General features: G+C 34.9%; 2 protein-coding genes across 2 annotated transcripts; both read right to left on the bottom strand.

Moving 5' to 3' along the window:
- Positions 1–2,900: 2,900 nt before the first annotated feature.
- Positions 2,901–21,738, bottom strand: LOC127855246 (carboxypeptidase B-like). Its single transcript, XM_052390670.1, has 11 exons — positions 21,686–21,738; positions 14,148–14,234; positions 13,477–13,552; positions 12,960–13,181; positions 12,605–12,706; positions 6,887–6,991; positions 5,985–6,101; positions 5,039–5,123; positions 4,503–4,705; positions 4,084–4,168; positions 2,901–3,768 (listed from the first exon to the last, which is right to left on the bottom strand). The coding sequence occupies exons 2-11, from the start codon at positions 14,219–14,221 to the stop codon at positions 3,584–3,586; spliced, it is 1,254 nt and encodes a 417-aa protein (XP_052246630.1). The 5' UTR covers positions 14,222–14,234; positions 21,686–21,738; the 3' UTR covers positions 2,901–3,583.
- A 5,583-nt stretch (positions 21,739–27,321) lies between these two features.
- On the bottom strand, positions 27,322–28,628 carry LOC127856064 (uncharacterized). The gene is made up of 2 exons (XM_052392052.1): positions 28,066–28,628; positions 27,322–27,829 (listed from the first exon to the last, which is right to left on the bottom strand). Exons 1-2 carry the CDS (start codon positions 28,517–28,519, stop codon positions 27,396–27,398), a joined length of 888 nt encoding a protein of 295 aa, XP_052248012.1. The 5' UTR covers positions 28,520–28,628; the 3' UTR covers positions 27,322–27,395.
- Positions 28,629–63,357: the final 34,729 nt, after the last annotated feature.

The following is a 63,357-nucleotide window of genomic DNA, read 5'->3' as shown; positions in this document are numbered from 1 at the left end:
AAGATCCTATATATACTAAAACACTTATATTCTCAATTTAGAAGCATTTGTTAGCGGAACAACGTCAGTCATTCACCATTTTTTTCTCACCATTTCCCAAGATGATGAAAAGACTGCATTACCGACGGAGGTGATTTAAGGGATGATACACGCAACTCTCAGCCTCCTCAAGGTTACAAGTTATGTTTACATTGCATGATTAAATGACAGCCAAAATCAGCTGTTTTATAGCCAAAGAAATTTGCCCTCAAAGTGTGACAACTCACTCTGGATCAGCAGACGATTTATTCTATATTTATTCTATATTACGGAGGAGTCCGGAGATACCGATGTATCACGATTGTGTGAGAACTCTGAGGTATTAAAACGTTGTTAAGGCACAAAATGCCACCTCCTCGTAGTGGTAATTACTAGTGAGTTATTTTTAAAAGCATGATGAATGACACAAATTCAGACCGAAAAAGCTGTGTATGGCCATATATTGCATTTGAAATGTGATCTCGACCTTTAACGGGTGTCACACGTTACATTTCGTCCTATTAGTTTCAATGTGAGGCGAGCTATTTCAAAACCCATCAATATATGGAAAAGTTGTGTAAGAAACAGGACTTTTTAAAACTGTTATAACGACAAATTTAATTTGTAATTTTTGAACTCTAAGCGAAACCTTGACCTTTGAGGTAAGGAAACGGGTGTTACAAGCGACACGTCGGCTTATGATGGTAGACATTGGTTGAAAGAAGGCGATGAATCATTGACAAAGTCTGAGACACGAACAATCTCATAGACGGTCCAAAAACACGCAGCAGCCGGACAGTGCGATACCTAGCTGCCGCTTTGTAGATTAGCGTGCTTAAAATATCAAAATTGTACAAGTAGATCCATATACGTGTGTATTTCGGTGTATATAAATCAGGGTTGGCACCAATCGACCGCCCCTGGTTTTAACCGGCGGGTTTTAACGGTTAAAACCGCCCCGGTCAATACTCCCGCAGTGGTCATTATTGGTCAATACTGGTCATTTTAACTTGACTCCCAATTTTGATTAATATTCCATGCTTAATTAAACAATATTAATATCATAAATTAAACAGACATGTTGCCAATAATGTCTTAAGCTATTAATACCCACTATTTTATACCTGTTCATGCAATTTGTAGGCCAATCTCTCAAAATTTCGCAAATTGGTCAATGCTGGTCAATTGGATTTTTCTGGTCGATTGAACTTTTTTTCAATTCTAATTAATGTTCAGATAATTCTGTGCTTGATTCAACAAGATTAACAATAAGTTGTTTCTCGACATGCCCCACTGTCCCCACAGTCTTCTCCCCTATACAGGTTGGGGCACACAAACCTGATAATAGGGCCTTAAATGGCACCTTTTTGACACGCCCTTACGTGTCAGGTATTCTTGCCTAGATTTCTTTAAATTCTTTAAAAAAAAAATAGTGAAAAAATATTTTATTTTCCATTGATATAAAAATAAAAAACATAATAAGAAAAACTTATTTAAAGAGAAAAATAATTGTAAAGAAGAGTCTAGAGTAGACCAACAATTGGAAAATATTATTTGGTGGCAAAAACAAGAACTTTCATTATTTATTCTTTTGAAAACCAATTGAACTTTTAAATATGAAAGGAACAAGTTAGAAGTAAATAGTAAATTAATAGCAAGTTATCTCCTTTTGTATGAGTGATATGAAATAGCCTAAGGGCAGATTTATCTTCATTGTCAATATCAGAGACATAACACTGGATGCATTTTATTACCAATTAAGACTTAGGGGCCAGATTTAGAACCATAGAAAACAAAAGAGTTCTGTTTGTCCATCTGCTTATCAAATAGATATATCAATAGATCAGTGAAATACTATGGTAACTACAATAGTAATAATATTTTAGTAACATATCTGATACACTGAGATAAAGATATTGCCTTAGTCCTTATGTATTTGAGAACATTTCCATAAATAATAAAGAAGTAATTTTTTACAGCTTTAAAGATTTTTTTTTACAATAAAATAGCTCAAACAAGAGCTGTCTCCATAGGATGACATATGCCCCCAATAAACGCTTTGATAGAAGTTATTGAAATGCACTAAGTGACCCCGTGACCTAGTTTTTGACCCGGCATGACCCATATTCAAACTTGAGCTAGATATTGTCTAGATACAACTTCTGACTAAGTTTGGTAAAGATCGGATGAAAACTATTTGAATACGAGAGCGGACACGAAAAGTGTGACAAACTGACAGACTGACAGACTGACGGACAGTGCGAAAACTATTTACCCCCTTTTCTTCGAAAGGGGGCATAAAAAATTACAGAATAATGATTGATTTAATATAGAATAGCTTAAATTCTTCCTTTGTGATGTTTACATGCTCTAATATTCAATCGACCAGTATTTGCCAGTAAAGACTAGTATTGACAGTATTGACCGGTTTTAGCCGGGTATTGACCGCTGGCCCGGTCAATACTCAGTTGGCCGTTCAATATGCCAACCCTGATATAAATGCCACTTACAACCTTACAACGTATAGGTTGAGGATTTTAATTGTGAAAAATGCACAATAACCTTAGGGAATATATGCCGCCTATGGTAAAATGTGCTTACGAAGTCATTCCATGTGACAGTATAGAGATAAACTGTTATTGAAAATGGCAAGGCTGAAACATTCTGAGCTGTAGAAAATCAAAGCGCTGAAGGCACTGAAGTTGTTCGCTATTGCATAATTTAAGATGCAACTAATTTTTCAAAATTAATCGCAAGTTTGACATCAACACAAGCCATTCAAATTTACAAAGAATGTGCTTTAACGCACGGGTCGAGATGTGTTTGTGTGCAATTTTTATCATCCTCATCCTATTAATTTTATAGAGATAACTTAGACAAAATAACAACGACATGGTACTTTTTTGACGTTCAGAGAGCATAGTAAGTATGATGAAAATGGTAATGAGAACTGAATATAAATACATTGGTGAGAAACGTAAATTGTAAACTTAATTTCAATGTCTAGCGATTATATAGCATTTTTGTTGTTGTCATTAGTATACCTGTAGTAATTGGTGAACTCATTTGTAACGTTTAATTAATTTAGAACAAGCGAACAACTAAAAATCAGACAAAGGTATGGGAAACGAACTTCAGTATCCACATAATAATTTCCTATTACAGCGTTCACCATTGCGATTGCTTAAATGCCATTACAGACAATGGAAAATGGATTCAATTAAACTATAACAGGTATATAACAATGCAACAATGCAGAGCCGATTGTTTTTAAACGTAGCCTTAACAGTTTTTAATGTCAAAGCACGTCAAAATGGAATGCACTTAAACAGGTCACTTGTTAAAAGAGGCCATAATGCAAAGGCCCGATATTAGAACATTCTCAAACATTATGCATTTCAAGCGGTTTCGTTTTGGCATTAACACACACAATTAAAACTAAAACTAACCCTCGCAACACCGGTAGTGGTTGTCTCGATGTTTTCTTTTTTAAAAATAATTGCGAACGTTTTGAGCATCATAAAGCCCGATTCGTCTTCAGCCTTTTCAACTCCCGCCACGGTTCTCAGTTATCCTTCACGTAACTAGCCAGAGCCATTAACCCCTGCAGGGTCTCAATGCCCGATGGTATGATCTGGTCTTCCGGTAGCAAACACCCGTACTTTTCCGTATCCCGAAGCTCCACTCCAAACGCGTACTTGACGTCAATCTTGCCGTAGGCCCAGTCAGTACTGGTCCCACTCGCGATATCTGCGAGTATATGACATAGACGGTATTTGAATTGACATTGTAAATTTGTACTTTTTCGCGAACAAAAACAATTACAAATTATCAGCTGTTTGTCTGAATAGTGAATACACTTGATGTATAGCGTAATGTGATTATGAATAAAACCAGACGATGAATTCACAATAAAGACTAGAAGTAGTATACTAATGTATGATATTGACTTCGAACTTTATATATCTATGATTATTGTCCGACACTTTCAATTATAGTTAAATTATCATGATTGATTATAGAATTCCATTACATATACCATTTAGTTAGTATATGGGTACTTACATATGGTGTTTGCGATACTTCCATGCGCGTATTTGGTGCCATACACTTTATGTAGAGCGTCCGTGGCGGCCGCAGAGGCTGCGTCCTGGAATGTCCACATAAAACCGAGATTGAAATGATGCTACTACTTTATCTAGGTCATCGGAACCGAAAAACCTTTAAACAATCTGGTTTTGTTTATTGAACAAGCTTACACTGGATTTTTTTCTACAGTTGCAAGCACCTTCAATGAGTTGTTACTTGTTATTATTATATTGGTATGTTATTTTCAGGAGCGTGTGTTTACAACTGCAAAAAAGTTGGGCACTGTGAAAGTTTTAGTTACTTTTTATACGGGCAATTTTCGCATATAAACGTATATACAACTAAGCACAAAATTCGCGGTTTGGACGTGTTATTTTTTGGATCAGTGTTTACACCTGCTGTTGAAAATCCTTGGACAGATTTCGCGTGTACCCCCAGGGCGACATCCAGAGCTGCGAGTAGCTGTGGACGTCGATGAACCCCTTCAAGCCCTTGATCCCTTGCAGGAATGCAGCGACCCCTTTTACTTCCACTTCTGAGAATGCCGATGGGCCGCAGTAAGTCTCCGAGCATGGGTCCTTGCTCGCCCCCTCGGTTTCTGATGTGCAAACGTGCGTTTAATGTATCACACGCATATTTTCAACTTGCTGTTTAGTTTAAATTATGCTAAATCTATATAGAAAAAACACAGTACATTAAAAAGTTAATATTTGAAATTATATGCATCACTGGTTTACTGAATACCCCACCCATTCCCCACCATCACAACGACGAAACTAAGTATTAAAAACTCTACTAACATTTCTAAATAGAAAAAAACTAACAACAATTGTTTTTTTAAACGAATGTCACCTTAAGTTTGGTCAAGGTCATTGTACTTGTTCTGCATTCGGAGAGTGTATTTTAAGAGCTTATATAACGGTGTCCGTACCACACCACTGTATGTCCCAGTTCCTGTTGGGGTCGACGCCGTAGCACAGGCCGTGCTTAGAGCGGGTCTTCCTCCAAAGCCGGTTCTGAAAGGCCCCAAACATGAGCTTGTATAAAGCCTAAACACGACATTAGACAGCAATCGTTCATTCGCGAACTTCAGTTTATAGTACGGAGAATGGCGAGTATGCACTAAACATCACATAACGGTCTATTCCTATAGTACATATACAATAAAAAAGCACAAGCAGTTGAATGGTATAGTTAAACTTGACCCAGACACGTGAGATGTATGTGGTTTGTAATATTCCTGTAATATTAATGTAATTTAATCTAACTAATTACCGCTTGAAATTAGCATTTTTGGATAGATAATAGGTTATGTCATCCTCCATTGCATTGTAATTTATCTTCTATATGTGTTTATATCATCAATTGATCATAACGACTCCAGCCTAGTTCCTGTTTATGTGTGTTCAATACATTGTTCTTGGTTTTATTTAGTTTCACTTATTTATAAATTTTTCGAGTTCTCAGGAAATCAATCCAAAACAACGTTCCATCGGACGACGCTAGCTAGCACGTTTGAGAATTTATCCAGTACTCAAGTTGACCATTGTGTGTAATGCCGTGATTATTGTTCTTGTCAGACATGTCATTTTTATTGACGAATACAATCCGTACATAGCCATATATACGTTATACATATTTCAAACCAATAATATACTTAAGAAATGTGATGTTGACAAATTTGAGATTACGGTTGAAAAAGCAAATCGACAAGCGTTAACTTAAGCGTTTTCAAAACAAACACAAATAAAGGCATTTTCACATTTTTTTTTCAGGATACTCTCGATAGAAGACAAATTTTGCATTATTATTTTTCAAAATTAAACTTCTCTTTGATACTATTACAGTATTGTATTATCATAACAGCCATATGTTACCTGGTCGCCTGTCCACGTGAAAGCGTACCCATCAGGGTTAGTTATCGGAAGTAGATACCAGTCGAACATGTCCACCATCTTGGTGATGTCCGAATCGATCTTGTACCGGTCCAACATCTGGAGAAGACGGAAAATACACATTTTCCAAACTAACTTTCATCAAAATACTGCGTTCTTAGACACATAATATTCACAGTTCATTTATATGCATCCTCATTGCTCCTCGGATCGTTATTTTGGCAGCATACCGATTATAAAAGTGTGACCCATCTCTACGTTTCTGTCTAAATAAAACACAATAACATGAACATTTGTTTTTCTTAAATCAAATTTGTATGTAATTGTATGCTGGTCCTTTACATTTTTTTTCAAAACATGCCTCTTGGGTAAAAACTTGCCACATCCAATGTCGCATGATTTATAAAGACTTATATTTTTAAGTTAATATATAAACACCATTTGTTATATGGAACCACAGTTTCCAAATGTGCAAATATCATTGTAATATTGTCCTATACACTGTTTTTTTTAAAATTAAACCACTGCAGTCACAAGCGGCCTCGGGGTAACATTTTTCTATCAACATGTAGGGATTTAAATCAGTAAACATGCATTTCATTCTTTTATTCATTCATTATTTACAAAAATGATTTTCTTATTTAGCAATTATGGCAAAGAGCAATCATCTTACACACTTTCATGGATGCAGTTGTTTATTTATGGGCCCTTTGGACGGCGACATGCAAACAAATATTCAATCATTCAATTGCCACTGTCAACGTACTATGCAAGTGAAAAGAATCTCGGCCAAACTGTTCTGTATATTATTTAGCTTGGTTTACTTACTGACATGTACATCGATAAAAAACTTAGACTCACTTCACCGAAAAACATGAGCTCACCTGGCCGAACATGTATATGGCTGTGGCCGGAGAGATCCATTCACGGGCGTGAATCCCTCCCATGATGAAGAACGCGGGCTTGGTGAACTGAGACGGGGTGCTGATCTGTTGTATAAAACCATTTGTAGTAAAAATATATCAATGTTATCCAAGCTTTGTACTAATAAGGTGTAGTATATATTTACATGAATTATATATATGTTTATATGTTAGATGTGACATTTTTTTGCATAATTTTCCAGTCAGAATGATGTAGGTATTTATGTATATTAGGCAATTGAATCATACGTGTTAAATAACTATTTATTATAACTATTGTAAACATTTTCTATATAACATTGGAATCAGAGATTTTTTGGGCAAAAAGATGTTCTTTTTCAGTTCACTCAAAGGAACTTCTCATGCAATATTTATACTTCTTATGTCTCAATCAAAACCCTGATAGCCATGAAAGGCTTATAGCAAGAAATAAGACTGAGGAATAAAACTTAATGACGGTTACAATTAACTTCCATTTCACACCGTGCTCATAACTGTTGTTTGGTTTGATCCACCGTAACGATACAAGTTTTTCTTGACATGATTTTAGGTGATGTGAAAGATAGTGTCTTTCCTGCCAAAGCTCTAGTCATGGTGCTGCTCAGCATATTTGTTTGAGGTACTGACTCATATCCTTTATTTTTCAAATATATTGCCTAGCATATTTTGTTGTCAACATATATGATTATGCAAATTATTGGTGCAAACAGCATACCAGTTAAAACCGGACATATTTTTTATTATTATTCAAGTAATTCAAATTCGAAATGAGCAGTTTTTCTTACTATACAATCAAATAATTGTATAAATATAACAATATTGGTTAATTCTTTTTGTAGAAACATTGATTTGAATGGTTGTCAGTTTAAATGTGGTGTTTCATGCATACAATGTTTTTTGCACTTTCACATTCAGAATTTGTGTTCATTGTTGTTGGCGTCCGTTAGTCTCGAGAGACAATAGCCTTGCGTTCATCGTACTTGTCACGATTGTTCATTCAGCGTCCGTTTTCTTGTTTCTGTAGATTTCATTTGCATCGTTTACAGTAGCTATTCAGACCTACCCGGGAGTGGCAGTTTTGTTCATTATAGAGAGGTGATTTAAGTATCTTTAAAAGCACCTTTTAGAGACATCAAGTGATATATTTATAAACGAATATAAAGAGTAAACGTTCAGTAGTACCATGCTCTTATAACTCTTTTCATTGACCTGTTATAACAAAGAACACGTTTGAATATATCTGATGGTGCACGCGTCCAAAGGGAAGAAACAAAACGAAGAAAAAATAATAAAAAGTAAAAACACTTCAACAAAACAAACAGCATTTCATGTTTATTAGTTGGTGCAGTGGACATAAGATTTTGCAGCATCATTTCAAGACTGTATATATTGAGATTTGTGTCTTGCGCATCGTAACTATTTTTTAGTTATTGACATGCAATATCTGCAGATTGAGACAGATTTGAGACAGCTTAATATGTTTCGTGTTATAGTATGACCAATAGTCAAGACATTATGATAATGTTAGAGTGTCAAATTGTGCTTTTATATTTGTGCATAGACAGCTTTTTCAATTCATAAATTAACAAATTAAAACTGACTATATGACTAATATCGTGCTTATTTGTGAAATTGATTCTGAATTTACTGTTATACTGAACATGTAAGATTTGCATGCAAATTAAAATGTAATGCTAGTATTAATAGTGTTTATTTTAATATAAAAACATCATTTGTGCATGCTATTCGAAACTAAAGAAACTTAATAGGCCACACACAAACATTATGGTGATTATCGTCTCATTTGTTATGAAACCAATGTTTTATTAGCATGCATCATCAGATTTAATATATAGTATATCGATATCAGTAAGTGCATACAGCGAAACAAAACATTCACTATACAGTTATATTGAAACATGCACAGTGCTTGGATTATGCAAACATAAATATACAATGGTTTGTTTATATAGTTCGAGAAAAAGCTTTCCATAAACTAAATTAGTAGAAAACGACTATCCACAACTGCTTCCTGAAGTATTTGTTTCTAAATCCTCTACACTAAACGGCGTGCGACTAATTGGCTAACTTGTATTTACTGCACGATTTTTGCCGAAAACATTTCATGAACGAACAGCATTTATTTATATATTTCTGTCACATAAACTTGTATTCCATATACGCATTTACGCATGGCGTTTTACTTCCTCCTGTTTCCTTTACGATTTCGTTAATTTAGGCGTTGTCACAAGCAGTCGTCTCTAGCGATCCGTTTTTAAATAAGCCCATGTGTTTACCATTATATCATACGATACTTTTAAAGCCTCTATATCGCTCAAAATCAAAGAAAATTTCGTAAAGTATTTCGTAAACTAAAGTAAACACCTGAACAATCAGTGTTCCTTATAGCAACAGCCACAATTTCAACGCTAGATGTGGTATGCTTACATAGATTTTTGTAGATACGAAATGCTCGTTTTTATTTATTTGTGAAACAATTAATTTCATTTTAATTTCCCGCGAATATATCAATTCATACGATTATTTTACGAAAAATTAAACGAAAATTTCATTGAATTTGAGTGGTAATGTTACTTTTACATCAAACAGTATTAATCTTCGAAATCAAGAAACTTTAAACAGTTTCTATCTTGCTAAATCAGAGGGAGTTATCACGTGATAGTCAAGGATTTTCTTAGAAGCTGCAATTTTGTGATCCCGCTAAGACATTTCGATGCGAGTGAAGTCTAGATAAAGAGAGAATATTAATACAAAATAAAGGCTCATAACTTTCTTGCCGATATGAATGGAAAGTTAGCGGCATCTCAAACAGTTCAAAAGGGTATAAAAAGGCGAAAAATACATGTCTCGACATGAACTTCGCCATCATGACCATCACGTAATTACCTCATCTGTAAATGTTTTTTTTTATCATACCACCGCATTGATATATGCCTGATATAACGTTGCCTGATATATTTTTTATATCATGGTCAACAGGAAGTCCTTATATCAGTCATGTGTGAAGGATGGTCATAATACTCGGAATCAACTATAAAGTAATCATTTTTAGTAAAATCGAATCAGATTCAACAAAACAAACAACTTGAAACCAAGATATAATATATTTAAACACAAAATGCAACACAATCAGCAACAAACCATTTTTTTTTACAAATATTAAGCGCGCGTGCTCATGACGTCATTATTAACACGTCAAACGACAAACGGCATATTCTTTTTCGCTAAAAATGCAGCATTTTAGCGATTGTTTCATTATTTCTTTAAAATTGGGTACGTAGAGGTATAATAAACAAAAACACAGGTTACTGCCTTATCTTTTTGTAATATATCAGGCTCGGCACGATTAAAATAAAGGCTCGGCAAGCCTCGTCGTTGTATAATTCTAAGCCTTGTCTGATATATTACAAAAAGATCAGACAGTAACCTGTTTTTCATTCATGCGTTTGTATTGACACTGGTTAACATAGAGGTCTTTTTGAATGAGAAAATAGATGAATGCATGAAATAATGAATACATTAGTGACTGAATGAAGGAGAGAAAGACGGAAGAATGGAAAGGACGGACAGACGCTCGAACGAACAAACGAATGAATGAAATAAGAATGATCGCCCTTTCAATGTTTGGATTTCAGTTCACTATAACGCATAATGCCTGCGACTGACTTGTGCCCCACACTCTCCCACTTTCCCACAGGAAGGTTAATCTCGAAAATACGCATTTACATTTTTAGATTTAGTAGCATATACTGATTACTCAAAGAGAACATTTCTGGCTGACACCAATTCCTCTTGTTGTAACAATGTTTCTATATATCTGTCATGCAGAAGCTTCAAAATTCATGTTATTGACAATAATGCATTAATTTCAACTTGCTTTCCCTATAATCTCATGCCCATTATGAGATTTCGTTCTAAGACGACTAACGAAAATCACATTGGTTTTGTGACGGATGTGGCACCTTCTCACTTGACCAAACTCGTATTCCATCTAATTTTCTTAATTAATTGAAAGTAAAGTCTATTCTGTCTCTGCACTTTATTTGTACTTATGTTCCAGCAATCAATTAATGGACACTGATCAGTAATAACACATGTATAGCAGTTACGAATCAGTTCCAGAAACCCCTGGTTTACTTCATGTGCGTTCCAGAAATGCTATATGTTTAGCATGACTTTTTCGCGTTAAAAACTAAAGTTTGTCTAAAAAGTTACGAGTCTTATTGTTTTTTATTCTCTGATAAATATCGTTCAAATATATGATGAATGAGATATCTGATGCAAAAAATAATACCAAATATTTTGCTGGACAATTTGTTACCATATAAGATTGCTTTGAAAAAAAAACAAAACTTTGGAAGGTTTTGGACGGTCGACCTAACCGTTGTTTATTGTCACGTTGTCTTGGTCTTTAGAATTAAATACGGTTAAGTCGGAGAAGTAGAATAGTTCAAATTTCCACCTCCCTTTTCATTAGTAAATTTCGAGACAAGTTTATAATATTGTTACCGTGGTTCCAATTTAAACAAGTTAGTGCTAACCCTTTATGTAATAACTGCTAACGAAATTAAAAAGTTGTAAAAATCCCGAAGCATAAGAAGCAACATCATTCGTTTGCACGGTGGCATGGTGGGGAGGATGATCTCTGACGTCACATAATCTGTTTTATGGTTCGGCATAGACAAAATCAAATATGTAATATTGATAATTACCTCTGACTAGTAATTATGTGGTAATGATTTTATGCAAAATCATACGTTTTAAATAAAAAAAAACAATTGCAGAAATAAACAAGTGTGCCAATTGCCCTGGTGTGCTTACCTAAAGAAAATCTATCTCATCCATGTTTGTGATTATCGTGTAATTAATACGCCAACTGATGAAGCTTTCGTCTCCCGTTCTGACACAGATATTACGTGGGCAGTGATATTATTGCAACACATAAACTGTTCAAGTTTGATAATTAGGAAAAGAAGACAGCACCTGGTTGGTCAACCGTTTTAAAATCATGAAAATTAAGTCTGATACACATACTCTCATGTCATACCAGGAAAACTGCATCAACAAATGGCAGCCAAGTATTTTATCGGAAAATGTGTAAAATTTCCTGATAAATTAATGATAATGTAAAAATAAAAAAAACTGAGCTTGTTACATGATACTCGGGCAAAAATGTGATTTCTTGATTGTTAACGATGTGTCAATTAAAAAAGACAAGAATCCTGACCAACTCTCCAACAGTAGTGTTTTTAAAGGAACATACCAAATTCCAAGAAGAGAAGACAAAACTGTAGCTTCTTGAGTTTTCACAATGTAAAATATTCACTGCGGACATGCCACGATACACACACAAGTCATCTGAAAAGCTTTCTATGATGAGATACAACTATTTATATTTCTACTAATGGAGTAATTACATGACGTTTATATATGACGGACGAAATGCAGACAGATTGTCATACGGGTCAACCAGCCTGTAGAATAAAACTTTGAATAAAAGTACTTTATGACACATACATATTTAATTTCGGTGCATATTATTACAACATTTAGATAAATACTGAGCAATTTAAGGGTTGCGTTAAAAGTGCATTAAAGTGAAGTATTTTTTTTACTAGTTACAAACATTTCACATGATATGAGTAAATGAGCACAAACCTTGAGTCCAGTCATCATCCTGCCTTCGTAGGACTTGGTGATGTTGAAGAGCAACGTTAAAGACTTGTACACGTTCGTCTTGTTCAGAATCCAGTCGTTGATCTGTTATCGCGAATGAGTAAATGAGTGGGTGAATAAGTGAGTGAGATAGTTAGTCAAATGAGTTTGTGTTTGTCAGAGTGAAAAGCGTGAGCGATTTTTTGAGTGAGTGACTAAAGCGTTAGTGAGCGAGTGAGTGAGTGAGTGAGTGATAATCAGCATGATGACGAACGTAATTGCCCCAGATAAAATGTCACTTATTAATTAACCATAGCAAGGAATATCCATTGTTTTATATAGACAAAAACATGTTTACCTCGTCTAGAGTGTGATATTGGCCATAGTCGAATTCCGCTGACCGTCGCTTGAAAAGTTGATTTCGCTGATAATCGAGCAACAGCTGGACGTCATCGATAAGGATTGTAGGCTTAAAACCGTGCTCTTTCAAAGCCGAAGTGACATCATCGGACTCCAGCGGTGTAAGACGAATGTCGACCGCGCATGAAACGCACGCTGGTTCTTTCCATATGTCGAGACTCTGAGATTAATTTAAATGCATTCGTTATTTTCATGGTAAATTTTTCTAGATGTTATTGTTGTCTTTCATACGCTTAGCGTAGCTTGTTTGATTCCAAACATAAACTCAATCAGGCTTTATATATTATTATGTTTTAAGTACAATAATCGGTTAAGTGAATACTTTCGAAAAAACATTTTGGTTTTTAAAATAACCAAACTCATGTATGTCATGTCCTCTAACATCTAGTTTTAAATCATTTGAGGAGCGAAACTGACTCCCAATACCAGATCAGTCTCTGAACAGATGTACTGACCTGGCGTTGTGCTAACAATCTCTGTAGAAGGGTTAGCTTTAGCTTGGTCTCTGGAACCACACGTACCACGGAAAGCCTGCAATGGGGAATAAACATTATGACAAGATCTATGGCTAATAACACTCTTAAAGGCTTCCCCATTCCAGATACTAATATGTGTATAGTAGTGCCCCGATGGCAATCGTCCAAGGAGCAGTTGCGTTACTGGACATAGATACAAATATGCCCAATACCAGAGACTACACTAAGTCTGTAAGTTCCAAGTTGGTCATCGTCCCACGTGGATTTAGGTTATGGGGGATAATACAAGATATTCCCGTTTATCATAGACTACCCATTGTCTTTTAGCGCCCGATGGCCTACTCTGGAGGAGGATTTGCGTAACGGGGGATAGATACAGAAGTATGCCAGTTCCAGAGACATCACTTGTTCTTTTAGTGCCTTTTTGTGCGGCACAACACCACACTCTTAAGCTTCGGTATAAATATGAGTAATTTCACACAGAGAAATCGCTAAAATACTACAAAAGTAACCATTGGTTAGTTGGATGTAGTTAAGATGATGCGTTTTACGAGTGTTATTATGAAACATACTTTAATACATTAAACATCGTCTTATTAAATGATATATATAATATAATGAATACAAATCCGAAATAAATGTTTACTTACCCTGCCAGAGGCCCATGTGTCGAAACGAAAGCCAGCAAACCCAACAAGGCGATACAAGCAAGACCTCTTCTCATTTTGTTAGACCAACTAATCATAAATGGATTATACAAATAAAGTGGCTTTATATAGGTTTTTAATCTTATATGTCCTGATATCCGTACCCGTTGATACGATGGTTCGGTATCATGTATTTTTTAATCGGTATTAGTTCCATACGTCAACGATCGTTATGTACTATCTGTGCTTTCAAGTCGATGTTCACGGATAGTTATAACCAAATTTAAATTGATAAAATTCAAACCAGATACAAACATAAAATTTTATGTACTAGAAGCACAATGTTACTAAAAGATTCATCGACATAACGAAACCAAATGACATTTACTACATTTGTATAATAAAAAGTTTTTTTTAAAGATATACCGAAGAATTAACCGTAAAAATACTTTGTTAAATATTGAAAACAAATTTAGAAAGACGAAAAAAAAATCGTGACTGCAACAAATGATTAAAGAAAGCATTAAAACAACAATAAAGTATAAACATATGTTACAGTATATGTATAATTTATTTTTAGTTAACTCAGTCCAGGACCGACAAGCTTTTCAGATTTATTCACACGGACAAATTGAAGCGTTTCAATAGAAAAACATACAAACTGAAAGATAAATAGTTAAAAAACTGTATATGACAAAAATTGATTCTATAGCAACAAGGAATTCGTTTGTGTGGTTTATTTTGCATCATACATGTACCTTAAAAACTGAAAGTTTACGGATTTACTCACACGGACAAATTAAAGCGTTTTAATAGAAATACATACAAACTGAAAAAGAAATAATTAACAAAATCGGTATATCACAAGAATTGATTCTATAGCAACAAGGAATTCGTTTGTGTGGTTTATTTTGCATTATACATGTACCGTAAATACTGAAAGTTTACGAATACTCTAAATTTGCATTAAATCAAAATTGATCTTACCGGTGTTTGAGTTAATCCCGTAATACATTACAACTGTAATTTTACACCTGGAAGACCGATAAGAAGTTAGTGGATCGTTACGTTTGAAATATTTATGTTGACAGGCATGTGCACGCGATACAGCATATGTTTAAACTCGATAACTTTAAGAGGTTATACAGTTAAAATAATCTAAGTAAGGAAACCAATAAGATCTGCAAAATGTATTTACAGTATTAGTTTTTCCAGAACAACAGTCGTTTTGCAACTAGTGCCAATCATGATAATATTAACGCTTTTGAAAATCAGTTTTTTGTTGGTTAATAAAGCATGAACCAGCAAGGGAGGCAACTCGTGTTGTCACAAATCGGCAGTAAACAAAAATTGGCACTTTATAAATAACGTTTAAAAGCTCTTTTCTGATCAGTTCGAAATCATTCAAAATAGAAAGTCGAGATATTTATCTTTCAGAACATTCAATACCACGCCGCATGCAAGCTATTCAGAAAATAAATATCGTAAACCAAAAAGTGTTTATCGCGGTTATAGACAGTGTTCCCTGCTGAAATAATGAAATATTATGAATCATTCATGTATTAGTATACAACAAGAAAATAGAAGAATATGTGTGGAAGTCATTAGAACTCTGATTCAAAAATGTGTCTGTTTCAATTTAACGAGCGATTACGGAAATTACCGGTTGTACAGGTGTATCGACAGACATATGTAAAACGACAGAATAGCTTTCATATTTCAAGTATATCAGCCTTGAAATCACCAATTTATTAAATGAGAATCAAAATCATTCATTTATCAACCAGCCCTAGTAAGTAACACCAAAATCTTTGGGCGCAACCATCGTGTTTTGCGGAAACCGCGATATTTTGATTTTCGGAAGCCGACGATCGGTAATTTCCGTAACCACGTGGACAATTTCAGCAGACAAGTTTTCGTTAATATTCTTATGTTTTCTCAAAATATTATACCACAAAATTGTTGTATATCAATACACAAATTAATAACAAGTAATATGTCATTGATTTTGGTAGGAAAACTGTCTAAAAATGCTTATTACTACGCCTTAAGGCTCAAATTGAGTGCGTAAAATATTGAAAAATAAATCATGTTTCAGTTTATCCTTCTATCCGAAAGTTTCATCAATTTCCACAAATCGGACACTCTTGGAAATTATGACCAATATCTGATCAAACTTGTTTTTACTATTTTTTTCTTTGAAAACTTATATTACATAAATGGTTTTTTTATTTTATAAAAAACGTCAATTTGATATATAGTTTGAAAAACATATAGGAAAAGATTACGCTTGTAATATAAAATGCCAATAATTTATAAAACATTCCCATTTAATCAGTATGTTGGTTTTATTAATCAATAACAATAACACTTCATCGACTTATTTTAAAGTTATAACAAACATTAATTGTTTTCCGATAAAATGATGACAAATATAACAGATTGATAGGAATACTTTATATCTAAGTTTATTTGCCTTTGAGTGTTGTTAAGACATAAAACATTTAATGAAATGTACCAAAGTGTAGAACATGTTTTTATTTATTAAAAGAAGTCAACAAAGCCCTTAGGTTGCTGAAAAGAACTTGGGGCTGAATAAAAAGGAAAAAGAGGTTATATGCTTGATGAAAATTATAAAAAAACAACATCAATTTGTATGAATTTTTTGATCGAAAGAGGTATTTTTAGTTAAAAGAGGAGATACATTTTCAAGAATAAACAATATAATTATAAATGTTTCACTTCTTTACATTCAATTTGGTGAATTTTATCCAGTATTAACATAGTGCCAGTTTTTGGTTTAAAACAATAACATTATTTAAAAGTTCGCTATCCCTTGTTGCCAAAAAACGAGAATACAATTTTCAGAGTTATCTATTCAAACATGAAACACAATGCTTTCTTAAACCCTCAATATTATATCTGCACTTATTTGTCATCAATTACTTATGTTTTAAAAAATCATTGGTTCATGCTACTCATTGTACCAGTTTTTTAAACCCTCAATATTATATCTGCACTGATTTGTCATCACTTACTTTTGTTATAAACAAATCACTGGTTCATGCTACTTATGGTACCAGTTTTTGGTTAGAAAATTAATAACAATATTCACATGTTTGTAACCCATTGTTGCCCCAAAAAATCATACAAAATATAATTTTCAAAGAAATCCATTAAAACAAAAAGAAAATTCCGTCGTAGACCTTAAATATTATTCCTGCAAGCATTTTACATCAATTATATATGTTTGAAAAAATAATTGGTATTAGTGTTAAGTTGAACTTAATTCCTATTGAGTAATATCAATCTAGTTATCTAAGGCATGTCCCCACTTAAATCGCAAGTAGTACAAGTGGTACAAAGAGGCTCCAGTTGTATTGCACTAAATAGGAAGATGTCTGTTCAAGACGATGATTGAAGAACACACAATTCATGTTATCATGTTTATCTTACTAACAGCATATATCAGTGGAATATTTAATAATTAAAGGTTCATACTACAGTATATATGAATGCTTATCTTAGTACGATGAGGTCAAAGTTCAACATTTGTCTTTATACTAACATCAAACATATTTCCGATAATGAAAAAGGTATCTCTAAATTGTCTGACATGTTTTGGGAATGTTTGTGGGTATTTTTAATTATAGTAATTATCGCATTCTTTTCTATAATTCGATTATTTTGCATCAAAGGTTCGTTTGTTCCGATGTAATATTAATTGGACTTTTCTTCATTCTTATTTTTGTACGTTTTAATGCAGGATCAAAACAATAAGATGAGATGAAACAAATTGAAAAGCCTTGAACGTAATGTATATGTATGTCTTTTGTGTCATTCATTTGTCAAAAATAAGTTTTATTTTTCAACGGCAAAACATTCAACCCCATGTATTTTTCATTAGTCAAAATAATAGTTATTTGTTTATATGATTTTTAAAATCTTGTTAATTATTGATACATTTACTGTACAAATCATAAAGCTAATGATATAAAGGCAAAAGACAAGCAATTGAAGAGAGAACCAGGGCAAACCAGTTTTGGACCTTCAACGGATCAATTAGCCGTACTGGTCGAAGGGGAAGATAAAAATTGTTATATGTCAACGTTTTACAATGAGTTTATTTTGAGACATTTGAAATCATAAATGTTGATACCATATATACATATTGTCATACTTCAAATGTTAAGCAATAGTGTACGTGCAGACGTTTTCTTTAATATATATTAAAGACACTGAATTAGAAATCGTTATAGAATCCACATGGCTAGTTTGATTTTGCAACATATTGAATTGCATATTTGTTTACCACTGCGATATCGTTATGGTAATATGAGGGTTTATGTTCTAGACATTAAACATTCCAACAATTTTTAACCATTTTTGGGACGTTATAAAATGTGGACCTTTTTTCTTTTCACCTCTCACTAGATCGCACATCAGTTTTAAATCTAACTTGATATCTTGTGTTAAAACTCTTTATGACAATTATGTAAATTGCAGGCGCAGACTTTCATACCTGACTAGTGCAGTGATACTCTTATTCAATTGTGAGCGCTGACTTTCTCAGAGGTCATTATCGCAGGGTAGCAAGATTGCTATTTATGTATTGTAGAGGTTATACTCGATTGCTTAGTGTGCGGATCGCAAGACCAGCAGATGAGTAGCGTGACAGATCATCTTAGTTGTCAAGACCTATACTGACCGATACAGACATTTTAAAATAATTATTTGATCGATTATGTTTTAAAGAGGCGTCTTGTTTGTTGGAAATTTCTTTGTGTGAGCTTGAATAAGACTGCGGTTTTTCCTTTAACGATTCACAAGCAAAACATCTTAAACCATGCATGTGTTTTAATGCAGAACATTTTCGGATAGTCGCGGGATGAAATCAGTAACAGAGTTGCCCTCCATCGTTCCATCCAGTAATTTGCCAAATCGTTTTTGTGCAGTTGTCGTGTAGTTGTGCTTTTCGAAGGAAATTAATACTTGTAAGGGTTATGTATTTTGTGAATAAGTCATGCCTTTGTTTGAAAAAGACAGTTTTAAATCATTTAACAAAGCACAGTCCTCCATTTTATTAATAAATCACCAAACATATCACAGTTCTCAAAGAGTTGATGATAGACAGTAGATGTCGCGCGCTGTTTAAAAAAATAGTACATAAGAATAATTTTGAATTACAAACGAATAGAAAAAATAGAATTAAAGGTGCATATATGCTTTTACTTGATACGTGGAAATAACAAATTACAATTTTATTCAAACCCTGCATTGAAGAAATACTCACGGTGGAATTACAGTTCAGAGTAAAATTTGAGATCTAGTGATGCTCCTACTGATAACTACGATTATGACGACGACGATATGAACAACGACGATGGCGATTATGATAGTGATTATATGATGATTGATGATGACTTCTCATACAATTGTTATTGAGGGTGGTTCTGAGGAGGAAAACAATATATGCGTAGGAGGATCAAAATTATGCACTTTTGAAATCCTGTTGTATTTTATGATCGTTGACAACGGAAAACCACGCGCCAAAGTGTTTAATACCAACGTCAGGTACGCGCACAAGTGCGTTCCAAAGGTTACGCATCTTTAGTGTTCAACACGATAGTGGAAACCGAGATAGGTTTTTAAACACAAAAGTTGCTTTGACATGAAATGCTGTGCAACAGTTTTTTTTATATATATTTCTCATAAGTTTTGCAATAACCATGTGTAGTAACACAGATTTATTAAAACACAAAGATAAACCAACATTGTATTCGCCTCACCGTTTTGGCAACCTCTTAAGTGTCCTTCATATATCATTAATCCAAATAAATCAAATCGTTTATGTTATGTTTAAAAAATGCTCACGAGGGGTATTCCCTTATGTAATATATTAAAAATGCATATTACATATTCTGCTGTTTATAGAATAATACAAATGGATTTTTGCTCATGTGACATCTTATATCATAATCATTTAAATATATTTCAAGAACAAACACAACATACATATATTATTATTAAGTTTAACCACTTAAGTAAGTAGATCAAAAAAGAAGCAAGTCACACTCGAAAATATCAATATGTCGATATGATTTAATTATGGTATTCCTCCCTGTTTCATATCAGCGGAAAGTATAAACACAACAGAAAAAACAACAACTACAAAGCAAATTGTTCTCACGGCAAAGTAACAAAAACAAAATACACATTAAACATAATGTATATTTTTAGCTAGCCTGTTATTTGCTGAACTGAAGGGTCAGTAAATTTGTATTGGTCACTAAATATCTATGTACGAAATTATATTACGTAATTTAAAAACTGGAAAAAAATTCTGCATTTTATTATGACTTATTTTTCATTATGTGCAGTTAATTAAAATCACAAACTTAATATAAAAAGCTACTGACCTAATTTGAAAATAAGCGGTCAGAATATTACCTTGCTTAGTGATTTAAAAATGAGTATTCTTCTATTTTTCACGAAGTCAGATAAAGTCAGCACCACTGGCTTCGAAATATATTCTCTGGGGTGGGGGTGTGGGGGATGGGTGGGGGATTGTGCGTGATCTCAAGCCATTGTGTAAGTAAATAATATTGTATTGCATGATTAAGTGTCATATTTAAATACGATTTCAATAACAAATTTCCAAAATAATCCGCTGTATGCTACAATACCATCATAGTATTGGCATATATATTATAACAGTTATACATTTTTTTTAATGAACGTGATTGTCTATTCTAAGAATGAAAGTTAGATCATCTGAACACATGATTAACTTTGAAATAATTGTGTAAAACTTACCTCTAGTTTCAATGCTTATACAGTTTTAAACCTCTTAAAGGTGCCTTTTCACAGATTTTGGCATTTTTAAACTTATTCATTAAATGCTTTATATCGATAAATGTAAACATGGGATCGTAAAAGCTCCAGTAAAAAATCAAGAATAACATTAAAAAAAGGAAAAGAATATTGCCCGGACCAGGTTTCGAACCAGTGACCCCTGGAGTCCTGCCAGAGTCCTGAAGTAAAAACGCTTTAACCAACTGAGCTATTCCGCCGAGTACACTTCCTTGACGTATTTTATACCTTATATAAGCAATCTTCGTAGTTTCACAAAATTTAACGACAAAAACAGAACTCTCCAAATTATTCAAACGTTTCGCGTTGCAACGCTTTATAATTTTTAGGTTTTAAAATCGTCAAAAGATGCATATAATGGCTATATTAGACCATGGTAAATGTTCAGTATTACTGTTTCCTCACAAATATCATAACTAAAACGAAAGTTTGCGAATCTGAAACGACTTTTTTCAATTTTGTCAATTTACCAAAGCGTGAAAAGATCCCTTTAAGATAGCTACCTAAACTTCCGCGTTTATTCAATAATGAAACGAAAACACAAATGTCCAAATGTTAAGCAGTGATAAACGTGATTTCCACAATATTCACCAAGCATAAAAATCAATATGTAAAGTATAAAGTGCATTGTTTGTACTTATGTTATTCAATCAAAAGAATATACTTACAGAATTTCATGCACTGCAACTTGAAAGGCTTTATTGCTTCCTGATTTGTATTGATATGTTTGGTAGTTGAATGCGCAGGAAAGCACATTAAAGGGGCCTTTCCACGTTTGGGTTAATTGACAAAATTGAAAAAAAAATGTTTCAGATTCGCAAATTTTCGTTTTAGTTATGATATTTGTGAAGAAACAGTAATACTGAACATTTACCATGCTCTAAAATATCCATTATATGCATATTTTGACGATTTAAAAACCCGAAAATTATAAAGCGTTGCAACGCGTAACGAATTAATAATTTGGAGAGTTTTGTTGTTGTCGTTATATTTTGTGAAACTTCGAGGATTGCTTACATAAAGTATAAAATACATCGTCATTGTATCCGGAAGGATGGCCGAGTGGTCTAAGTCGTATACTTTTTACTCCAGGACTCCAGGTGTCAGTGTTTCGAGCCCTGCTGAGGGTTACATTTTTGTTCTTTTTTTTAAATTTTATTCTTGATTTTTTACTGGAGCTTTTTATATCCAATGTTGAAATTTATCCATATAAAGCATTTAATGACAAACTTCAAAACATGCCAAAATCTGTGAAAAGGCCCCTTTAAGTTGAAAGCATTGTAATGGTGTCAAATTTCAACGGCCTAAATACATTTTTTGTTTGGCACAATAAATCAGTTAAGATATTCTATTGGATCTCCACAATTTTCTCGGTCAATAATTCATGAAGTACGCAAATCGATCGCTCAAGAATAATCACAAAAAGCAATTTTAGATTAATTACAGAAAACGCACATAGTCCATAGAAATATACATGATGACACTGGATACTGAGTTTATCAGTGCCCGATCTGTTTTCAACCTTGGAGTCATATTATTTAGTGAAACAAGAATTTAAGTTCTAACAAAATCATCTACGTTTTCTTTATGAGTATGTAACATTCGGACTGTTGAATAAATATAAATCGAGGCATATAGCGATATAAAGTATTGTTGCGCTGCTTGTTCATTGAATTGTTGAGTACTATTTCTCGTGGCATAACCGGGAAATATCACACATAATTTTGATGTTACCACGCAATGCTCGATTCAGTTAAATAAATCTGTCATGGCTATTATTTTACAATTTAACTCTAATATTTTGATGTTTTTTTACATAGTGTAGGACATAGAATACTATATTAGAAGCATTGTATACTTGAATTTATCGGTCGTGTAAAACTGTCTTACACTCGTCGAAAAAATTCAGGATCCATCACGTATCCAACCACTTCCTTTGTCTGCGGAATGTTTGATTGCAGGCAAAATGTGTTTTTTCCCCACTTATTTGGCTGGAAAGGCAGGCATCCACGAGTTCGGAGAAGATGTCTAAAACAAATCTTTAAAAAGGAGGACTTTTTAAATATAACTATTTAGGATTTATTCAGACTCAATACTTTTACAAAATCAATTGGGGGAGGGGTCCTGAATAGAGGCATAGTGCCCCCTTTCGTGAACAATCGTCGGCTAGTAAAATTTGAACATTGTTAGTGGCTTGTTGTGCTGTTCCCACTGACGTTTTAAATATATTAGCCCGTCGCCTCTGCAATAATAAGCAGTTGGTCTACGAAACATGCCAGCCCCCTCACTTCATTTCGCCAGCAAGAGCAGTTACCAGGGTCCAGGAACTAGAAGTGAGAGTTGAGTGTCAGGTGAGAACCAACTTTGCCTGTCTTTCCGAGGGAGCTGCTACCAAGTTACAAAGTACTGTTTCTACGCTGAACACCCGATGCGTTACTGGTACTTTCAGCATTTAAATGGAATATAATAGACTAGTTGCATATTACTACGACTGTTGCTATTTTTAGATATCACCTGACGAGTCGAATTTCAGAACGATGCTGAACGTGTAACTTTCTTTAGCGGAGAACATCGGTGATATTATATATGTTGATTGTTATTGTTAACTTTCATAAGCACTGACACTGGTTACAATATCGTCAACATATGCATACAGGCATGTGTTTAGTAAATATATGTATAAGTAATTATAATATAAACATGACACATGCTAACATCTTAATAATAATTCAACGACATAATATTTAGAACCATTAGTGTATTTTTATAAAAATAAATCATCTTAATAAAAATACGAGTTACCCATGACCATCAGAGTAAAGACTCAGCATCGATAATTAAACAAAACAAAGATATAAAATAGCTGTCTAATACGATACCATGCATAACATTATATAACTATATTTCTCAAAGTTATGAGTGTGTTGATATGTGATATTTTTCATGAACGATCGAAAGTGTTAGAGGTGTGTTGAATAACAATAAGATAAAGCACTTTAAAAGGCGAAGTGAATGACACTATATTAATGTTATGTTAATTTTGTTTGTAATTGAATACATTTTCTTTTGCAGTGAATGACAATATTGAAATTTTTTATAGACAAGTGAAAAAAAGGACGTGGTTTCTGACTGAACTGTCTATGCTTGCATATTGATAACTCTTTATACGCGACTAAAAGTGACAAATATAATTATATAAAATAATTATCTAATCTTTGTGTTTTTCGGAAACATTATTTATCCCTATTGTGATCAACGATAGTGCTTGTTTTAATAATGGTGTTACGCACACTCTTTATAGAAATTTGCCCTACATAGTGACGGAGTTTGCTTTTACCGGCACCCGCTAAACGCGTTAGATGTTAAGCATTACAATTTTTGTGTGATGTCTGTGCGTCCCTCTGTGCGTCCGTCTGTGCGTCTGTCTGTGCGCCTGTCTTTTCGTCCGAAACTTTGTCCAGAGCATAACTCCAAATCTATTCAATGGATTTTCTTTAAACATAGAATATAAACAGATGGCAACTAGGAGAAGTGCAGTGACCAAGAATCATAACTCTATCTACCTTAGTTTTTGACTTATCTCCCTTTATATTATTTCAAAGAATTTTTTTGTCCGGAGCATAACTTTAAATCTACTGAAGTGATTTACTTAAAACTTGAAATATAAATAGATGGCAAGTAGGAGAAGTGCAGTGACTAAAAACCATAACTCTATCTACCTTAGTTTTTGAATAATCTCCCTTTATTTAATTTCCAAGAAAAAAATTTGTCCGGAGTATAACTATAAATCAACAGAAGATATTTACTTGAAACCTGAAATATAAACAGATGGCAAGTAGGAAAAGTGCATTGACTAAGAACCATATCTCTATCTACCTTAATTTTTGAATTATTACCCTGCATTTAATTTCAAAGTACATTTTGTCCAGAGCATAACTCTAAATCTACTTAAGGGATTTACTTGATACTTGAAATATAAACAGATGGCAAGTGAGAGAACTGCAGTGACTAAGAACCATAATTCTATCTACCTTAATTTTTGAATTATCTCCCTTTATTTTTGTCCGTAGCATAACTTTTAATCTACTGAAGGGATTTACTTGAAACTAGAAATATAAACAGATGGTAACAATGAGAAGAGCATTGAGCATGAACCATAACTCTTTCGGCTGTAGTTTTTGAATGATCTCCCATTATGTTTTATTATTTATACATGTATATGTATATATTTTTTTATTTATATTTTATTTATTTATAATTTTTTAATTATGTTCAATTTAATTTCATAGCAAATATTTTAGCTTTTTAATTTTTAATATCTCACTTTATCTTATTTTACAATAATATTTTAATTTGAACACTGAAGTATTCACTGTAAAATGTGTAAAATGAATAGATGAGTTTAAGGAAAGATACAGTGATCAAGAACAGTAACTGTTTATAGTCTTCTTTTTTAATTGCCTCCCTTTTTTATTTCCATATATTTTATTCTCTACAGCATAACTCCAACACTATATAACTAATTGATCCTTGAAATATAAATAGATGACACAGGTGCCATGTTTACAAATATTATTCTACTCTCTAAAACAAATGTTGTCATAAAAGCAAACACATTTCGGCGGGGATTTGGCACTACTGTGACAAGCTCTTGTTCAATATTTAAAACGCATAGTTATAAAGCTCTTTAATAGGTATCCGAACTTTCGTTGCCATGGACAATCGTTCTTACGCTAATTTTGACAAAGAACTAATGTGTTCCAACGTTTTTTTTACAACGTGGACACTCGTTCTAACATTATTCTCACAGTCCGAATATTCGTTCCTACATAATTTTCACAAACCGGACATTCGATTCTACATAATTTTTACACCCGTACATTGGTTCCTACAATTAAAGGCAATACATTAACTGTGAAAACAATATGTACATGCATATGAAGTAAAGGGCAATTCCTTCAAAGTCAATTCAAACATGGAGTTTCTAACGAACGAACGCGGTCAGCCTGTGTTATGCTTCGAGGGTCACTCGAAAGCCAGGAAATACACGTCTAAGTCTACGAAACGGTGACCATGCAGTTAAAGTCTCCCCAATTTCCGCAAGGGTTTGCATATTACATATATCAGTGTTTGTCGAAATATTCGAATATTTTTATCACACTCATAAAATATTTTTAAACTGAATAATAATATGATAAAAATATGAAAAATAGCAAATTATTTTAATAATGACACATTAAAAATTCCGGTTACAAATTTATAAGAGTGCCATATTAATTTGCATAAAATGTGATAATAATGACCTGGATAGCAATAAAGTAAGAACCAATATCCGGGTAGTCAAAATTATGTAGCAACCTTTTTCCGGATTGTCACAAATAACGAACGAACGATGGTCCGTGTTGTCAAAACAACGTAGGAACGAACAATCATCTGTGTCAAAATTAACGTAGGAACGAATATCCGTCATTCACTTTATACTTATGATAAACTGTTATTATTTAATATTTGACGGCACAGTATCTGATCACAACGAGATAATTGGTTTGTGCGTACATAGTGGCAATACAACCACAGATCTATCATGAAACAAGATTATTGATCAATCATTGATAAAACACCGCGATAAAAATGCTCAATCAAAGAGTATCAAATATTGTGCAAACAATTGAAAACCTAAAACAAGTACACTAATTAAGAACATTTATTTAATGCATAAATACTTGAAATGGGAATTATATAGTACTGCTAATTCTGACAATGTCGTCTTGTGTAATATTATTACGTCGCCGAATGTTTTAAAGAGTGGATGTTTGAAATCAGATAAGGCGTTGCGTGGCACTATTAGTATTTGATACACGTTTAGCCTCGTTCTGGAATTCAGCGAGTCACGTGGCTTCGCCCGCTTATCAATTTTTGGCGTATTGTGAAAAGGGTCTATTATGATTGAAAAATAGTTCAGCCGTGAATTTGATTGAAAAAAAATAATAAATTAATTAATTCATTAATCAAATAAACGTTGTTAAGCAATAGTCAAAGCCTTGTATACAGCGACATCTTCTATGTTAGTAGAATCGAGCTTGTTGTGTAGTGATTTACGTGCATTGACGTTTAAAGTCAAGACAAATTTCGATGCGGAGGCTGGGTTTAAGAATGTGAAGATTTTAACCGAACATAACCCATCCGTATACCCTTTTTAATAAACAGAACATAATGGTTATATTTATATTTCATAAAGTAAATTTTTGTTTTCAATAAACACGAAATAGGGATTTCATTTTAAAGGAAATAACAAACATTCTATTTGCATAACTAGTTTTATTTGCATGGGTAAACTAATATGCCGACAGAAGATATCATTTGCCGGTAACACTTGAATTATTGCAGCCATATTAAATAGCCACTGAATGACGAAAACTGACCTCCCCAGATACTGTCATCTGCATGGTAAAAATTTCGAACTGCGACTTCATCACCAGCATTCATCTTTATGACAACCGTCTGACTACCTTGATCGTGTCTCCCACTGTCACCATGGCAGTAAATGTTCGTGACGGGGTTTCCGTTATGAACCATTTCAGCAAGAACCTCCCCATTTTGAAAACACAAAATGGTCGACGAGAAGACGTAAATGCCGGATTGTGGAGCAATGAAGACACCGTGATTTTGATGGTACCCACCTCCTTCATTTGTAAGAACCTGCTCGAAGACGATGTTCTGATTAATACCGACATGCTCTTGGTGAGCTACTTTCATTGCAGAAAATGCTACAGTCCCTTCTGCAACAAATCTTTTTTGTTTCGATTGAAGTACTGAAACAAAAGTATAATAGTATCAAACATCAGTTGTGGAATATACTAAACGATTTTAATCAGTCAACATTCACTAACATTCATTTTTTAATGTTCATATTTCATTAATAGTCTGAGGCTAAAAAACCCAACGTATTTAAACAAAAGCTATGGATTTAAACTTAATTTAAAACGAACATTCTTAATTCTTTATTGAAACGTAATAGTAGATGTCAAATACAAATATCAAAAGTTACCAGCAATATCATCCGCAGCAGAGTATCTATCATCTTTACCACTCAGGTTGGGTGATGCTGCATAGTCGTTCTCGAGCGTGGCGATTTTTCTGTCAGAGGCAGACAGATTCTTGTCATATTCATTTGTTGTGGTAGTTGCGTCAGGCAGTATCTTGTCGGTTTCAAGCGCGACTTTGTCTGCATACAGTTTCTTAATAATATCACCTTGTCGTCTGTTACATAATGCATTTTTTCGTTCAAGCGAAGCGACTCTTTTGTCGGACAATATCTTGTATTTTTCTAAGTCGGCGATTCTTTCTTGTGACAACTTATTTTCCGTTTCAAGATTAGCTTGTTTTTCTTCGAGCACTGAAAGCCTGGCAAGCAGTGACTGGAAATCCCCATCTGTTACGGCTTCAACGTGTATAAAAACAAACAAAAACCAACATGATGAAACTGATAATATGGTCTTCATTTTGGAAATGAACGCGTTCTTCGAGAATGCCAACGTTTTCACCTCTACTACATTTCAGACAGATAGCATATCTGTTTTGACACAATTTTAACACGAAGTCGTGTGTTCATAGTTGTTCACTAGTTTCTGTATCGTTATGAGTTTAACCACTTCGATAACGTATCTAGGATCATAATTTAGTGAAGCAGTTTGAGTCCAATATACTTGTTAAACGCTCTCTTTCCATTTCTGATGCCATGCTGACAGATGATAGGATCTACAACGACTTTTCTGGATATGGTACGGGGCTGATGGCTTGGTCAATTGTACAAGCAACGCTTATAACCGTACATAAGCAACAGCGCATATTGCATAGTTACTTACTCAAAGTTCTATTTCAATGCGTTTACTAGCAATTCTAAACGGCGCACGTGTTCTCTGCGACAAATGTTCGCAGCCAAAACATAGGCACGCAATAATGGAACTACCTAGGCCCCACTGAATGTGCCCAATCGTAGCTATGACTGCTCTATTGCGATCCCTATTACCAATGGGTGTCTTCCTAACAAAAGCAACCATATGAGTCGCACCTTATGGCGTATCTTTTTGAAGAATCGCCAATCTGCGTGTTTAAGAGCAATGCCGCAATTCCTGATAAAATGCATAGTTTTACTATTGCTGTTGGGTTATCTATGATTATTTTGCACAAGTGAGATGTTATCGGACAAGATTTAGAACATTTGGCTTCGGAAACTTCGCATCGAACTTAATAAACTCAAACGGTTATACTGAGAAAACAACGTACTTGACAGCTGCACTGATCTCTTTGTTGAGGATATATTAAACAAGAAATATATTTTAAAAATAAATACGCCGTTGATGTTGGTTTGAGCTGGTTAAAGATTATCAGATATTTCAATGAGATCAAATATTGCAAATGTGTGTCTTGACATGCGCAGTTCTTTGCAGCATTGCACCTACATCAATTACGGAGTGTTGAACCAGTGTGTGTGACTTATTTCTCAGTATAAGATACTTTTGATATGATTGTGAATATTCGCGATCATTCTAAATACATGTAAATTGTCAATTTGATTGACTAAGTGTTATCAAATCAATCAAAAAAGGCTTCTACAATGTCCTTGTAAACAGCATATCTTGAATCTATTATAGAATTGACATGTGTGCATGTACTTTATTGTAAACGTGAATATCCTCCCTGAAGAGAATTCTGATCCAATAATAATTATTGCTTCGCCTTAGTAAAGATAATAGATATAAAATACAGATGTTATTAAAAAGAGAAGCTGATAACAAAGTGGACTGGGTATTGTGCGCGATGGAATGTCCATTACGCAATAAAAGGGAGATCACGATTAAAGTGCCAAAACGACGGCTTGTGTGAAGCTGAAAACTTAAACATGCTTAAAAGTCAATTATAAAATCAATGTAAAATATTTAAAACAAATAATAAAATATATATAACTATGTGGAACAACAATACCTTTATTATATAACATAAACCAGTGTGCATACTGCAATTTTCTAGTAATTGTTAAATATGAGAACATAGCAAGTATAAACGCGCTGATGCTGAACATGTGGAAAATAAGTAGTCATACACAAACTATTTATTTCGTTCGGTGAGTTTGAAAACTGTTGTATCCGCTTAGCCTTTATGTTGGAGATACAATAGTTTTACGCTGAGAACTCAAAGATGCATCCCAATAATTTTCAAATTAGCCCATGAAGAATGAGCATTTTGTTCTGCGCTTTACTATTCAAATTATATGTTAATGTAAATTTTTCAAAAATTTGTAGATTGAACGTTTTTACTATTTCGCGAAGTTTTCATATTTTTTACAAATACGAAAAATACATTTATCCATTCTGGCCTACTAGTGCGATTTTTTTAAATATTTCACAAGACAACTAAAAAGGTCGATAGGTTAAAACCTACTGAACGACTGATACAATATATCTTTAGCGGTGTATAAATGCTGCATGTATGGATGCAATCAAATCAAGAATCTGCGGAATGTATCGCCATGCTATATTAGTGTGTAATGATTTAAAAATATACAGTGGTATATATTGTTCATATATGACATGTTAAGTTGTTAATATTGAGCTTATGTAGAACTAAATTAGAAAAAGTTATCATAGAATGTTACTAGTCACTAGTCTGATTTCTTTGCTTAAAAAAGGTTAAAAGGTGCGGTTTATAGTCTGCTTCGATATATGCATCTTCAGCCGACTTCGACATTAACCCCCCCCCTGATCACTATGGAAGGGAAAGACCGATACAATTATTTATCACCAAAAATGTTGCACGTGTTGAGTATTCAGCTGATATGTTCCATGTTGCAATAATAAATTATACATACATGTCAAATAATATCCGTTTAAATAAACAATGTTTGATATTTAATGTTTCAATTTTCAACAATGTTAATTTTTAAGGTGGAAACATCTCAAATGTTCATCTAGTGCATTGTCCAATTAAAACTGTTCAATGAATAAAAAATTAAATGTTCAAAATGTAAAATATACATTTACTTTTAATTTTAAATCGCATACAGAACGTACAAACCTTTGTCACAACTCTAACGCTTCTTTACAAAGGTGAAAGCTAAAGTATACAAATGTGCAAAAGTAATTTTAACAAACTGCCGATTTCCACTGTGAGCATGTAAACACGTCTAGATTAGCCATCGCGTATCTTTACATCTTGCAATGTTTGACATTTGCACAGTTGGAAAGTCTGGATGAAATCTACACGCGGTGGGAGCGACACAATTTTTTTTGTCTAAACCAGGAACCAATGCCTCGCTTACGGACTGGAAACCATTTTAAATGTAAACAATGATTCTTCTTGTGCACAGGTGTTTGACGCGTGGCCAAGTCCTTTTAACACAATCAATATGTCATAAAACATTTTTTTATCATTTTGACCAAACAGTTTATTTCTATAATATATATTTACAAGGTAGGTATCTCTTGACACAGGAAAATCACCTACAGCAACATTTTAAAGCCATTAAGTGCCTAAATGGTGATCGATTTTCATAAACTATGTACCATTTTGTTGGGAAAGGTTGCCTCGTGACGAAAATGAACACGAACGGCTACTTGCCGACATAAACAACAATCAAACAAATTTTAACTCGTAGAAGTGCTCGGCTGGCTCTCGTCTGACCGAACGTTCAGTGACGATTTTTACAAGAGAAAAAGTATCGAAATACCCCAGCTACCGAAAATAATCAGCATTAGTACAATAAACAAATAGGAGTTCATCAACAAAAAACACAGATTAGTCTTTTGTCCACACCAAACACTAATATAATGGTTATGTTTGAATGTTTATTTCAATCGTGTACGATGATCCGTCCTTCACCTTATGCAATTTATCCAACTATTGGTTCAGCGCCTCAGAGTTACCGAATACCTGAAACCGAGAACCGTATTTACCTTGAGCATCTGATCGACATGGAGCTGGACTCAAAATTGCTGATAAACAATTCCCGATTTACAACGATTTCGACGTTATAACGCAAACAAAAGGACAAAAGGACAAATCTGTGTTGTAAGTTGATACTCGTATTTGTTTATTGTACTAATGTGGATTATGAGCATTTCTACGAGTTCGAGAAGTGTTTTCTAGTAATCTATGTTGGCAAGTAGCCGTTCGTGGTCATTTTTCGTCACGAGGCAACCTTTCCCAACAAAATGGTACATAGTTTACGAAAATCGACCGCCATTAAGGCACTTAATAGCTTAAAAATGTTGATGTAGGTGATTGTCCTGTGTCAAGAGATACCTACCTTGTATGTGTATATTATATCAGAATGTTTTGGTCAAAATTATGAAAAATGTTGTTTTATTACATATTGATAGTGTTTCAGTGACTTGGCCACGCGCCCAACACCTGTGGCTGCTAACAATGACAAGTTGTACCCTAACACCGGTTGACTTGAAAATGCGTTGTCAAATGTTGAATTTTGATAGTCAACTTGTATTCTGTACCATTGTATAGTGTCCACTTGATAAATGCTTACTTGTAGCAAATTACTTAAATCGATCGTACAACTTAGAACATATTCAACATGCTAATGTAGTTTGTCATCAACTTACTTTCAGATGGATCTATTACTATTATCTTTTATTTATTATTATGACTACACTATTAGGTATACGAGATGTAGACTTTATATATGCACTATCTTCATTTTTAGATCTGTAGTTTAAGAAGTTACATGTTTGTTTTTAAACATTTAAACATTTTGTACAATCGGAACATGCAACATTTTACAATTGTACAAAACAGATATTAAAATGTTGCATTGTAAATTCTATGTAAAACAAATGAGCTGAATATTCAACACGTGCAACATTTCTGGTGATTAATAATATTGGCGGTATTTCCCTTCCATATATCAATGGGATTTAAGTTGTCCGTTTACATATGGCGCACAAGGCGGCCACGACACAATGACTTATTTCCCTCACAGATACCCATTTATACTCCTGGGAGAGGGGAAAGCGTGGGATTAATTGTTTGCTCAGAAAAAACCCAGTGCCCTGAGCGGAGTTCGAACCAGAGACCTAGACCAGCAGAGACTAGTATTTACGGAATGCACGGGCTAATCTGGGACAACACTTTACGCAAATGCATTAAACCCTCTTTTCTTATTTTCTGTTTCTCATTTGTTACCCTTTCTCATCGCACGAATGCTGAATTGCTGAATCACAAAATTGCACGCATGTGTTTCTGATTTAATCACGATACAGTACATGAAAAGCACTTGCCATACGTGTATATGACAACAAACAAATACAATGTTTAACAACTGATTGCAAAATGTCTTAAAATAAAAATATATTTCTTGCACGATTTAAACATCGCTGACCTGATAAGAAATATATGACATAACTACATAGCAACTGTCAATTAAGAATGCATCTTAAAACAAACACTACGCATAATGCTAAAATAGTGTGCGGGCAACTTTTGGATTGAGATAAAATAACTGAAACCGGTGGTTTCAATAATTGTGAAACTTGGGTTGTGACAAAATAACTAAAACCAGTGGTTTCCATAATTGTGTAACATGTACCAGTTTGATTTAAACATAAAAAATAATATTTAAAAATTGTACTCTGCTTATTAGCAAATGTATAATTTCATTTGACGCTATTATATTATAAACCTTAGATCTTAAATTGAAACCAAAGATAATTAATGTTAGGGCGGCGGGACCTCTCCCACTTTGAGCACCTGTCACACATAAAATTGTCAAATCCAGATGGAAAATGTATCAGTTAAGATGCATTCACGCCCATTGGTTATCAAACACAGCAAGGTGACCAGCTGGCCTAAATTTCTTGACTTGTCTCAAATATTACCGACTTATTTTATCGAGCTTTTTATAACTTTTAATAATATTGTAAAGAATAATATATCAACACAAACTTTTTAATAATTTGATTATCTGAAACACAAGTTTCATTATATACATGACTTGTCTTTACAACATATGTCACGCTTATTGTATTGAAATATGAAAATGGAGCTTAAACAAACTGGTCTTATTTCAGTAGACTTAAGAATTCTCAACAAATCAGGCCCTGGCAAAGTTTGCAGACAAAACAAACAAAGTTCACAGCTCGACTGTCACAGATGTTTGTTTCATCGCATTGTAGATGAACGTATTATTGATAGGCACAAACTGGCGGGTGATCACATTAATGGCTTCCTGAGCCGCGGCGCCACCTATGAACGCTGACACCGTGTGTAACTATGAGGCTCCGTAACGACAACCGTAATATTTAAATTAGCTGCGCTTTGAGAAAACATAGTTTAATGAATGTGCATAAAATGTTGTCACAGATTAGCATGTGCATTTCCGCTTGTATGATATTATTCATTAAACAAAGTATCTTCTTAGCAAAAATTCAGTATTTTCTGAGTAACAATCGTTTTCAATCAGATGTGTATAAAGCTTACCTTTGGTAAAATACATCCTATAAATATGGAATTCGAATAATAGTTCCCTCGATTATATCTATACTATTAGATGAAAAAAACATTTCAGACTTCAGACCAAGTACACAATAGTCATAAACAATTCTCTTGTTGTGTCATCACATTTTAAATAAATCAACGGACATACAATTCACATAATGAACTTATTACAGACATTGAGAAATAAAAGTTATTTTCAAATAAGCCTTGTTCTGGTAAAACTGGGTTTAATGCATGTGCGTTAAGTGTCGTCCCAGATTAGCCTAAACAGTCAGAGCAGGCTAATCAAGGACGAGACTTCCAGCTTTCATGGAATGTTTGGTTTATAGGAAGTGTCTTCTAAACACACATTTAGTTAACGTGGAAAGTGCTGTCCCCAATAGGTCTGTGCAGTCTGCACAGGGTAGTCTGGGACAACACTGGACGCATATATGAAAGCCCTATTATCCCACAGCAAGGCACATAGAGAATACTAGGTCGGTGCCGAATAAAGCAAAGTTTATTTTGCGAGGCTTAGAAAATCTGAACCACGAGCCTTGGCGAGTGGTTCAGATTTTCGTGCCGAGCAAGATAAACTTTGCTTTATTCGGCACCGACCTAGTATTCGATTTATCCCATCAATTTTATTAGTCGTAAATTATTTCTTTAAACATAGAATAGGAAAATCGAACTAGACGGAAAATCCCAAAGATATTTTAAGCAAACATTATTTCATTATTTTAATCGTGTCGAGCCTAATACATTACAAAAAGATCAGTAACCAACCTGTTTTTCGTTTATCATACCTCTACGTCCCCGATTTTTAAGAAATAATGAAAAAAAGACACTAAACAACTGCATCTTTAGCGTGAAACAAAATGCATTGTGTCGTATGACGTATTAATAATGACGTCACGGGTACGCGCACTTAATATTTGTAAATAATGTTTATTTGCTTTTTGAGTTGCATTATGTGTAAAAACTATATAACATCTTGGTATCAAATTGTTTGTTTTGTTGAATCTGATTCGATTTTACTAAAAATGATTACTTTATAGTTGATTCCGAGTAATATGAACATTCTTCGCCGCGCGTGACAGCTATATTTCAGCACTGCTGAAATAAAGGTAAATTTATTCCACAGTGGTTTATTTCGACAATGCACGTCTGGTGATGGGATAAAAACATTTAAGAGAAAGCAGCCTTACATGTAATGGACATAGTCATCTTTAATGTTGAACGGCACACCACATTCATAGTACAGCTTTGTCAGTCAACTCTAGGTAACAGACAATAAGTGGATAATTGCTCATGTGAGCAACACACATTAAACAGTCTTCATCCGTGAATAACCCACATTTCTAACATATTGATTGTATTCATACAATTTGTTTGACTTCTTCAATGATAATTGATTAATACATGGTTAAAGATTTAGACATCTTAGCATGCACTTCCAAATTGGTGTTTTAAATAAAATTAATGTGAATACAATGTCAATAATACCGGGCATTTGTCTGCAGTAAACCCTTAATATGAATGATTATAAATGTTAAAGTTACAACTGCACATTTTTCTGAAAAGTAATCTTTTAAATAAACCAAAACAGATTTTTAATATAACATTCAAACTCTATTGACATATTCAAACAAAGACTAAAATGTTCAATACACAAAATATACAAAACATTTTACCTAAAACAAAATGGAAATAAGTCTCTCTGGAAAAAAAACGGACTTAATACATGTCCGTAAGGTGTCATCCCTCAAAAGCCTGTTCGGTCCGTACGCTAATCAGGGACGAAGCTTTCTGCTTAAACCCATTACCACTTATGAACGTATTTTAACGCATTTGTAGAACCTCATAAAGTTAAATTTTATCAAAGGCCTTTCTTACTAGATGCAACTTTAAAGGTTTCAGATCCAACCCTTAGATACTGATGAGCATCAAACAGAATTAAATATGAACAGACTGCGATTTCCTCACAGGCTGTTCTGGTTTTATGCTGTTTTCACATTGCCATTTTCTTTTTGTTTCTGAGTGGGCAAGTGTTAATACAATTTTTCGTTTAAAGGAAGAGCCCTCTACATAAAAATCCAGTTTAGACTGAAAGTGTCGTCACTGATGAGACTCTACGGATAGCACAGGCTTATCTGGGACAATATTTTACACACATGATAGACTCAAACATGCATTCAGCCAGGTTTTCCCATAGGGCGACTCAAAAATGCATTCAGCCTGGTTTCCCAATACGGAGACTCAAACATGCATTCAGCCTCGTTTCCCCATAGGGAGACTCAAATATGCATTCAGCCTAGTTTCTCATAGGATACCTCAAACATGCATTCAGCCTGGTTTCCTATAGGGAGACTCAAACATGCATTCAGCCTGGTTTCCTATAGGGAGACTCAAACATGCATTCAGCCTGGTTTCTCCATAGGGAGACTCAAACATGCATTCAGCCTGGTTTCCCATATGAAGACTCAAACATGCGTTCAGCCTGGTTTCCCCATAGGGAGACTCAAACATGCATTAAGCCTGGTTTGTCATAGGGAGATTGAAACATGCATTCAGCCTGATTTGACCATAGGAAGATTCAAACATGCATTCAGTCTGGTTTAATGACGACTGACACGCATATCTAAATAAATAATTTTATTCAAACTTGTGTCTGCTACAATTTAACGAGTGGTTACGGAAACTACCGATTGTACATATGTATCGACAGACATATGCCAAACGACAAAATAGCTATCATATTTCAAGTTTAGCCTTAACATCACCAATTTATCAAATAATAATCAAAATAATTTATTTATCAACCAGTAATAGTCCGAAACACCAACATATTTAGGCGCAACCATCTTGTTTTGCGGAAACCGCGACATACTGATTTTCGGAAACCGACGATCGTTAATTTCCGTTACCACATGGAAAGTTTCAAGTTTTCGTTAATATTCTTATGTTTACCTCAAATATTCAACCACATAATTGTTGTATACCACCACACAAATGAATAACAATATATACATGCATGAAATTAATACATTTATAAAAATATATACCGTATAAGAATAATAGCCGGAAGTGAAGGAAGTATAGGTACCTTTGCCCATAATTGGCTCTAACAAAATCTTTCATAATCCTTCCATGATTATCGTTAAATGGTTCTGGACGCTTAATTGTTGGGTTGTTCGCTTTTTTATATGGAAAGACGATAGTTTGTCCTGAAGGTATGCTGACATAGGTTGTCATGGCAGGGTGGTAACCTTGCCAGGTCAACTTTAGACCTAACATTGAATATTTTCTCCTCGCCAACCATTTTTTTTAGCAGAAGTGCTCTTCGTGTGTTACCAGATTTTCCTATTTGAATGCCATATATCAAACAAACAAATGCTTCAAGCATTTTTATTACTTCTTCTTTCACTTTCCATGCACCTCCCAACGTCCTACACAGTTTCTGTCTTTCTCTCTTCCTTCCCCTCTCTCTCTCTCTCTCTCTCTCTCTCTCTCTCTCTCTCTCCTCTCTCTCTCTCTCTCTCTCTCTCTCTCTCTCTCTCTCTCCTCTCTCTCTCTCTCTCTCTCTCTCTCTCTCTCTCTTTTGTTGACCTAGCTGAAATATTGTTCGAAAATAGCTTATAAAATGGAAATAATGTAAATTTTGGTTCATAATGTTAACATTTATACAAATGTTTACTGAGGGGTCTCGCATTTGTTGTTCATGGACAGACCGCCTATTTCTAAGTTTATCGCCAGTTTGGCCTATATAATGTATTTTGCAACCATTGCATACTAATACATAAATCACATTTAATATATCACATGAAACATTAGTTTTTTTTATTTATTTTGAATAAATCCCCGCGTTCTAGGCACCTTCATTTACTATGTAGGGGGGTAGGGGAGGTAATGCAATCAAATTGCACTACAAGGTCTTTAATCGAAAATCACAATCAGGTTTTAAATTGAAATTGTATATACCCCACAATTAATTTCGCAATATATTTCCTTGTATAAGACGTTAAATAAATGACGTGTATATAAATAGTAATACATTATGTACCCCTATATACCTTAATTCGTGTTTATATCGGATATAAAAGGGTATGGACATACATGTTTTTAAAGTGGGAACCCCATATCCTATTTCTAAATCAGAGGCCCCGTAACTGGCCATATGTATGAATATATGTATATATATTAGTTATATATAGTGAATTATTTATGTTATATTTTGTTTCTATTTCATATTATATTTTCGCACTCGCACCCACTTGCTGTAATTTTATATCATCATAGTTTATGTATTGATGTTTGTTCCTCGATCTGGAATTGTTAGCGTCACAAACACAAATGGGGCACGGCATTGTCAACTTGATTAGAAAGACACAAAATTCCTATTATTTACACAGGACTACGCGTATTGAAATGTGAACTTAAGGTGGAATCAAACGCAGTATGAAAGGTAGTGGTCTTGTGCTGAATGCACGTTTATTAGCCGTACAATCATGGATTCACATGTATTTTGATTAAAGTGTGGGTTATGTTGTGAGGAGTTTAACACTATGTGTGTGTGTTACATAATCATTTACTAGTACATCACGAATCAACGAGATCCTACGTATTTGATTATTTACTTCAAACTGCATTTCCTAAATTAGAAAGCAAATGCATTTCCTCACAAACTGAACTTACCCACGTCATGAAAGTAATGCATTCCAACATGGGGACACTAATGCTGTAGGGGTTTTAGAATCTGATAATTTAAAGTGCAAATGAGATATTGTATTTATCCGTAATTTTACTTGTATTGTTATCCACTATCTACTCTTCTTGCATTATTATTATCCTTTATCTACGCTACCTGTATCATTGTTCACTTCCCACACTACTCGTAGTAATTTATATTTTCTCTAATGAACATCTAGAGACATTCACCTACTGGACGTTATAGATTTTGAACTAATTGACTCACTGCGCCAAACGAAACACCAAACACACCGACAAGGTGCAGCTTTATCAAGCTGCATAATGATGTAAAAAGATGCATACAATTACTTTTGAGTGACTTATAGTATCCCATTCAGTTGCTTCAGTTGAAAGCCAGTCTTCCAATACATAGTCACAGAAAACCTCATTGTTGTGGACTTGTTTCCGGCCGTTTCCAACACAGGTGAGAACGCGGCGATGTTTACTGTCAAATATCAAGATGTATAATGATGCACAAAGATGCATACACTAACTTTTGAGTTACTTTTAGTATCCCCTTCAGTTCCTTCAGTTGAAAGCCAGCCATCCAATACGTAGTAACGAAAACCTCATTCCTGTGCATTTTTTTCGGCCGTTTCCAATGGAAAAGGAGTTGTTGATCCGTGAGCTCACGTTACCCGTGTCGGCTGACAGTACTGGTTTTTGTATATATTATTTATGTATATTAGTTTTAGTTAATTTTTATTTTGTGTATTGTTACTTTAAGTTGTTAAGTTTAAGTATTTCATTTATTTCCGTGTCAAGTACTGGTTCTACCCAGGAACGTTACTTTATTATGCTGTACATATTTAACTGTTATCGTTGTATTGCTGTATTTCTGTGTCAAGTACTGGTTCTATCCAGGAACGTGACTGTTTTATCTTGTAAATAGGTTGTTCACTGATTAAAGTACTGGTACTACTGGTTCTAATAACCATACCCAGGAAAATCAATAGATTTATTTTTATATGTAATCAATATAATTATATGCATTCATAATTAGTACTGGTTCTACCCAGGTTTTTTCTGAAACCATTAAAATTAATACACATATCAGTGTATTAATATTACAGACACTCACGTGTTGTGATCAATATTGCCTTGCGCTAAGCGAAAAGACTTTTCAAACGCTAATCTACTGAATATCTGGAGACATTTACCCATTGAACGTTATAGATTAAGAACAAAATTGACGCACTGCGCCCAACGAAATACCAAACACTAACCAAACACACCGATAAGGGGAGCTTTAACACTAGTAAATAGCTGGAAATTTCACCCTGAAGGTAAAACCTCTGCCACAAGCCTCTTACTTTGTATTCCAAGTTAGGATTCATCGCTGAGCACGAAACTGAAGTACGTTTTGAGATATCTCAACCCCTTACAAAGATATGTGTCGCGTTCTTTTCCTGTGATTCCTAAAAAAGCATTATTTTTGGTAATTTGTGTCGCGTTCTGAGAGAACGGGACTTAATGCATGTGCGTAAAGTGTCATCCCAGATAAGCTTGTGTCCGCACAGGCTAATCAGGGACGACACTTTCCGCTTAATTGGATTTTTGCTCAGAAGAGACTTCATTTAAACAAAAAATCTGATAAAAGCGGAAAGTGTCGTCCCTGATTAGCTTGTGCGGACTGCACAGGCTAATCTGGGACGACACTTTACGCATATGCAGTTTGCCTATTTTTCTCAGAACACGACCCATACATACTCAAACCCGATGGACAGATGGTTCTTTATACGGTAAAATGTACTCAAAGATAAATAACAACAACCAGGTGTCTGCACTCAACGCATTCAATACGGTATAAAATTACAGTACAGACAAAATAACAATAACAGAAAATCTCAGTCAGTCCGTAAGTCAGTAAGAATAACAAAAAAAGGTAATGTCCGTCAGTCAGCACAGGGGCGGTCGGGGACGTGGTAGCGGGCCCCGCCGGAACCCTGGCTTGGTCGGTCGGTTAGAAAATCTCAGTCAGTCCGTCAGTCAGTAAGAATAACATAAAAAACGTAATGTCCGTCAGTCAGCACAGGGGCGATCGGGGGCGTGGTCGCGGGTCCGGCCGGCACCCTGGCTTGGTCGGTCGGTAGGTGGGTCAATCAGGGGCGTCGACACCGCGGTCGCGGCACCCGCCCCCTACACAGCCAGTCCGTCAGTCGGTCTGTGGGTCTGTCGGTCAATCAAGGGCGTCGATTCCGCAGTCGCGGAACCCATCCCCTACAAATTCAGTCAGTCAGTCAGTCAGTTAGTCGGTCGTTCAATTGAAGTCAATCTCCCCCTCCTCCTCCGCGCCCTAGTCGTCGTCCAACTGCACCGGCGGATTTTGCGGCGTGCACACCTTCCACAGGGGACGAGAACGGGAAGTTCTCGGTGCTGTGGGTTACTCTTCCTGCTGAAATAAAACAGAACATGTGCAATGAAATGTATAAAATCATTTTATAAAATGTATCAGTATTAGATTCAAAATGAATTATATTACATTTAGAATTTAAATTGCCAATTTAAAGGACCAACAAGACTTGTAAAGAAACAGTATTTAAGTGATAAAATGGTTAAAGTAATTAAGCTACAAGACAATCAACAAGACATAGTATATTGGCATAAACATGTAATTGTTTATAAACGTATACGTGTTTTGGATGTTTTTTATTATTTATGTGGTACAAAGACAGTCGGTTAACCGAATACCAGCTGGAATATCGAAATCGGTTAACCGGTTACGGATTTGCTTAGGTTTGCGATCCCTAATAAAATGTATAAGTATCGAGATATAAACGTTATGCATTGCTGAAGATGTATTCAAGTTTTCACGTTACATTCGGCTAGATGTGCCTTGTTGTGATGCTGCTGTGGCCGGCAGTAATGTCATCAATTCGGCGCAGCACAACCTTACACTAGGGTAGGGTCCTCAAAATGACATCATCATCCCACTCCTGCTCAACCTTCACCCCCACCTCCTCCTCCACCTCCACATCCTCCTCCTCCATCACATGGAGTGTGTACAGTAAAGTATGTTCAAAGCAACACATAGAACGGGACTCCTGCGTTGTCATAAAGGTTGTATAACAAACATGATATAGGCCAGCTGAGACACCTACCTTACCGAACGCCGCGTACAAGCGACGGTATTCCGCGCTGTCTACTTCCATCCCGTGGATGGCCGAGAGAAGATGCGGGCCCCGCCGGTTGACGCTCGCGCCACACTCACATCGCCAGTACGAGCGGCGGTTCCTCCGGCTCGGTGCGCCTTTGCAGCAGAGGTCGTCCGGAGCATCTCCGCCGCACTCATACGGTGCACCGACCTGAGATGGTCGGTGAGCCTCTTCATAGACACCTCTATGCCTCTGTCCCTTACACACACGGGACACACCCGGGCCTTCGACATGTTCTCAAAATGGTCTATTTAGACCAAAAAACCTTAAGAACGCACGTGGCGCGCTTAATTACCCTCCCTGACCCCCGGGCCAACACCTTCCTAAATGTACCAAGTATTTGAAATCTACAAGGCGATACTTACACTTTACAGTATACTCTCGTTATCTCGAAGTCGGCGAGAAAAAAAATATCGAGATAACGAGAGCTCGAGATATCCGATTAGGCGTTTTCAAAGAAAAAATGAGACTAAAATTTAACTCGTTTCTAAGGCAGCACATCTGTAATCAGAGGGGGTAATCACGTGATAGTGAAGATGGCGACATCAATGCCGAGACAGTTATTTTTCGCCGTTTTATACCCTTTATAACTTGTGTTTCGCAGCGAGTAAAGTCGAGATAAAGAGCGAATGTCAACACGACATTTAAACAATAAATACAAATAATAAAGGATATTACACTTAGAAAAATACCTGCCTCGGCATGAACGTCGTCATCTTGACTATCACGTTATTACCCCATCTGTGTAATGATTTCCCGCGATTTATTTAAAGATTTAAACGCCTTTTTACCTGTTAACTTATGGGTATCATATTTAAGCAGCAACTAATGTGAAATCGTCGTGGCCGAGTTGTTAAGGCGAAAGACTATCATTCTTTTGTGATCTTTCCGCGCAGGTTCGCATCCGGGCGGCGACGCATACTTTTTTGCGACGCGTTTTATTTCTTTTCTAACGTAATTTGATTTAATATAGCATATAGACTGCGTTAATTGTTAAATATGTTGAAATTGTTGTGCACATTCTTCAATTTTTAAAATTAAAAACAACGTTATGGCTAAATTGGGTGATTTACTGTTGAAAATACGAATCATGCATGTTGCATTTTTATTTTTATTTTAAAAAGTAAACGGTAAATCTGTATATTTCGTGGTAATTTGCTGTATAATTTTAGTGTTTCTATAAAAACTAAGTTCAAAATTTGACTTCAATGATACCTATTTTGAATTGTATGACACTTTATAAACAAAGCAAATTTCTACTTGGTTGAAACCACTTACATCTCATGGCGCTCTTCCATAGATAACAATTTATAAAAAATAAATATCTATAAAACATACTTACTTCATCTTCTTTAAACGTTAAACACCTTTACTGCATCTCTACACAACAACTGCATGCCCATAATTGGAAATCTGGATCCGTGTGGCATAATACTTACAGCGTTGGAGTTCAAGGATGGATCTTTCTGCAAATTTGCGACGGTTTATATACGCAAAAATATAACTCAATGCATTTTGGAATGTTGTTTGCAACAACAATTAGTCTTTCGACCTTTCGGCAGGCGGTGTATTAATTGCAGTTAAAGTGACAGGCCTTACTCAAGTGTTAATGGCTAACGACATTAAACACAGGTGTGGTCATTGATGCAATTAACGGATCAATTATCTACCGCACAGTATCGGGAGCAGCCGGGTGAAGCGGGACGGTCAAGTATCAAATAAAAAATGTCTCATCATCGCCGACAATGGGACAGTGATTCGCACTTCGAGATAAACCACAGTAAATACATGTAATTTTAATAAATTTTATTGTATAAAAATGAGGTAAAAAGAAGCCAAAAAAAGGTTTATCAGTTCACTGCGGAACACAAAATGTTATTTCTTTATATATTTTTTTAAATCCTTCCTGATTTTTAAAGACCTTTCCAATGGTATATAACATTACAGGGTACTCGGTTGCTACGATAGCGCTGTTAAGTGGGTATATTCTCACTTTTGGCCAACTTTCACGAAAAACAAGGGTCTCCGGCGAATTCTAAGTGCTATAACTACCCATTACCCCAATATTTAGGTCGAAGCTTTTATTTTGTCCGGTCTGGCATACAAATATAAATAATTGTGCCAAGTTTCAAGAATATAAGTCAAGAAATGGCCGACTTTGGTCACTCTAAATCTTAAAAAACCCCAATACAAATCTCATTTTATTTGAGGGTACGCCTGTTTGACACGCCCTTTCCCGGCCCCCAATGGTCACACTACCGTACATCTGGTATCGTCAGGTCCAGTGAACGTATATTTATCCATATATACCAGATGTGGGCATTAAATATCACGTTTATCATTTTAATAGATTTTATTGCATAAATATGGTAAAAAGAAGCCAAAAGAAGGTTTATCTGTTCCCAGCGGAACACAACATGTTATTTCTTTATAAGTAAAAAAAATCCTCCCTGATTTTTTTAAGACCTTTCCAACGGTATATATGGTTACAGGGTTTTAGCAAAAATCCAATAATGGTTTGACATGTACGGAACACCATACTTTTGCCATGCCGTTCGAAAACACATGTCGAGAAAAGTAATATTTTTGGTCATACTCACCCTAAGCCCTGCAAGATTAAAAGTTAACATATGAAAACAATATCACACTACATCTATGGTAAGTTTATACCGCGACTGCTCACCCCGGCGTCAGCGTTGCCTAAAGTTTTTTATAAAGTCAAATAGATTTTACATTATCAAAGATAATTAACTCAAACTTGGAATACTTTTTATGACATAAGGACAATTGTGTAGGTCAAGGTGCATAACTCAGTCAGCATTATGTTCAGAGTTATGTCCCTTTTCATACTTAGAAAATTGAAAATTTGGGTAAGTTTTGTGTTTAAGTCCACTTTATTCCTAAAGTATCAAAGCTATTGCTTTCATACTTGCAATACTTACTATCATGAGGGGACTGTGCATGCAAAGTTATGTAATTCTGACTGGCATTTTGACATAATTATGGCCCCTTTTATACTAGGAAAATGAAAATTTGGTTTAGTTTTGTGTTTTGGTCCATTTTACTCCTAAAGTATCATAGCTATTGCTTTTAGACTTGGAACACTCACTAACTATCATAAGGGGACTGTACAGGACAAGTTGCATAGCTCTGGTTGGCATTTTGACGGAATTATGGCCCATTTTTGACTTAGTAACTTGAAATATTTTGATAAATTTTGTGTTTAGAAATTTACTTATAAAGTATCAAGGCTATTGCTTTCAAACTTCAAAAACATTCTTACTATCATGAGGGTATTGTACCTGGCATGTTGAAATTGAACTTGACCTTTGAATAACCTTGAATCTCAAGGTCTAATAAATAAATTTTGCTTAAATTGCCATTCTTTATTTAGGATCAGATTTGATTCATACTTTGACAAAACAACACTTACCTGACATACCACAAAAAATGGACTACACCCACACCATCCCCCACGCCACACCCCAGAATCCCCCCCCCCCCCAATTTTTTTCCCTTTTTTTCCCTTATTTTTTTAAATATTCAATAAATGATCACACCCCCACATTATTTCCCCCTCTACACTCCAACACAAACAGAATAATGTTTTTAAACATGATAACAAAACACAAATTTTCATTATTTTATTTTTGAAAGACCGTTGAACCATCAACCAACCCAAGCTATTTCTATCAAACTTGAAATATAATCTTATTAGTTTGTTTTATGTCTTTACAAATGTTCAATAGATAGAAAATATGCCTGAACTTTGAATCGTCTAGAATGTACCACTTCTTTAAAACATAAGCGCTCAATATGTTTCAATTATGGTCGTTATCTGGCATAAAAACGCCGCATCCCTGTGGGTTGCGTCTTTTTTGTCTGCGGAAGTGCTACGTGTGCCAGACATGTACAAAAGGTTCCAAACGCCCTAATATAAAAGAGCACCGCCCAGTGGCACTTTCGTTCAGTTAACTTAAATGTAATCGAAATAATGGACAACGCACAACACCCAGCAACACCAGCAAAGAACGCACGTTTGGTATATGAAGTAAGATTGTCATTATATTGCGTTTAAAACTATTTCTTTTTCAGTTTCCAGGGCCACGTGTTTGTATTATTCGGCATGCATTGATACCTATCTATTTAAACTGTATTATTTACTATTAAGGCAGTATAATGAGCGCATTGGGTGCATAATTGGTAAGCTTGTGCTGATAGCCATGTGCAGTATAAGCACGTGCTGATAGTCACGTGCAATACTTTGATTCGTTTGTATTATTCTGCGTGCATTGATAGGCTTCTATTTAAAATGTCTTCTTTAATATAAAGGCATTATTATGATCGTATTTGGGTGCATAATTGATAAGCACGTGTTGATAGCCACGTGCATTCCGACAAATTGCCCTATTTTATTCAGTACAAGGACCGCCACGAGCCCCGCGAATGCCCCATTTACTGCCCCAAGGCAACCGCACCCTGCACATCCGGGTCGGCGACCATGTGCGACGTGCGCACCGCCTGACGTCCAGGTACGCCAAGCTGGTGATGTCGCAGCAGAGAGCCGCCTCTGGGATGAGCCGCAATAAGCTGCGTAATTACTACGCGTGAGGTATCTGCGAGTGCGCGGTGCTGGACAGGGGCCAACACCTACAGCAGATACATGGCCTAGTGGACAGGCAAACGCTCGAGTTCCAGGAGCGAAAGAGCGAGTTCAACCTGGTAAGTGTTACATTGTGTTGCTGTGTATTTTGTATTCACTATGTTTAAACTATATAAAACACGTTGAGACAATTGTTTAAAAGATGATTATCGACGTGTAATACGAAACAGAGCCACAAGATTTGTAAATTGTTAAGTTAAACACCATGATAAACTTTTCAGGTGAAGAAGCATATGTTTGCTCGCGGGTCCGCCACAGGCTCCGCGTCCGCGTCCACGCCCGCGCCCTCACCCACAGACGCGCCCGGGCCGCACCCGCGGACTCGCCCACGTCCGCTCCACCACGGACGGCCCAGGACGTCGAGATCTATGACGACGCCCAGAGCTCGTCAGGAGACGAAAGCACGGACCTACGGACGCACCTTACCCGGGAGTACTGTCTGACCCTCGACCCTAATGCTCGGGTTATGAAGGCCGCAAAAGCTGTAAGTAACGAAGATAACAAATGTTATAAAAATATAAACATATTATCTTTTTTTAATACTTAGGAATTATATTAATCAGTTGTTAGTAAAATGTTACGCAATTTCAAGCTGTGGCTTCAATATCATTCAATAATATTTGTTTCAGTTGCCATCGTGGATGAGTTTAACCGTTTCTCGGCGTCGCGCCCAGGTGGAGACTACAACCATGACAAGCAGAAAGAGTCAAATATGAAAGTTCACAGGTTCCTGGCCCTCTGCGGGTACACGGAGGCAGACGATTCGAAGGACTCGCTGGTGAGGGCAGACCACCTCCGAGTCCCTGTAGTTCAGCCTGAGGCCGCAAGGTGCTCAGTTGACGTGTGTCGCCACTAGGAGGCACTACATAGGACTTGTCTGTAGAAAGGCTATGTACTGGTTTGGTCACGCGCCAAAATACCTAACAGAACTTTTAACAGAAAAAGTACCAGCACGTAATCTACGATCTACCGTCTCTTATGACGGATGTTATGATGTTAAACGTACAAAGAGAAAAACTTTCATGGACAGGAGTTTCGGAGTTGTTGGTCCGAAACTGTGGAATGACCTACCATCAAGCATTCGGACTTCTGTCTCAAGAGACATTGTCAAAAAAATTTGAAAACATTCCTCTTCAGAGACTTTTACAACCTTTTTTAATTTGATTACCTGTGGTTTAAAAAAATAATCGAGACTCAGTTGTATGGGCTTACTTGTCCAACAACCAGGATTCGGAGGACCGGGAAATAAAAGAATTGTGCGGGCTTCTTTGCTCGACAATGATATTTATTGTAGCAGTGACCGATAACCATAAAATTATTAGGGCTTCTTTGCTCAATGATTGAATGACATCGTCCAGCTGTCTTTATGTCACAGGGTGACAGGTGACCGGTAGCTGCGGAATCCGACAGCCAGAGTGCAGAAATCACGTATCCTTTCAGTTAATGAAAAACAGTGTCTTAATGCTCCCAAATACTTGCTCATAATATCATAAGAATTATTGTCCTAACCCTAATTAACCCTAATTATATCAATTTATTACATACTATTTTAATTTTAATATTGTAGCCGGTATTGTTTTATTGCTTAAGTTTCTTGCAGTATTTTTATTTATATCAATTTTTTTAGATTATTAATCCTTTTATTTATGCTTCATAATAGTATCAATCACTCTTATTTGTTATCAACTTTATGTACATATATATGTTTTGTAAAACGCCATTGAATACAATTATATAAATCGGCGTTTCATCAAATAAGCAAGTTTCAAGTTTCAAGTTTCAGTTCATAGCAAGACTTACACGCTCGGCTTCCTTTTTCGCACGGGGCTAGCCAGCGGTATAGGTTGAAAACGAAGGTGACAAGCACGCAAGACCCAACACTACACACAAGACGCATCAACAGACCATTTGACACACTGCTATGAGGTTAAAGTATATTTACACTTATATGTATAATGAATATTGCCGGACCAATTGTGTATGTTGTTTCGTATTGTGCTGTTTCGTATGTTTTGGCAATTGGTCACTTTCCTAAAATAAAGGGCCAACTAATTGTATATAATAAGAATGCAATACTGCTCCAGCAGCTGGAGTTTCACTTCTTTATATTGACATTGTATACACATGTTGATATGTTTCATGCATTACCTTTAAACTTATAGTCTTCAATAGGTACTTATATATTTCAGTATTGTTGGAAACAGAATAGACGTTCATATTTCCGTCAAAACATCATCATACAATGGTCTTTTTATCTGGAGTGGTCCAGATCAGATGGAAAACAATAGTGACTACGTTGCGCTAGGTTTCATAAACGGAGCTTTACAGTTCGGAGATGACCTTGGAAGTGGGGAGGCCATATTGACGTTCACAACTCTAAGCTTTTTTGATGGAAAAAGTATTATATTTATGTTCAAAGGTATTGTGTTCTGGTGTTCGTGTATTATAATGGACAGTTTCTCATTGGTTAATGAGAAAATGTGTATTTTGTATACATAATTCATTAGTTGAGTACATCAAGAGTGTATATTATCTTTTTACTAAGTAAGTTTACAGTAAGACATTATCAAATACATTTATAAATACGGTACGCAGCCGTTTATATTTACTTTATTGATTCTAACATATAAGGCATTTTGATTCACTTATTTCAGTATATTTGTAATATCCATTCTGAAACAAAGTCACGCAATACCATAACAAAAAACAAGCTAATTGCCTTGCGTTAATTGCAGAGCTATGCATTCAATTATGTTGTTATTTCTCTAAATATGTAAATGAACAATCAGGTGTTTTGACCTAAAGTGATTAGACTTCTTCAGTTCTTGTGGTATTATAAAGATAAGCAATCATAAAATAAAATAAATATTACTTCTTGTTGAAACCCCATTTAATTTAGATCTAAATATGTTATGTTTATTTAGTCATCTGAACCAGATTAACTTTGTTGTGCTTGTTCACCTGTATTAATTTTGTTGAACGGTTTTAATAATTCTTAACTGTATTTTGAACATACTACCAAAGTGACCTTTTGTTTTCTTTTAATCTACCTTTTTAAATCAATAATGTAAGACACGTATGGTCAGTTTCGGTTATTATCTCTATTTAAATTGTCAATGATAGAATTAAACAAACATGTCTGATTCGCATAATCTTTTGTACGAGAAGTCCTGATTAATGATCTTTTTGTACAAGAAGTCCCAATGACTTTTGGTTTGTAAAACAACTATGCCAGACGTATGTTTTCAGTTTGGTTTTAAGGCTATGGATTCAAATTGACAAATTTAAAAAAAAAGTATAATTTCAATCATTATGACTTAACAAAAAATGTCCGCTAGATACTATTCCATATCTAGCTTTGCCATTTTGGCTATTGCTTTAACAAACACTGAATTTTCATGGGTTTACTTTATTTCACGAAATATTTTGAAATATTCGTTGATTTTGAGTATTTATGTTACTTTAAGTAATCAGAAAGACACCTAAACTTAAAATTGTGGTCACTAGTTTTATTAAGAATCTATCTGCTCTTATGTCTTTTGTCACATTACAATTTTCTAGATGAATAGAGCTATATCACAAAAATACAAGAAAAAAATATATTTATTGAAAACATACGTGCATATGTACAGGTTATACAGTTACACAAATAAGATAACATTTTATAAAAAATACAGATGTGTGACATGTAAGGTAATACCTTTTTGGAAGAACGACGAATTAATGAGAACTACATCGTGCTTCCGAAGCTGCCCGAACTTAATATCGCGTTCGCTCGTAAATGTTCGGATATTGTAGCAGGGAATTCACATGAAATGTATTGTGAACCAAACAAATAAAACGAGCATTTTATATCGCGATAAATCTTTGTTACCATATCATATCTAGCGTTGAAATTATGGCTATTGCTATCAGGAAATGTTTTTGTTAGTATGTGTTAACTTTATTTATCGAAATATTGTACAAAATATTCGTTGATTTTGAGTGTTTATGGGCTTTTAATAACCACGTTGACATTAGAAAATAAACAAACAACATCTACATCAATTTTCAACTTAACGACATACACAATGCCTTTTTATCATTAACACAGACATATTTTGCTATGACATACAATTGAATCGCCGACTTCTTTGAAAACCATTTGCAATTAATGCTTTACTCAATTAGCATTGATAGTACATGAACTTGTCCTTTGTTTCAGAACAAGCCAGTTTGCCAAATTATCCATTGATGGCAAGGATATTGTACAAGGCAGTTCCAAAGGCAGCTTCACAATGTTGAACACAAATAATGTACTCTATATTGGTAAGAGATGAACACAAACAATATACTATATCTTGGTCTGAGTTGAAAACAATCAATATATTGTATATAGGATAGAGTTGAACACAAACAATATACTCTACATTGGTAATAGGTGAGCACAGTAAATATACTCTACATTGGTAAGAGTTGAACACAAACAATATACTATGTATTGGTAAGAGTTGAACACAAATAATATATTATAAATTGGTAAGAGTTGAAAATAAGCATTCTGCATTACTTTGGTATGAGTTGAACACAAAGAATATACCGGTACATTATATTGGAAAGAGTTAAACACAAACAATATAATATACATTGGTAAGAGTTGAACAAAAACAATATACTATATAATGGTAGCAGTTGAACACAAACATTTGTTTCAACATTGGTAAGAGTTGAACTCAAATAATATATTATACATTGGTAAGATTTGACCTCAAACACTTTTTGTCTACATTGGTTAGTGTTGAACACTAGCAATGTGCTGTAGTTCTGTATTAGTCGAACACAGACAGAATGCTGTACATGTGTAATAGGTAAGCAAAGACAACATGATCTACATAAGCAAGAATGAAGCCTACGAACATTATACTTTATGTTAGTAAATGTTCATGGAGCCTTTGGGGATGGCATGAGATCAAATCTCTCGTGCATGTGTGTAGTTTAGTCTATTGGGCTACTTATGCAGTCCAAAGATGATCACCTATTCCAGTATAGCCAGATGATGGTGGTTGTCCTCTTAACAGGCTTTTGGTTATGTTTTTCATTTCTTTAAGACTAATTGTGTTTCTAGTCGGTCTTCTTCCAATCATTAGCTTTGCCATTCTGTCTTCCTCATAATTTCCGTGTAATCAGCAGTGTCAGGGGGACCGCAGGAGATCAGTTCTGAAGCACTCAATGTTTTGTAGTGCTGCTGTGAGACAAGGAACTGGCATGGCTTTTGCAGCTTCCAGGACTGACACATCATCTGTTTAGAAGACTACTTTTTTAGACTTTCCAGCTTCATTGTCAGATACAGGGCCTGGCTTTCATGGAGTGTGATATTTTTCTTTTTTCTGGGTTTGGTGACGACAGCCTCCTCTCTGGTTTGGGTGAGGTTGTTGTGTTCTTTCTGTATTTTTATGTCCAGTATGCACAGCAGTTTTTTCCAGATCGTGTATGCTTTTTGCGGCTTTGATGACGCATGTGTTGGAAGTCTAGCACTATTTTGTTGATGATTCAACTTACATTACATGTAATATTTGAATGAGTTTAAACAAGCAATATGCTCCACATAACTACAAGTTTAATACAAAGCAATAAACACAACATAAGTTATTCTTCTACTCTAAATGATAGTGTCGGTAAATATCAGTAAGCACTTTAAATACATATAATAGGTCAACATGACCCACGTCATGCGAAACTGTTTGTTTGTCATAGGTGGCCAGCATAGCTCAAGACCAGTCCGTACAATCATGCAGTCTGGTCTGGAGCTACGCTGATCGCATATGTAATAAGACTAAATTTAATATGACACTACCCATATACTATTTACATCAACTAGTTTGAATATCTTCCCGGGTAACAAGTTGAAATTCCAACTGCAACCATAAATAAAAAATAATTAAAACATTTGTAACAAGTTTATTTACCCAGCATCTTTCTAAAACACTGGGGACCGTTTCAATAAGCTCTCGTAAGTATGTTACGACTCGTAAACCAGTTGCGATTATCGTAAATCCAATCGCAACTACTCGAGTTACGATAACGTAATATTTACGATACAATATCTTATTGAAACGGTCCCCTGATCATTATATCTATCCATTTAGTTAAGCACAAATAGCATTCAGCAAACTTTAACAAAAACATCATTTATACATTGTTTTCTAGGTGGATTACAAGACGTTGAGCAAAGAAAGCTGGGTAGATTTAAGTCCGGCTTTAGCGGTTGTCTACGAGATTTAGTGTCAGATGAGAAATACACTGTGGATATGTTGAAAATGGCCGATAGTGGCAGAAACATAAAACCCTGTTTGTGAATGAGTTGAACACAAAACATAATCAAGGTCAAGGTAACAATTGGTGGTAACATAAACACTATTTTCAAGTGTTTCCATGGCCTTTTTTACGCCTGATATCTAGAAAACCATTTGGCCTTCTCAATAGTCCTCAATAATTAGTAAGGAACAAAACAACACATACTTTGTATGTATAGCTGATACCGTAAAATAGAACTTAGAACTTTAAACTTTAATAGAACTTTAACAGAAGTTAAAGATTACAGTCTTATTGTCACATTTGAATTAGTGTCATTATTAATATTATATATATATATATATATATATATATATATATATATATATATATATATATATATATATATATATTTATTTATTTATATATATACATTTTTCATGTATTAAGTATATGCTGATGTATTTCATCACATTTTTGCAATTAATTTATAATTGAAACTTTGAATATGTCAAGGTCTTGGTGTCAAATAGACTTAAAAACATACTGCCTAATAGTAATTGATTTTATAAAATGGATTGGTGTTCACGAACAAATGGCAGGGATAATTTAATTTGTTGTGTAAGAAGTTTAAATGTGAAGAGTATTAATATATTGAATTATACATGTGAATTTTAAGAAGCAAATTGGCCACGCCTGGGATGAAATGATTAATGTTGGCCTATCTATCAACATTACTGTACCTTTTTCTCTTAAATCATAGTGTACAATTCCATACATAATACATTATTTTCTTGTACATGGTTTTAAAATTATGCTTCTGTGTTCAAAACTGACCTGGCCTAAGGGCTTACATTTCATTATAGTATCTTAAATATACCAACATTTGGCGACATGAGTTATCCTATATCACCATTATGATAACTAATTAAGTAATTATGCAATAGTTATTTTTCCATACATTGTCAATCGTTATATACAAAATGCACGGGTAAATATTAATTATGGTAACATTGTATGGTGATCTAGTTATGTACAAGTAATATTTGAAATATTATTATACAAACATGTTTCTGCAAAAGACCATCATATTATTCTTTGTTATACTTTATGTGCACAAAAAGTGGTGTTTGATATTTGTCTTCTTTAAAGATGCAAATAACATTTTTTAAGATTAAAATTACCTTCTCATAATTACAGGTTTAACTACAATATTTCAGTCACTGTTTTTGAAATCCTTTCTTGTGTAATTAGTTGCGAAATCATGTTATATTCCTTCGTAAAATGATATTATTGTGTTTTATGATTGTGCAATACTTTGTTACACAGATTTATTTTTCAAAAACATGCAGTGGCATTCATTAACAATGACATTCTTCAAACAGTTCAAATGTGTTGTTGTACTATTTTTAAGTTAATACACTAATTCTCTATGATTGTTTTGGGTTTCTAACCATTATACTTTTCAAAGCATGCTATACATTCATATATCATATATAAATTAATTTGTAAACATGTATTCAGTACTTCTCTGTGAATGGCTATTCTATTTGTGTATTATTCGATGCAAAGTATGACTATAATATCAAGGTATAAAGATAAACTTAATGGGTACTAAGATTGTATTGCTAGGAACTAGCTTTAAAAGATGAAGTAGGGAGGCGGAAAACTACAACGGGCGAGGCATGGTCAGGGGTGATAACCCCAAAAAAGGGTTAGGGTAAGGGTTAGGATTAGGGGTCGGGTTAGGGTTAGGGTTGGGTTTAGGCTAACCCAAACCCTAACCCGACCCCTAACACTAATCCAAACCCTAACCCTAACCCTCTAACCCCCCCTTGCGCAATACCATACCATGCCTCGCCCGTTGTAGTTTTCCGCCTCCCGATGAAGTACCGATGTCTCTGTCAAAGAGTCACGCGGGAAGTTTTGTATTACTCCCGAAATAATTGGTTTATATTCATCCAGATTTTTGTTGTTGTTCCTGCGATTTCCAATCTCCCTCAAAATAGTCAAATCCTTTGACAATTTATTCGAGATTGATTTTGGGCGGGTAATTCATCTTTGGTTTCACTGTTCAAAGGGAAGCGAACTAAGACCATCGTGTTTATTTGGTCATTTTTTAATGCGTACATTCTTGCCGAACTTATTATTTACCATATTTATATAGCACTTTTTCATTAATCACACGTTCAAAAATACTGTACAATACAAATATCTGTTTCAAAGAGTAAAATAAACAAAGACATTTAAACTATGATAAGCAATGATAGATGGACAACCTATATAATACGAGGACATAAATGGCAAGCATATATAAGAGCAATTGTAAAATATGGTATTTCAGAATTAAAGAAAAATATAAGAAATACGTATAAACGCTAAAGAAATTAATACCAAGCTAAACATAGAATAATCGTTTAAAATAACAAACTAAAGTGCTATAAGAAAGATCAGTGCTTTGTTTAAAAAAAATGAAACTAAATTAAAAAATTAAATTCAAAACAGTCTTGTCACAGAACATAATTTTGAAATACTCATAACTGCAAGCAAACGTTTGCGAAATAATGTGTTTCCAGTGCTTTTTTTTGAAGGCGGGAAATGTTTTAATGTCTCTGAGCGATGCTGGTAGCGCGTTTCAAAGTGTTGGAGCGGCAGACCGGAACGAACGGCCTCCGCACGACACTGACCTGGTTCTAGGCACGACTAGAAGGACAGAGTGAATCTGAGTTCTCTACGTGGAGTGCAAATCTCAAGCATGCTCCTGATGTAGCTCGGTGACTGTCCATGAAGTGCTTTAAACACATGCATCAGTATTTTGTACTCCACTCTTGCATGTACAGGAAGACAGTGGTGTTCATGACATTTCTTAAGCAGGTGAGCATTTGTACTTAAAAAACACAGAAATGATTCCTCGGTTCACGTCCATTGGGCAAGATAGAACTGGAGTCATATATGTTGAGACTGAAGGTAATTTGTTCAAATAATTAGTCAGTCCGGTAAGCGCAGTGGTTGTTAGACGCGATTTCCCCATTACATCTTATGTTCTTCTGGTTGGAGTCACTATACCGGACAGTTGGGATTCCCTCCGGGTACTACAACATTTTCCACAGTCCCAATATGTTAATTGCCTTTATTTTAAATATTATTTTAATGTGGCTTTTAACTTGAACCCACTTGTCGGAAGTCCCGATAGTAGCCTTTCCTGACGAAGGATTATTTGGATGGCCTGTTTAAAACGACCGAATCCTCGAGGCAGATAGTGTGCTGGCATGAACTAACTGACATTTACAAAGCTTGACGAAGAAGATGAAAGTTTCTACGCATACCCTACCCCATAGAGGGGAATGCATTCCTGAGACTGCGAAACGTGGTTTCATACGACAATCAGCTGCGGGGATTGTTGACTAGGTTCTGGACTATAGTCATGTGACGGAAAGGTGTAGGAGCATGTGCATCAGCAAAAATATGGATAGAAGTGTTCACTCTGAGCAAGTTTTGGACGAAGCCGTACCATCAGATTTCTTCTGTGGTGTCAGGAAAAGAGATCAAGGTCTTAATCTTCTCCAGAACTTAATTGTCCTGGAAAATGGACTGGATGAGAAGAGTGGCAAGGCGGCTGTTTTGGATTGCCTGTGTGAGTCGAGTGGTACGGATGCTATGTTGTCGATGGTTTGGTGAGGAGATTGGAAAGGCAGCTCGGTTTTTGATACCTTGGGTGATTAGAGTGGCAAAGCGGCTCTGTTTTGAATGACCGGGGTGAGTCGATAGGCATGGTGACTCTGTTGTGAATGGTCTGGGTGAATAGAGTAACAAGGCCGCTCTGTTTTAGATGGCCTGGTTGAGTAGAGTTGCATGGCGGATTTGTTTTGGATGACTTGGGTGAGAAGAACGGCAAGGACGCTCTATTTTGGTGTTAGTTCTGAAAGCTGCAAGTAGCCATAAAATTACTTCACATGAATGTTAATAAACACAGCAGTGAACCAATGCCAACATGTATCATACTTAATACATGCCAAAACAAAAAGTAAATAATGTCAATAGTATACATCAATTTTGAATTGTAGTTGGTACATAACCAATACTCATGACATATATCTGTACTGGGTACACAGCCGATAACCACTAATATGTCATCGGTGAACAAACAATACCCGATAATATATAATGGGTACATAACCAATAACCGATAGTATACCTAGGTGTGCTGTGGTATGTATGCCACACGGTGGTTCCTAACACGCTAAAATGAATAATTTTGCACGAAGTATCGCCGTTTTTTTGTGAATTACCTACGTACATAATTCATAAATGCGAAAGTATCCTGATAACTTATCCTTGCGTTAGTATTCTGATGTATGTCATTAATAAGCACAAATATAATTTCGAATTTTAATATATTTTGCTAAACATAACACATTTATTGTGTTAGATTTCCTAACGTTTGAAGTGAAAATAAAATCATGGTGTTAGATTCGGGAACTTAAGTCAAGTGGATAGTTAAGCAGTATATTTTAACCGAAAAGCATCGTTAACGCTATCAAGATAGGAGGCGGCTAGCTCCATTGGAAGAGCACTGGACGACACAACGGAGAATCGTCTAGTTAGATCACGCACCGTCCCCATAACGTTTGTGGGGATTTGTCTTGAAACTACTCTTACGGCTATTTAGCCCTTATCTTTGATTCTTAAATAGTAGCTGTCAGTTAATAGCGTAAGTAAAAGAACTAAATACTCGTTAAACATCTGACAAAGGAAAGGAACAGTGTGTCTATGTTAAAGGGATCTTTTCACGCTTTGGTAAATTGACAAAATTGAAAAAAGTTGTTTCAGATTCGCAAATTTTCGTTTTAGTTATGATATTTGTGAGGAAACAGTAATACTGAACATTTACCATGGTCTAATATAGCCATTATATGCATCTTTTGACAATTTTAAAACCTAAAAATTATAAAACGTTGCAACGCGAAACGATTGAATAATTTGGAGAGTTCTGTTTTTGTCGTTAAATTTTGTGAAACTACGAAGATTGCTTATATAAGGTATAAAATACGTCAAGTATGTGTACTCGGCGGAATAGCTCAGTAGGCTAAAGCGTTTTTACTTCAGGACTCTGGCAGGACTCCAGGGGTCACTGGTTCGAAACCTGCTCCGGGCAATGTTCTTTTCCTTTTTTTAATTTTATTCTTGATTTTTTACTGGAGCTTTTACGATCCAATGTTTACAATTATTAATATAAAGCATTTAATGAATAAGTTAAAAAATGCCAAAATCTGTGAAAAGGCCCCTTAAAAATAGACCTCCATGATATGAGAGAAATATGTTTGCAACCGCCACAAATAGACAGAAGTAGACTGAAATACCCCATATATAACTTTGCCAATAATTAATTTTAAAAAGAAATGTGTAATAAATGTCGTAAACATGTACGTTTCCTAAATAGTAAGTACAAGAATTATCAAAAGATAGTAAACACCCAATTAGGTCGTAAATAATTATGGTACTTGTATACGTCTCTAACTGTTCCTCTCTTCAATAACATGTTACCTATTAAGTTTAATGTTGATACCGCTGAAAGGTTTCGCGTTATTTCTTTGACATGCGAACCGAAGGTCAGACGTGTAACATGATAAACTCCTTTAACATTTTGCTTGTGCTGAAGTATAGAAATTATAACACGATTTTCACGTATTCAATAACCACTTTTGTCTTGATCATTATAGTGTTATGATCAGGCTATTGTCCTCTGATGTCTGAATATCGTCATTAAAAATGCAACATTTGTAAACATTTAAAATACTTATATTAACATGGAAGCATATAAGCATATTAAAGTGCCAGTCATAGTATTCGAACCCATGTTTGCATGTTTAGATCCCAAGAAACCACCAGAGCTGGCTACCAAATCACTTTTGCCCCACTACATTGGACTCGATAGTGCAGGAAGTTTAGCTAACGTCTGTTTGCTACGATAGAAGGGCAAAAAGTACATTACATCTCCTACTTACTCTAGATAGACGTATGAAATGACTAGATCATTATTCTGGTCCGATGATGGCTACTAGATTCCCCCGTTAAACTCAAATATATATGAAAGATCGCAGTGTGTTACCATATATTATATTACATTGATAAAATGTAATCAGCATTATGAATACAAGCCCTGAGCCCATTGTAATTTGATTCGCTGATATGAGGTTTTGTTGAGCCTGTGCCGAACATGTGGCTGACTTGCAAAACGTAAACATAAGTTCCCTACATTTCTAATTAAAGTCACTGTAGATACGCTGTACGTGTGCTGTTAATTTTCATGGTTAAGAAATTCGTTACTTGTATTCGTTCTAATTTTTAGACAGAAGACATGCATGCAAAAAGAAAGAATTTAGGTACAACAATTATCTATCGAAATATCACGACAGGTTGAATCAATTACATTGGCAGATTATGACTACTTTCCATTTGCCTTAAATAAAGGAAATTTAAGTTGTCTTTAGAAAGATCTACTCATGAGTCTGCAATTTCCCTGTGATTTTATCAGGAGGACAATCCAATTATTAATGAATAAGCGCACTTCAATAATTACCTTAGCCTACTTCTCAGAGCTTGACACAATTTTGAAAACGATCCATTACATGCATAAAAATCGCTTGAATATGTTGAGCTAGACAGGCAATGCAAAAATAAGGAAAACATGTAAAACATTTTGCTTACGAAATATCGTTAGAGGTTGAATCAAACAAACGTTTTTCTGATAAGAATGAAGATGGACAAAACTATAAACGACGATTTATTGATAAATTATGTACACAAATCTATATTGCTCGGAACAAATATCAGCTAAGGGTGAAGCCAGATATTCACTAATTTTAGTAGAAACATGTGATGTATGCCGTTTAATGCAGAAGAAGAAAACAATGCTGCAAGTACCTTCTATAGACCCTTAAACTGAACTTAGAATGTGTTTATATATGAACAAATCAGGTGCACATGTCTAATTTGCTAGGGCAAAATTTTCTATGTCAGCAGGCAACTCGGGTAGAAATATACATACGTTACTCTTTGAAGTTGTTTAAAAAATCGATGATACTAGATGCTATGGTTGGTGTGAAGGGAAACGTTCATAAATATTTTTTACAACATATTTTCCAGCAGATGTACTGCTGGTTTTCTGATTGATACATCCATCCGTTCACCGATATACCTATGTACAATATTCTCCATGCCTGCAACCAATATATTATATTCGGATTGTTAAACAAACTACTCTGCGCTAAGTCCCCATATCATACAGCGTTAAATGTTTGAATGTCTTCAATAGTATACGGTGCTTGTTTTGCAACAATAAGACTCATGCCAGTATATTTAAACAATTTAAAGCAACGCCATCTACATATAATGTATCTAGTTCAAGTATATAAAAAAGTCTAATGTTATATCCTATGTTTATAATTTCATCTCCGTAAGTTATTATACCATTACATACCAAACATCGTGGAGTAATTAAATACGAAGTGTGTTCAAAATGGACGCTGTCTGGAAGGTGTGAAATCAATTAAATCGGGATATAGTTTATTGTTATACTTTGCAACAAAAAATTATGTAAAGAACTACACAAAACTGTGGACAATAATAGTACTTTCTTCGACAACAACAATCTAAAAAACGTCATAAAGATATGCCTATATGTGTTGTTGCTTAGAGTGGACAAATCAGTTAATTTTAGTTCCCATTTGAACTTGACATTTGAACCAGAGGCAGTGTGTTGCCTCAACCACCCCTATTCGGTATAGTGCAACTTTGGCAAGTTCATGTGAACATGTTATTTATGTTCAATACTTTGTTTTATCTACAACCTTAAATGTTGTTATTGACCTAGCTCTTGAGCATCACACTGCGCCAAGCAATATCTGTCACTTTTTCAATGTTAATATAAAATCAGTATATACAGGACGAAGTTACACGCAAGTGATAGTGGTTGATTTCGTACATGGATCACTGACATCGAAACCTTTACCTCAAACCAGGTTCTTGCATGACACACGTTCTCACTACACCTGAGGAAAAAATCATATTGAAAAGCGTTATTGAATTCTGATAAAGTTTTGGCCGTGAACTGTGACCTTGACCTTGAACGTATAAATTAGGACCTGATTCTTGCGTGCTACACTGTATCTTAATTTTTTTTAATTTCTGATAATCAAAATTCGATCGAAAAAGTGAACATACGAGTTGATATATTTAAATTGACATTGAATTGTGACATTGACAAATGGCCTACTGGCCTGATAATTTCATGCCACAGTCCATGCCACAATCTGGCTCACACAATTTGTTTTTGATAGCATAGCTGTTGTGGAAAGTAACACTTGAAATCTAAGTATAAACTATTAAAATCATATCGTAACACATCTGTTGTGGAAGTTACATTTTGTTATGTACGTATAGGATAGTGATATAATATGGTAACTTTGGGGTTAGAAATATGTGTAATATAGATTTGCGATATCGTATTGCAGCGTTAATGTTGTAAGAGTAACATGTGTGATATAAATATATATAGTAGGGATAGAAAATTGCATAAAAGCTGTTATTAGGAGAAGCATGTATGATGTCAATTAAGACTTTATCGTGTTGTTTCCTGACTGCGTTGGGGACTAACATGTTTGATGTGATCTAACATTTGTGATCAGTAAACACGATCGATATCATGATGTTTCATAGCTGTTATGGGGAGAAATATCTGTGTAATTAGTTGTACTTACAAATTAATATTAAAGCAAAGCTGATGTGGGGAGTAACAGTTGCGATGTAAATAAAGACAGGTTAAATCATAGTGTATACTATCGGTTTTGAGGCTTGGTAGTTGAGATGTCTGTAAAGAATGTTGAGGTCATATTCTTACATAGCTATTGTGTGGAGAAATAGCTTTAATGCTAGTATAGTCTGGGGATATCTTACTGTAATATAGCTGTTATAGTTTTTAAAACTCTGGTGATGTCAGTATAGACTGGCGATATCGTAACGTAGCAGTTGCGGTTAGTAACATTTGCGATTTCAACTTAAAGTGGCGATATCAACTTAACGTAGTTGTTGTGGGAAGAAGCATTGTGTTATATTAGTATAGAAAGCGATATCGTATGGCAACATTTTTATAAGTAACAGTTGTAATGTGAGTATAGACTTGCGTTATCGTATGGTTTTAAATGATTAAACAGCTGTTATGAGAGAAGCGCCATTTATGATGTTAATTACAACTGGCGATCTCGTTTTGTTTCCAAACCGCTTTGATGTCTAGCATTTGTGATGCCAGCAAAGACTATCGATATCAAAACGTGACATAGTTTTTGGAGGAGAAACATTTTTAAAGTCAGTATAGACTGGTTATATCGTATTTTAAAGGCTCTATAAAGGTCACAAATCCAAATAGTATGCATATCAACTGGTCTAATTTTTACCGGATTTCAGTTACTCCTTTATAGAGCCTTTAAACTATCTGTTTTGTATATGTATATTTGAGATGTCATTGCTGTTGTGGGTTGTAATATTTGTGATGTCAATATAGAGTGGAAATATCTTACTGTAATATGGCTTTTTTGGTTAATACCATTTTGGTGATGCCAGAACAAATGGCGGTATCATAGTGTAACATATATGTTGTGGGGTGTAAAATTGTTGATGCCGATAAAGACTCTCCAAATCATATTGTTATTTAGCTCTTTTGGTGAGTAACATTTGTGATTACCGTATAGAACGGCAATACCATATTTCGAAATGTATGTATGTGTATTGGTTGAATGACATTTTTGATGGCAGTATATATGTGCTTCTATATTTTAATATATATGTGTGTTGTGTACGGCATATTGTAAAACAAACAGCATACATGGGCATCTTCTTATAGTGTAATCATAGTGTACCTTATTTGATGATTTGCCGGTATTTATCTGCATATAGCTGAATTTAATGCAGACTTTCTATAGTATTGTCAACTAACTGCTATAAAGAGTGTCATTGGGGTTGT

Source organism: Dreissena polymorpha, chromosome 13, assembly GCF_020536995.1.
Source record: "Dreissena polymorpha isolate Duluth1 chromosome 13, UMN_Dpol_1.0, whole genome shotgun sequence".
Lineage (NCBI taxonomy): Eukaryota > Metazoa > Mollusca > Bivalvia > Myida > Dreissenidae > Dreissena > Dreissena polymorpha.
The sequence above is the reverse complement of the archived record's forward strand: the minus strand, read 5'-3'. Positions and strand labels throughout refer to the sequence as shown.

Excerpts from the sequence above, each read along its gene's own strand:
- LOC127856064 (XM_052392052.1), bottom strand. The coding sequence starts at position 28,519 with ATGAAGACCATATTATCAGTTTCATCATGTTGGTTTTTGTTTGTTTTT. Across the intron at positions 27,830-28,065 it reads TGCTGCGGATGATATTGCTG|TACTTCAATCGAAACAAAAA; the intron begins GTAACTTTTGAT and ends CTTTTGTTTCAG.
- LOC127855246 (XM_052390670.1), bottom strand. The coding sequence starts at position 14,221 with ATGAGAAGAGGTCTTGCTTGTATCGCCTTGTTGGGTTTGCTGGCTTTC. Across the intron at positions 13,553-14,147 it reads ACACATGGGCCTCTGGCAGG|GCTTTCCGTGGTACGTGTGG; the intron begins GTAAGTAAACAT and ends TCCCCATTGCAG. Across the intron at positions 4,169-4,502 it reads CCAAGGATTTTCAACAGCAG|GACGCAGCCTCTGCGGCCGC; the intron begins GTGTAAACACTG and ends TGGACATTCCAG.